Source organism: Chenopodium album, chromosome 4 (genome assembly GCF_948465745.1).
Source record: "Chenopodium album chromosome 4, dcCheAlbu1.1, whole genome shotgun sequence".
Classification (NCBI taxonomy): domain Eukaryota; kingdom Viridiplantae; phylum Streptophyta; class Magnoliopsida; order Caryophyllales; family Amaranthaceae; genus Chenopodium; species Chenopodium album.
In genome coordinates, this window is record NC_137837.1 from 10,198,069 (window position 1) to 10,260,202 (window position 62,134).

Sequence of the window (62,134 nt, forward strand, 5' to 3'; positions counted from 1 at the left end):
TTAAATAAATTAAAATAGTTATTATATATTATGAAAAAATAAAAAAATGAAAAATGAAAAATCATTAGAAGACTATAAGGTCAGTATACTACTATACTCTATACTCAATCTCAAATATCAATAGTTAAAATTCAATAGGTCATATAACTATAATGTAGTATGAATTATTTTTTTGGATAAATGTATTATGTTTTTTTCCATTGTTAATTTGTTATGTATTATTTTTATTATGGGTTATTGTGTTAGCACTGAGCACTTGATTAGTCGGTTGTTATTTTTATTTAAAATTTGTAGTATAATTCAATCTCTTTGGACTAATTATTTGAACTTTATTATAATTTTATTAATATTTGACAATTTTAGGAAAAAATGTCGTCTCCTCATAAACCGCAAACCTAACCGCACCAAACCGCATTATTACGGTTTGGTTTGGTTTGGTTTCAATACTAATATGGTTTGGTTTGGTTTGGAAAATTGACCAAACCGTATTTTGCGGTTTGGTTTGGTTTAGACTCAAACCGCACCAAACCAGACCATGTTCACCCCTATGAAAGACTAAAGAATAAAGTTAAAGCAACACACATCACCAAATTCATTACTCGTACATAGTGCTGGGCACGTGCCGTGCCGGGCCTGCCGTGGGCCGTGCCTAGGCGGGCCTGGTACAGTGTCGTGCCGGGCCTGGCACGGCCCACGGTGGAGGCGGGCCGTGCCGTGCCGGGCCTGCCTTCAAGCATCCCTGTCCACGGCACGGCACGGCCCACCGTGCCGGTCGTGCCGTGCCGGGCCGCCCGTCGTGCCGGCCACCGTGCCGGCCCACGGTGGAGGCGGGCCGTGCCGGCCCACGGGCCACGGCTTACCCTTTTTTCTTTTTTTTTTTTAAAAAAAAAAATTAAAAAAAACTTTAAAAAAACTTGAATTTTTTTTATGAAAGAAAAAATTGAATTGAATAATTATACAATTTAATATTTGAATATAATAATTATTAAATTTTTTATGGAGTTAAGTTATATTAAATATTGTTTAAATTATATTAATATTTATTGTTCATTCATAATTTACTATATATCATATTATTCATATAACTATATAAGTATTAGACAAAAATTAAATAACAATATAACATATTCCATAAAATTAAAAGTTGAAAAAATTCATTCATAAAAATTTATTAAGTAAAAGATAATATGAAGTACAAGTGTACAACTAACAATAATTGATGAATAACTTATTTTGTTATTTTATTATACGGCTAATGTTAATAGAGTACATAGCCAACATAGGATATACTAACATTTTCACTAATTAATAGAGTACATAGGAAATACTAGAATTTTCGCTAATTAATATTAATTCTCGAGTTGTTGGTAATCTTCAATCAAGGTCTTCATTATCTTCTTCGTCTTCATCTTCGGCTTCATGTTCACTAGCTAATGCGGAGGAGCTAGTTGAACCAGAACGATCGGAACCATCGATGTTGTCGTTGGCCGTAAAAGTACGATCTTGGATGCGTTCTTGGGCATCCATCCAATCCTTCAAGCAAACACACATTTCTAGTGTTTCGGGCTTCAAACTTGTTCTTCTATCGTCTAGAACCCTTCCCGAAGCACTAAAAGCTCGTTCCGAGGCAACGGAGGAGGCTTGGATGCTGAAAATATCACGTGCCATTGCCGCCAAAATTGGATGCTTTGTGCTTTGGGATTTCCACCAATCTAGGATGTCCATCCCCAACCTCGAATCTTCGTCCAAGCCTTTCATGAAGTCGTAGTTTAAGTACATTTGCAACTCCGAAACATCGCTTTGTGTTCGCCTTGATGATGATCCACTACCTGAAAACTTAGATAACATGTTAGCAGCTTGGGCCGCCAAACTTTTGCCCGTTTTACTTACGCTTTTGGATGTTTGAGAAGGGGCAAAATGAGTGACGGTTCCATATTTAGATTCATAAACTCTATATAACTCAAAAAATTTATCTTTCACATGATTTTTATATTGTTCGACACCATCACCGAGTTGCATGCATTCATAGTAAATATCAATTAGCATAAATGTGCCATCATACTTTGATCTAGGATCTAAAATAGAAGCAAACATATAAACCATAGGAAGCTTAGTGTAATATTTACGCCATTTAGCCTCCATTTGTGGAACATAATCATTGTAATCTTGTTGTGATCGATGTTCATAAAGAAGTTGAGCAAATAAACATGCATTTTGAAGGAAAGAATGAATGCAAGGAACATAAACAGAAGAAAAACAGTGAGTCATACTATATAATAATTGTAAAAATTGCATATATTTTTCACAATTATCCCAATCGGAGTCTGCTATCATGAATTGTGGATACTTATTATTGTAAAACAATGAAAATGGAACTCTATACGAAAGTGCCTGACTCAACATGTCATAGGTGGAGTTCCACCTAGTTGGACAATCCGTTTTAATTCTAATAGGCTTTATCTTATTTTGCTTAAGATATCGCCTCCATTCCTGATACCTACTGCTAGAAGACATAATAGACAAAACAGCATTTCGAATTTTGGAATAGTATGGACCAATTGCTTCTTGTCCATCCTTAACACACAAGTTTAAAACATGACAAATGCATCTAATATGTAATGCATCTCCATCCATTATGACATTATGCAAGTTTGGTTTAATTAGATTAGCACTAGCTGTCATGGATGTTGCATTATCAAACGTCATGGACATGATTTTGTCCCTAAGACAATATTCATCAAGAGCACTCATAATACAATTAGAAATATTAAAGGCCGTATGGGGGTATTCAAGCAATTTGAAATAAATAATACGTTTTTGCAATAACCATTCACTATCAACCCAATGACAAGTAACACACAAATAATGTAAACCATAACCACCATCCCATGCATCAGAAGTTATAGAAACTCTTGAAGTAAGAGTTTTAAGTTCTTCAATTAATTTCATTTTGTATTCTAAGTAAGTTTTCATGGCAGCTGTTTTAACGGTTTTTCGGGAGATTTTTTTGTGTTGGGGTTGTAGTGCTCGTTTAATGTAATTGTTAAACGGATCACTTTCAGCAAAAAGAAAAGGTTGTTCGGCTTGGACTATCATTCTCCCAAGTTCATCCCTATCTCTCTCATAATTGTAAGTGAAGCCATAAGGATGGAATTGAGAAATTTTTGGTTGAGTTGGGTCAGTACTTGGGGCACCACATTTTTCACTGTGTCGGTTTAGGTGCCCCGTACCGCCTTTGGCTGGAGCCGAATAAATATTACCACAAGTTTTACACTTGGCTTTTTCACCATCTCTACTTAACAAGAAATATTGCCAACATTTACTCTTTCGGTTTTTCAAAAGGGTCATTTCTTCTTCGGTGTACCATTCAATGAATGGGTTATCAGATGGGGGAATAGTATTTTGGACGGATGGGTCACTAGAGCCGGCAGGTTGTGTGTTGCTTGCTTGAGTTGTTTGATAGTTAAATTCAAAAGGCATATCATGTGCGGAGGCATAATAAGGTGGAGATTGGGTGCTTTGCCATGGTTGGAATGTCCCTTGTTGATCTAATCCGGTGGGAAAACCGGTAGAAAACCCGGGGTGGGTGGTGGCCATTGTAGGGATTTGCATAGTAGGGATTTGCATTGTAGGGGGGGGCATAGAAGAGCCTTCCAATGGTCGTTTAGATTTGGCTTTTTTAGAGGAGGATTGGTTCGGGTTTGATGCCATGATTAATTAAGATTATTAACTAATAAATAATAATTAACAACAATATTAACAATTATAACAAATTAACAATTATAAGTTTATAACACTAACAAAGTAACAAATTATAACAATTAACAAGTATAAGTAAGTTTTTTTTCTTAATTATTACTTAATTAGTAAGTTAATAAATTTTCAAAAATAATTATAATAATAGTAGATTATCTAAATCAATGAGATCCCAGGTAGGTTATGGTTAGGATCGACGTTGTCCAGAGCCCAAATCCCGCCTTAGACAGATTTCAACAATCCAAATAACCCACAATTAAAATAGAAATTAGTTTTTATGTAATTAAGTAGTTCCAAGTATACAATAATAATAATAATAATAATAATAATAATAATAATAATAATAATAATAATAATAACAACAATAATAATAACAATAACAATAACAAATTAAAATAAAGTTGAGTTAGATCTTACAACGACGCTTCAACGCTTTCCCAAATTTATAATTTCTCGAATTTATAATTTCCCGAAATTATAATTTCCCGAATGTAAATATAACAAAGTATTTTTTTTTTTTTTTGGTAGTAGACTAATAATATTAAAAATGTAAAATTTATAAGAGAATAAGAGATTAAGAAATATTAAGAGATTATAATTTATAAATTATAATATATGAGAATAATGAGATTATGAGAATAAGAGAGTAAGAGAATGAGATGAGAAGTTGAGTTGTGGAAAGAATTGGAAGTTTAGGGTGGTATTTATAGGTGAAAATATAGCCGTTTATAGCCGTTTATGGCCGTTTATGGCCGTTGGAGGGAAAACACAACCAGCCTTATAGCCGTTAGCCCGCGGGCCGTGCCTGCGGGCCGTGCCTGCGGGCCGTGCCTGCGGGCCGTGCCTGCGGGCCGTGCCTGCGGGCCGTGCCTGCGGGCCGTGCCTGCGGGCCGTGCCTGCGGGCTATTGGCCGGGCTCGTGCCGTGCCGGGCTGTTTTTTGGTTTTTTTTAACCGCAGCCCGCACGAGGCACGAGGGGCGTGCCATCGTGCCGGGCCGGGCCTGCCGGCGGGCCGTGCCGTGCCGGGCCATCCTCGTGCCGTGCCCGGGCCGCCCGCGTGCTGACCCGGCCCACGCCCAGCTTTACTCGTACAATATCTAAAAGTGATGTTGATGGTCACTTTCTACTATTTGAATTTAGTCACTACGGAGTTAATTTGGGTGTTACTATGCTTGAACAATAATCAAATATGGGCCTTGCGAGCGGCCCAAGGCCCATATTGTGAGAGATCAAAAAGAAAAAAAAAAGAAAAAGAAAAAAAAAAACTCTCCTTTTGGTTTTTTTAGCCTATTGATCCAAATAAATTCTCCGAACTAAACTAATTTTATCTATGAAAAAACCTAGACGTGTATCTACTTGTTGAATAGGTTATATTACTTATATAATATATACTACGATATAGAAAAAATTCATTTTATAAAATTAATAAGATCTGTAAAAACTTTGTATGGAGTACTACGTATGTCCGGAGTATAATCCAAATAAGACGGTTTTTTTACTTCATATATTTTTTTAAGATAAAATTGATAAAATGCACCTCAAAAAAGGTTTTGAATTGATATGAAAGACAAAAACTTTGGGTTAAAAAATTGTTTCATTGTTTAACTCATTTGGACTACAACTCATCATCTAGCAATTCTTGCATGGAAAAGCTAGAAACAAAGGAAATTAGTTTCGATTTAAATTTACACTATTAGCAAAAGTGTACCTTGTGAATTTGTGACCCTACATTCAATTAATGTCATAATGGACAACCTCAATATCCACTACAATTTGTTTTATGCTCTTATACATTTCAAATATTCAAATACTACGGATTATAACAGATTATTTTCAACATTTAAACAACTTTTTAACTTTTGGAGTAGTGTTTTACAAAAGCTAGCATAGCATTTTTAAAAAAATCAATGTTTATGAATTAAGCCATTTATTTAGCTAAATATGGAGTATACAAAAGTATTGTGCATAACTTTGAAGGTTTTTGGGTAACTTTTAAAAAGTTCATTCTACAATTTACAACCAATATGAGAGTAAGGTCGGTTAGAGTTTATCGATTTTCATCACTCGCCAACAATGTACAATGCTACATAGGTAAACTAGCAAAGATGCATAAACACCAAAAAAAAAACTAGCAAAGATGCATGATTATAACAAGATCAGTTCATGTTTGTACAAAACCTTTCAAGACTGATTTTCTGGCTAAGCTTTGAATTATTTTAGTCTGTGACCCTCTTTAGGCCTAAAAAGCCCAGCCTTTAATACCTTAATTCAAATTGGATTCTAGCCTGGCCCATATTAACATTTTCGACTTTAGTCCGTTTCTAAAAATTATAAACGGTCTCATTTAGTCCTTTTAAAATATTACCTTCCATGTTATGTGCAACGATTAGACATTTTTCCTCTCTACTTTATATCAAATCGTTGTATATAATCTGTAACGTAGGTAATACTTTATACTCCATCTGTTTTTAAATACTTGTTCTACTTTCTTTTTTCGACCGTTTTTAAATACTTATTTCATTTCTTTATTTAGAAAGTTTTTACTCCCTCCGTTTTTAAATACTTGCTACATTTCTATTTTTTGTACTATTCATTTATCCTACTTTGACTGGTGTTTGTGATTTATACATAAGAAAAAATATAGTTGTGTGGATACTTGTTGGAATCATCTTTTCAATTGTTAAAAGTTATACCTATTAATAATTAAAGATATTAGTAATCAAAGATTAACATCGACATATGTGTTCAAGAGAAATGAGCAAATATTTAATATTAAGACGTATATTGTAGACCCAACCTTCTAGTATACCATACGAATGTGATTATATCATACGAAATGTGATTATATTATTACAAAAGTGATTATATCATCTTGAAACTATTATGTAAATGTATCACTCAAAAAGTGAATTTATCATTATAAAAAGTATCAAATAGTAAATTACATCATTCAAAAGATGATTTTTAAATTTTATCATCCTAAAGATAATTATCTCATTAAATGGTTTAATACGAGATCAAAATATGACTCGCAAAAAGATAATTATATCATCTAAAAAAGTGATTATATCATCCAGAATGTGATTATAATATTTGAAAATGTCAAATTTTGGGTTTACAATAATTTATTGTAGACCGGGTCCATACAACAATATTTAATAATGGAGGGAGCATAATATAGAATTAATTTATCTCACCTAGTAACCTACCATGATCATATTATATCAATTTCAAATTCTCTCCACTATTTTTACAACTTTTTATTCTTCCACGCTACCCCATTACCTCTATATTTTATTACGGAATAATTTCTCTCACGAAGAAATAGAGCAAATATTAAAAAAAAAACGAGTGAGTACATCTTGAAATATTGAATTTTTAATCAAGCATTTGTTGATTGCTGTACTCTGGAGCGTTCTTTGTTTGAACCATTCTGGACACTCTTTGAATGCCTTGATGAGCATTCATGGACAACTAAAAAATTATCATCTTTGTTCTATTTTACTTGCCTCATTTACGTTGGACCATTAGCTCAACTACGTTACATAACTAACATAATTTTTCCTCCAAAATTTCATCTACCATTGTTAGGGACATGGTATCAGGGCCAGGTTACTGTAATTAAACAACCGTTACTGTAATAAAATACTTCTGACAAAAAAAGTTAAACCCACCAGATTAAACTAACTATGGTTCAACTAACTATGGTTAAGTCATTAAAGTGGTCCAATTCTTGAAAGAGAAAGATGAAGAGACAGAAACACGGGTTACCATAATCAGCTCACCCATTTATGTTTTTCCAACTTTATTTCAAGAATATCTAACAAAAATAAACTATAACAAGTAAATTTGTCAGAATTATTATATTTATACTGATAATTTTTGCATCATTCCAAACTAACACAAACATTTAAATAAAATGGATGTTCAGTAAATTACTGAACATCCGTTATAAAGTGACAATAAAATGTGCAAAAGTTACACTAAAACGCACAAAAGTTACCGTGACATATATAATAGTTATTTATACTTTATTGATAAATTTGACAAAAGTGACACTAAATTTAACAAAAATGACACTAAATCTGACAAAAGTGTACCCGATGTACAGTAAATTACTGAAAACCGGGTGTATACAAAAGTTTTCCCCAAACTAAATTACATATGGAATAATTTATAAGTAGTACATATGAAAGAATAAACATTTCATATTATTTCCAATTGTAATTCGGACATATATTAGACTCCGACTAATCTGAATTCAATTTAAAACATGTACTATGCTATATATTCTTATATAATACAAGTAGTAGAATTAAGCGAATCTCAGAATTAAAGAATAAGTTTACAATTAAAGCAAAAAGAAAAGAAAATATTTTTCATTCCTGAACTCATGGAATCATGGTATAGAGCTTCATCCTGACAAAAAAACAAAACACCATTTCAAACATGATCTCATAAGAAACAAGTTGTACAAAGATAGATCTATTACATAATTTTGAATTCACCTCTTACACTATATAGTAAAAAATATTTTAAAGAACACAAAAATGACAATAAAAGAAATAAAATGTTTAGATCGATCTAAAACCCAAGTAAGTCAAAGTCATAAAAGTTTAAAACCAAAAGGCTTTTCTTATGGATCATGTAATAAAAACTATAAATTATGAGAGTTGAACAAATTTAGAGAAAGTGGAAGAAATTTGAAGAATTAAAATCATGTATCAAAATTCAAAACCACCCAATATTTTGCTACTATAAAAAAAAGACAAATAAATTTGTAAAAATGATTTTTAAAAAATTAATTAAGAAGAATTAAAGGAGAGAGAAAGAAGGGAGAAGGGGGATGTAGAGCTCCCTTCAATCCAAAAAATGACCAAACCTTGAGAGGGCAAATGACAGCTCCTGAGATATGCAAAACCAAAGGCCTATCATCAATAAGAAAAGAAATGGATAGGACTATGGATAACCATATATCAGCAGCTGTATTATGCCCTAGTTAGGCCTTCTTTTGGACTTCAAGGAGCTCTACTTTTAACCATCTCTGTTTAACATCGACACGGACACGAACACGACTCGAATAGCCACCAGGCCATCTTATTATTATCATAATAGGATTTGCTTTGTTCATCTTTGTATCACCTTACAATAAAAAAAAAAAATTTGTTTATTTTTTGTATGAAGAAATGAAACCCTAAGACACCAAGAAAAGAATTATTACAGCATGAAAGGGAATGGTGATGGGTATATATATAGGGAATGAATGAATGAATGTGTGTGTAACTAACCCTAATTCCCTAAAGTTATGTTATACTCTGAACATAACCCTGAAGTTATACTGTGTCAAGAGATAAAAGAGAGGGGGTTGATTAGTCTACCTTGGTTAATTGTGTATTTAATGGTATTAAAGTGGATCACAAATGAGTGGTTCATGTCAATCCTTGGGTTTCCTTATTATTAATACCAAATACTCCCTTTATTTTTAAATACTTGTTTCATTTCTCCATGCGCGGAGTTTTAGGAAATTTTGGAGAAAATAATAATATATGAAGGTAGTGGGGTAAGTTGAAGAATAAAATATTGTAAAAAGTAAAAGTAGTGGATAGGATTGGAGGAGAGAAATATATGATGGGTCCACTAGATGAGAGAAATTAGTTTAAATATTGTAAAAACTTTCCAAATAAGGAAGTGGAGCAAGTATTTAAAAACGGCTGAAAAAGGAAAGTGGAGCAAGTATTTAAAAACGGGGGGAGTACGAAGATATTGTACTCCGTATTATTCCATTCGTTTCGTAATAATCACAACACTTGTCTTTTCGAGTATAGGATCAGTTTTATACAAAGTAATACTAGTAATTAGGGTCTGTTCTCTTTATCTTATTTTCAATTTAGCTCCAATCAATTCAGATCAGTTTTGTTCCTAATTTCTTCTCTCGACAATATTCATTTCAATTCAATTTAGCTCAATTCAAATCAATTTAGTAAATCGCCCTTACAGCATGAATTCCTAATTTGAAACTACTCCGTAATACTTTTTGTTACTCCCTATTTCTCTTTACCACTAACTTCCTTTTTACTTTTGATCATGTATTTAGGTAGGAATGATTATGATGAATCCTGTACTCGTAATCAAATTTATTCGGGAATAATATTACTTCGTACTCCCGTACTCCCTCCGTTTTTAAATATTTACTCTATTTCTCCATGCGCGGAGTTTTAGGAGAAATCGGATAAAGTAATAAAATATGGAGGTAGTGGGGTTGTGGTAAAGAATAAAAAATTATAAAAAATAAAAAATAGTGGAGAGAATATGAAATTAATATTGTTTGGGTCCACTTGGTTAGATAAATTAATAAAATATTGTAAAGGCTTTTCAAATAAGAAAATGGACAAGTATTTAAAAACGGCCGAAAAAGGAAAGTGAGACAAGTATTTAAAAACGGCCGAAAAAGGAAAGTGGGGCAAGTATTTAAAAACGGAGGGAGTATTTAGGAATCAAATATTTTGATATCTTGTACTTTGTATTAAAATTTGAATTAACGCATTCAAATTATTTAACACTCCCTCCGTTTTTAAATACTTGCTCCATTTCTCCCTACGCGGAGTTTTAGGAGAAATTGAAAAAAGTAATAAAATATGGAGATAGTAGAGTAGGTGGAAGAATAAAAATTATAAAAAGCAAAAGTAATGGAGATAATTGGAGGAGAGAGATATGAAAATAATAAAATATGATCATAGTAGGTCCACTAGGTAAGATAAATAAATTTAATATTGTAAAAGCTTTCCAAATAAGGAAATGGAATAAATATTTAAGCTTTCCAACGGATGGAGTACTCACTTATCTTTATTTATTTAATTTGACTATTTACCTTATTTAAGATACATATATCTAAAAATATAAATAACTCCAATTTTATTGGTGCAAATAGAGTTGTTAATTCAGATTTTAAAGTCAAGTCTATCTAGGATTGAACTTCTTTTGAAAGACTATTAACAATGAACTTATGATCTGTTTTCTTACGTTGAAATTTCGTTCAGTTCAGTTTAGCTCAGTTGAGTCCAATTTAGTTCAGTTCAGCTCCTAATTTCCTTCTCTTATAAAATATTCAGTTCAACTCAGTTCAGTTCAGCTCAGCTCAGTTCAATTCAGTTCAGTTTAGCTCAGCTCAGTTCAGTTTAGCTGAGTTCAGTCAATGAAAACAGACCCTTAGACTTTGTCAAGTCGTAAAAATATAGCATTCTGATCATGTTTAGGTTTGTATTGGATCAAGTTTGATCTAAGTTATAATGTTATATTATATAAGGCCATTTAGGGTCAGTTTTCTTCAGAGTATTTTATCTCTGTTCAGTTCTTAATTTTTTTCTTTCATATGATATTCATTTTATTTCAGCTCACTTCAATCAATCAGAACAGGCCCTTACCCTTTCAACTAACTTTAAAGTTTAGTTGGTATCAAGTTATCTTTGGAGTGGGTTACTTTAAATTTGGGTTGTATCAAGCTGCATTGATATGTTGTTGAACATGTATAATTGCATACAAGAGGTGCGAGTATATTTAAAAACCAAAATTAAAACCTTTACGGAGTACTAAGTACTATTCTATTCTTTTGAGTTATTTTACTCTGCTCTATACTGCTGAAATTTAGACCTTGTTTGGTAGTAAGCTTATTTGGGTATATTAACTTATTTGACTAATTTTAGCTGATTGACTAGTCAAACAAGCTAATACAAGTGTTTGATAGTAAGTTTATTGAAAGAGCTTATTCCACTAAATAAGCTCTTTTTGAAAAAGCTCATTTTAGGAGCTTTTTCAATTAACTTATTCATTAATTATTGTGAAATGACACTTATAACCTCATTTAATTTAAAATCTATCTAAACTACCTACCCCACAGTTAAGACAATAAGTTAGTCAAATTAATTAATAAAATCAGCTAGTCAAAATCAGCTAACTCAATCAGTTTCAGCTTTTTTCCAAACAGGGCCTTATTCTATTCTATAGTGTATTACAAGCCTTATTCTACTCTAGTACTCTACTATGTATTAGTCTACTTAAATCTGCTCTACTCTAGTAATCTTTATTCTACTTCGTCCATAATCTCAAAGGAATAGGGCCAACGAATAAATATACTCGAACGTGTGAAAAAATCTATGGAAGCAGGTTGGCACTAGATTGTGGGTTTACTTTAATTTATTGTGTCAGTGTAATTTACTTTCCATTTGAAACGTCACATGTTATGCTGCTTTTTTGTCCCCTTCTCTCTCTTTTTTTTTTTTTTTTTTTTTTTTTAATTTTTTTAAAATTAAGTCCATTTAATTGACCCGCTCCATTTGACGAGCGTAGCACAGTCTTCTGGAAGGTGTCCCGACTTCCGAATCCCGATGCTCTTGCCTCATTTTCCAGATGCTAACACGTGTAAGATTTTCAAAATTTTGTACTGTAATTTTTACTTTCTTAATTTTTCTACTGTTGACATGGGTCTGCCTGAATTTCCGCCGTTGTTGATGATTACCGGCGAGGTCACATAATTTCAACTCTTTTTTTTTTTTTTTTTTTTTTGAGGAAACACATAATTTCAACTTTACTGTCTTCTTAAAAAAAAAAAAAATATCATAAATTTATTTTTTATTTAGTTTTTTTGTGGTAAGAGTTAATATAAAATGTATTAGTACTAAGTACATGTTCTCTTCAACTTATCTTTATTTTAGTTTTGTTCAGCTTAATTCAATTCTTAATTTTCTTATCTCCAAATATTCAGTTTAGTTCATTTATTGATTTCTTTATTTCTTAAAATATTCACTTTAGTTCATTTCTTAATTTCCATATCTCTTAAAATATTCTGTTCAGTTCAATTTAGCTCCAATCAGTTCAATTCAATTCATTTCAGTAAATCAAAAGAAAGTACTAAACTTTTCACAAATGTTGCCAATTATATAAATAAAGCATTACGAGTAATAACTTTCACATTCATCAAAGAATGATTTAAAACTAGATAAAAGTCAATATAAAAATAAGGATAATGCTATAAGCATTTGATATACTTCATTTTTTGGTATTGAAAACAATTCACAAGTAAATCAGTGTAAATGTTTATATATTGTCAATTTTTTCCATTTTTAGTTTCTTATATGCAGCCCTTAGGACTACATATATTTTTTCCTATAAATAAATGGGGAAAAAAATAATTCAAACTATGTCAATTATTGCCTATATTTCACGGAGTAGTTGAAACTTTTCTTTTATCACGTTTATCAATGCACTATCTTTAATTCTTGACATTATAAAATTATAAAAACTGGATTTTGATAAAATATATTTCATCCGTCCCTAAATTACATTTTTATTTTCTTTTTTGGGGTTTCAAAATTAGATTCTTACTTTCCTTTTTTAGTAATTGAGTCTTTACCAAATACGGAGTAATCCTTATTCTCCAAATTTATTCCTCAAAATGTCCCAAATTATTTTTATATCGGTGTGATGTGGCACTACTTTAATAACTATTCTGTGTGATCTAAAACCAGGCTGAATTGATTTGAATTGGTTTTAGATATTTTATTATGAGAATTGAATGAATTAAAGAAAAAATAATTTTTTTAATAACATTTTTCAAGTTTGAAAAATGTTAATTTCTCATTTCTCAACCCGAATACTGGACTGGTTACCCATTCGATAGTCACAATTAGGTGTGGGTCGAAATTTCAAAGACACAGCATATACTGTTTAAATCTAGGTCCACTTCCGAAATAGCTGGACTGGGTATGGGCCTGTTAGGCTTGGATCAGATCCAGCCCATTTCCATGTCAACTTAAAAGCAATTGGGTAAAATTTTCCTTATGAATCTCCGCCTATGTCCAACTCTTAAATCTCAGGACTTTGGTTGACACATACATAATCTATACGGGTTTTCCGTGAAGGCAAAATCTTGCATGAAACAATCGTATGATAACTTACTGCAAGGCTATTAGGTCTATGACTACGCGCAAGTGAACACGAGAATGTTTCATCCAATCCAACTCATTTAGCTTCAGCAAGTGAATTTTCAATCTGTAACCAGTACTCAATAAACATCAGAACCAATATATAAATAACTTCTTTCAAAAGTAAGTCAGCCAGTACTCAGCCATGTAATTCATCACAATGGCTGAAATCAAAGATAAAATATCTTCAACAAGATTTGCAGCTATAATCCTTGAACAAACATTCAGTCACATACATGAGGCATAAGATTACTAGACTAACTCTAACAAGAAATACTCCTATAACAAAACCCCAGAAAAAAGAGCAAATTATACAGAAACGAAAAATATTATCCATTGTCGAAGATGGCCAAAATTGTTTGATTTGCCCGAATTACCACAAATACCTCAATCAATCCTCGCTGCTCTTCTTCTTCTTCTTTTTCTTTTCTTTCTTCTCGCTTACAGGTTCAGCTTCCTCACTAGCATCAGCATGCTTTCTCTTCTTTTTCTTATCCTTCTCTCCCGCCTCAACAGCTTCCTCATCCTCTGCCTGTTTCTTCTTCTTCTTCTTTTCCTTCTTCGTTGTCTCTTCATCATCTGCTTCTTTGTCTCCATTCTCAGCCTGCTGCTTCTTTTTCTTCTTCTCTTTCTTGGATTTTATTTCAACTTCAGGTTCCACATTTTCATCTTCACCATTAGCAACACTGTCTTCCAAAATGGCATCCTTCTTTTTCTTCTTTTCTTTCTTTGCCTTCTTTGTTTCCTCAACAACATGAACATCCTTTTCAATTGCCATCAAATTATCATCCTTCTTACTAAGGATAGCATCTGCTGCAGGATTATACGTCTGCAAAAGATAAAATATTGAATGCAGTGTTAAAACGAAGACAAATAAAAAGACTGCCAACTCGGCAAGGCAATACTTGCAAGAGAAGCAGGGAGTGAAATATACCTTTGCAGGGGTAATTAGTGCTCCTGCTCCCTTCTTACGATCTTTGTCATAAACTTCTATTTGTGGTTTTCCCTTGGCTGATCCCGCAGATTTGCCCAACTCTTTACCTTCAAGATTTCTTAGACGGGCTTCAAGCTGTTTCAGAAATGAAGCAGGGTATATGAGAACAGGTCCGGAGTTTTTTCATATTAAAAAATTAATTGGATGAAAAAATTAGGCAAAAAATTAATTATGAAGTTGTTACCTTGGCACGATTTTCAAGACCCATAGTGTTATCAGGGTTATCTCCAAGAGCATCATAACGAATAGCCAATGCAGTTTTTGCTGCAAGGGAACGAGATATTTTACCCTTGTGTTTAGGAGCAGCCTGCCCAATCAAGGAAGCATGGTAGATAAGCCCATATTTAGGGGTTGCATGTTTTGTTTTCAAAGCTCTGAAAAGAGCCTTTTCTGCCCCAAGAATTTGTACTGTGCTCCCAGGCTGCTTTGCAAGATTTATCAAGCTTCCACCATGGGCAATAAGACGGGCACCAACGAGCTCACCAACAAGGGCAGTTAAATTTGGAGCAATTGTGTTCATTCTGCTTTTCAAATAGTCATATAATTGAGCTCTGTATTCAGCTAGAGACAAAACTTGGTCACAGAGTTCACTGATATTTATCAAATCAAGATCGCTGACTTCAGTTCCCATAGAAATCATGGCAGCCTCTTTGAGCGCTGTCTCAACCTCCTCATCCAAGATCTGTAACAAAAGAAAGGAAGGTTAAATTCCACAATGTTACCTACTTGATAATAGGACTGTCATTCTTTTCATGACCATTTCCTAATTGACTTCACCAACTTTCATTCTCTCAAATGTCCAAACCAAGATTTACATGAAGCAACAACATATTATCAATGTTGATGCAAGTCCTTGACCCTTAAATTCAGTCCATAAAGTCCCCAGAGGCATATGCACCATTTAAACACAAATGGGACGCAACACACATAAAGAAGATTATAAAGTACATTGAAGTGGTGTTTACCTCAGAGAAGTCAAGCTTTGCAGCATTAACACGATTCATCATGAACTTCACGGTCTTGGCATATAGAATATTGTCTTGCACAATCTTTGCAAGCTCAGGAAAATGCCATCCATACCATTCTCGGACCCTCATAGCATATGTATTAAGCTCTTTGTCAAGGTCATCCAACAAACCAATAGCTTGAATGATCATAGTGTCAACCTGCATATGCATCAGGTGCAGGTTAAGATAGGTGATCTTTCACTCCAGCAAGTCCAATATCATTTAAATTAAAGTTCAATTTCATGAAGTTATTGACCAAAGTAAGCAGCCCCCAACAGTGATTTATGGATTTTAACTAACCTTATCAGGACTGAACTTTAACTTGTATCTAGATAAGCTGTGAGATAAACCCAAGCTCATTGGAGCCAAATCTTGAGCTCCAAGACCTGAGATGAGTTCCGTCAGCTGACTTCTTACTCCTCTCATTAGCTCCATCACTGAATTATTGTGAACGCACTCAATTTGCTGCAATACAAGGCCATATCCAGCTTTAAATTAGACAGGTGAAAACCACAAGCATTACAGAGTGCAGGACATCAAATTGAAATCTACACTAACCAATTTCTCCTTGATTGCATTTCCAAGTTTAGAATCGGCAACACCTAATGTGCTACCCGTGCAGTGTGCTTTCAAAAACTTTCTCAATCCCTTGCTAGGTTTGCCGTCAATCAATAAAGTAGTAGCTGCTAAAGCTTCTGATGTATTTTCAAACTTGTCAAATGCTTTCAGCTTCACTACCTGAAGAATTGTTAAAAGTCAAGCACACCGGTTAACAAATTAAAAACAGTAGCATTATTAGTTGACTACAAAACTCAATAATTGGTGTAGAAACTATTGAGAGCTATTGATGAATCACTATACTGAATTTCTATCCATTAATAGAAACAGATCAAGTATGTTCATAATTTCCAGCATCATACAACTTTGACGTGCAATAAGGCAGTAAGATATCACTTGGAAAACAGAATAAGAGCATGTGAATAACATTAAACAATTTTGCAGATTGCAGGTCCTAAAGCATAGCATCTTTAGATGAGCTTTCTTCCTTGAAACAGACACAAGTCAACTAGCATGAAACAGTCCTCACCTTAACTCTATGATGGGCTTGAAGCACATCTACAAAATTATCTTTCTCATGGACAAGTGATTGTTTGGTTGTTCAATTATGCCCTCCATGTCGTTACTAGAGATTTAAAAACATAATGTTGTCCAACTGTACAGTTTTTACTTCCGCATAGGGCAAAGTAAAGGCAGTTTTCAATGACAAACCTAGAATTTAATATAGTTCATTTTCGAGCAGTGTTTAAAATTGTCAATATCAGAATCAACAAATCCTTCTCAATTTCTAAATACCGAACAAACTTGCTTGACCTAGAACCAACTAATTCTTCCACCCTCCTCACCGCACTAAGACACACTACAAGTTTAAAACCTCTTACTCATCTTAACTAATCAACCTTAAACAAATAAACAGCATTCAAGTCTTAAATTTCTGAAATACCTAACCCCAAAGAAACATATAAGAATGTCTAACTTCTTAATTAGGGCATTCAGCTTCTACATATCCACCATCACCAAATACCACCTTAAACTACAACCAAATGCAATTTACTTCTAGAAAATTTAAAAATTTTTGCACCCATTTTCACACATACAAAAGCTAATGATTTCAAACATGAGAAAAGTAGCAGTCATAAACATAATTATTATCTTCATCTTCATCAAACCAAATGTCAAACCGACTATCCCGAACATAAACCATTAAACCAATTGCACCCTCCACAAACAAAGTAATCACCCTAAAACCTCTATTTCAAACCTAAACCTCGAATTTTCGCCGTCCACAACACAAACAAAACCTCGAAGAAATCTAAACATAAACTAACTAACACAGCTTCCCAACAACAATAAACAATTTTCTACGTCACCAACTTCAAAAACACTTCTATATCCATCTATGCATCATACTTCTATGCTCAATACTAGTCTTAACATAAGACTATGCATCATAATAATTCTATAAATAACAATAAATTTCATAACCCACTTCCACACATTACAAAAACCCTTAACAATCAATCAATCAATCAATCAATCATTCATCAAAATCATGCAATCATAAACATTATAAATAAAAAAAAAAATTAAAAGGCAGAAGTCTAAACCTTTCTAGCAGAATCAGCAGTTGAAAACTCTTTCCACAAATCCTGCAAAAAAAAAACAAAACCCACATTAATACTTACCAAATCAACAAAATTAAAGAGACAAAATTACCCAGAAAAATAAAAGGGGAAAATCACCATACCTCAACTTGAGAAAGCTTTCCTTCATCAATTACTTTGAAAAGGGCAAAACCCGCAGGAGTTTCGAACAACACCAACATTTTTCTGCCCTCAAATTTTCGCCCTTTTTTTCACTATACCAAAAATCAACAATAAACCCAGAACAAATTAACACTTAGCAATTGATTAATCAAATAAAATAGAAGCATACGTATGAAAAATTGAAGAGGGAGGAGAAGGAGGCTTACCCTAGAAGAGAGGAGAGAGAAAATGGCGAGAAGCAGAGTGAGGACGATGAAACTGGAATTAGGGTCTTGTGAGGGTTTTAGAGAGGCGACTCTCTTTTTAAATAGACTACCTCTTTTCTTTTTGGGTCGGGTTACCCGTTTTTAGGTCAAATCTAGTGTCTCAATTTTTTAATTTTCTCACTCACACACACATACAAAAAAAAAAAAAAAAAAGAAAAAGAAAAAAAAAAGGTTAATAGGAATGTGTTAGAGAAAATTACTTGATTTATATTAAGAAAACAAATCTATATCTATATTTTTTCAACAAGAATTGAACTCATAACCTCCAACACATATAGGTGATACTTTTACCACTTCAACCAACTATTATTAATGTTTCAAATTTCACATAATATTATAATATTGTTTTAATTTATTAAGTAAATTAGAGGTAATATAATTCATTTATTTTTCACAAGATTAGAATATAAATATATATATGATGTAAAAAAAAAAAAAAAAAAAAAAAGTGACATCCAAGGCAACGCGCGAACCACTATACACACTAATTATACAAATAGTCAAACATAATTGTTAAATTAAAGCAAGAAGTATAGAAAATAGCAATACGGGGCATCGCCCGGGGTACACACTAGTTAGACATGAAATTAAGGAAAGTCGATATACATTTTAGTTATTGGTCATGCAAATTACTGGATTTTGAAATAAGAATGAAAAATTGTTTTCGTTTGAAGATAACACTAGCTATGTAAAGCCCCTTTTCTTTCTTTTTGGATAGTGATATAAGACATCTTCTGTTTTATTTGTGAATGTGTAACACATGATTGTAATTGCAACTCTTTCTACCTTTTTCAATTTCGGATCTTGTTGAACATACTAATATGTAATTCGCATTTGATTGGTATTTATATACTTATGGTTATTTTGTCTACTTTGGATACAATTTAGAGTCACATAGTCGTCTATAATATAGAGCTAGAGTAAAGAGGGGTGACACATGTCGTAGTGAGTACATGTTGGTTTTGCTGCTTCATTGTGCCTTTATAACATGCGATTCTCATCTACTGTGACGATTTGAATGTTAAGTAACTCTATAATAACCTCGTTATTAACAACCTCGTTAAGGAAATGTTCCTCTTAAACATTTTTCAAATCTTGTAAATTCCTTGACTAGTTATTATATATGATTTTTGATCCCATTCGATCTAAAGGTTTGCCTTTCACTTATATCTCACTAGGACTGTCCATGAAATAATAGTATTGGCAAATTTACGAGAATGGACTTCTACATAATGAAAAGTCACAGTCCAATTCTCCCGACTATCATTGTGGGGTGAATTATTGTCACCAATTGATAAGTGTTTTATTTGTCCACTTATCATGGTATTATTTTTAACACAATTTTGTAGTTATTTTCCCCTCTTTAACCGCTTCCCTAACTCCTTTTTGTGCAAGATTGTAGCTTTTGGTGTTTCCGTTCCTCTTGTGTGTTTGCTCGTGTTTATAGGTACAAAGCCAATGTGAAGAATTAGCTTAGGCTCGAAGACTTTTACAAGGAGCCCACCAAGCTTAGGAGCGGGCACACTCAACTTCAAGAGCTCCTAATGTAGGCACTATAATCTGCCTTGTTGACTTCCAAGAGGAACGGGCGCGCATCAAAGGAGGAGTGCATGAGGCTGCCCGCTCCTGCTCCGTTTACTCGTCTTTTTTGGTGGATTTTACAATTTAATTTTTGGGTGTATAAATACGACCCTTCGCTTGGCTTCATTTTTATTGATCTTCTTCCCTACGTTTTTCTTAGACCCTTGTCTCTTAGTTACTTGCCCAAACTCTCATTAATTAGCTTAGTTTATCTCAAACTCAATCATTGAAGTAGATTAATTGAAGTTTGTATTCTCAATTTCAACAATTCTTCTCGACCTTGAAGCTTTATTTAGTAATCTCTATCTCTTACTCTTTGTATTTTATATTTTTAATTACTTTGAATTATTTATTTCTCTCTTAATATTGTTTAATTGTTGTCGCATGTTCAATCTACTTTCATCTTATCAATCCCTTCAACTAACCCGTTAGATTAGTGCTAAAATTAGGACTTGTTTCTATGTTGTTCTTCACCATGATTAGTGAGTACTTAATTAGCTAGGGGTTGAGAGAAGACCCACCCAAGCCATGAGTTAATTGATATTTGTGCTTACATGTTTATTTTGGCTTGATGATTAATTGTTAAAGAATTGGTTAATTGCATTTGTAATTGGATGACCACTTATTGCTCATATATTCACTTCTATGCCTGCATTGAAAGATAAAGTTTGGTTGTGAACCTTTTCTTGTATAATTAAACCGAAATTTTATCTTGATTATTACGATTCCTTGTTTTGATGGTGTAGTAGTCTTAATTGTGATAATTAGGTGAACAATCCCAATTATTTGTACCTTACTGCTATCTTGGACCGATCGAAAGACAAACCCAAGTTAGTATTGAGACTTGGTTGGCCTATCATGTTAGTTGAACTTGGTGTAGGAATGCTTAGTGTTGGAAAGAAGACAATGTTGAGTGCCCCTTTCTATCACCCAATTTGTGCTCATGCTTGCCTATTGTATTAATCCATTGGTTTAATTGGTGTCAATTCTCAATTCCCGTTAGTGTTTGTCCCCATAATAGTTAACCCCCAATTTGTGACCGAACTAGATTACAACCGTTTCATATTCTCAGCTCGGTGTACTCATACCCCTTTCCTGTGGATACGATCCTTTATTTGCCCTAGACTTGTCTTAGGTTAGCTTAGGTAGAAATAATGTTTGGCTTAGGGTGATTGTCCAATAACGACCCACTTATCCCTCTACCACCAATTGCATTTGTATTATTTGGAAATTTAATACAATTTTTTTTTTTTTAATTTTGGGTCTTTTAAATTTTACCTTTCAATTGTAGTCCATTAGAATTTTTAAAAATAGATTTTATTTTGATCCCATTAAATAATATTTGGAAACAATCACTGAATGGTAATCATGCCTGATATGAAGCCTTTGGCCACCTTACTTATCTATTCAATTGTCTATAATATGGAGCAATTTTGAATTTTTGAATGACACTATATTGGAATTAAATGACTAAACTATTAGGAGTTAGAGCAAAACATAACATTGCAAACCCATCATGCAACATATAAGCCAAACTTAATGGAGTAAAAAGAATCTTTTAAGTTAACTTAAGTTACTTCATCAATCAAAAGAACAAAAATTAATATTTTCCTGCACGAATAAAGATATAGTATTGTGCTAATTTACTACACTTGCACTTTGATACATCGGGTGCATGACACAATTAACACCTTAGGTCCTGTTCACTCCACCTTAAAAAAATAATATTAAGTAAAAATAATTTCAGTTCAGTATAAATAAGTGAAGTTCAGTAATAATAATTTTATTTCAGACAAAATAAGTTCAGTTCAATTAAATTCAGTTATCTGAAAGAAGAATTATGAAAATCGGTTAAAATAATTCCAGTATAGCAAAAATAATTTCAGTTCAGTCAAATTAATTAAAATTTAGTAAAATTAATTAAAATTTATTAAAATTAATTTTAATTCGACAAATATAATTTTATAGGTTCTCATTGACTGAAACGCAGGCTTCCTCAAGTCCTCAAAGGCCCCAAATATCAGCCATCTAACCTTAGATTGTTATGGGCCAACCCTATAACACTCAACCACGTAAGTTGAATTCAAGGGCAAAGCCCATCAAGCTCTTAGGGCAAAGCCCATCAAGCTCTTCTTCTTGTTTATTTGAAACAAATTCTACTCGTACCAAAGTATTTTGAAAACATTATTACGTAGTAATCTAATATATATATATAAATATATATATATAAAGGGGAGTTTTTTCCCGAGTTTTTAGAGAGCCACGTAAGATTTAATTTTTTCAGAGCGCCACGTAGGATAATAAATTTTAGTGATAGCCAATTAAATATGAGATTATTAATTTCTTTTAGAATTAAATAATTGAACTGACACGTAAGCAAAATTGGTGAATAAGATAATCCAGTTTAAATTAATTAAATATAAAATATTATCTTTTAATATCAGGAATTTTATCTAAATATTTAACAATTTTTAGCACATAAATATATATGTAAAAATATTATTTTAAAAAATTCAAACAAACCGTGCATCGCACGGGCTTCATCTAGTTTTAATCATCTATGATCTATAATATTTATTAAAGAAGAATAGCATGCAGTTTTGGCATCAATCAACCCAACCATACAAGTCAATGATTGAGATTAAGAGGAGAATTAGATAAATTCCCTACCGGCCTACCCTCAAACACAAATAATATTTCATCCCTTTATTTTAGATACATCATTTTCTACATAGGAATGTTTTTATTTAGATACATCACTTTTCTTTTTAGTTGATAAACTATATCTATATCTTTCCTATAACATGACTTCTCTTTTACCTTTCTCTCTACCTCACTCTTTTCCAAAATTACTTAGATCCATTAGTAGGTTTCCCTTCATCCTACCAAGGTTGCTTGGTTAGGGCCTGTTCAAATTTACTGAACTGAACTGATTGGAGCTGAACTGAATATTTTATGAGATAGGAAAATTAGGAACTGAACTGAACTGATTGGAGCTGAACTAAACTAAACTGATTGGAGCTGAACTGAACTGAAATTAAGTAAATGTGAACCGGCCCTTAAGTTAGATATTAAGCGATATTTGGAATTAAGTAAATGTGAACCGACCCTTAAGTTAGATATTAAGAGATATTTGGTTGAGATTGGAATTTACTTTATAACCTTGAAGCCACAAGATCGAAGCTTTTTAATTGCTATACTTAAGGGTGAGGATCTCTTACCCTTTACTTCCAAGTTTCAAGTGACTGATATGTAGGACCAAGGTTGAACGTAAGAGGTATATATGAAGATTGGAGAAGATGAGCTAGTGTGTATTGGACACGTTAATATCTCTAACCATATTTATGATCTATACATTCATTTCAACTTTTCAAGAAGGCAAAAGAAATTTATTTGGGACTCATTGGAGATAAAGTACAATCCCAAAACATGGGTCATATAAACTTCATTTAAAATACAATGATCATGCTACAAAGGTATTAACTTTATTAATATTAAGTAAAACATCAAATTATTGACTACTAATATTAAATACATTAAACACCATAATATGACATCTCATAACACCATTTACAACAACATCAACGAGGGTGACAATTTAGATGATGGTGAAACTATGTACTAAACTACTAATTCTCCTCAATAATCAATATGACATATTTGGTGTCAATGCTTCAATAATATTTTCAATCAATTACATTAACATTTTCTTAATCTTTTTATGATAGTCAAAATGGGGATGTTCTTTGTTGCTAATATGTGTAGTAGCCGGGTTTTGCTTTGCTCCATTTGTGCAATGTATTGCCAAAGATATCAAAGAAGGCTATATCGACCCGAGTTCGAGTCACTTGCATTGACATAAAGCCTTGGCCATCATAATACAACTTCAACTCCTCCGGATTCCATTCCTTTTCATCGCCCCTCCATGACTTCGAGCCACCTCCACTAGTCAAAAACTCAATTTCACTACATATTGAACAATAGCATCATTAGTACTTTATTAAATTTCTCTTGTAAATTTTAATTCGTCGTATATGGTCCATATGGACAATGTGGTATGCAAAACAAAATTTGAACTCAAACCCGACCCAACAAGCTCACTAGTCCATTTTCAGTCTAAATATCCACACCACAAAAAAGTCAAAAACAGAATTTGATATATGAATAAAAAATTAGTTAAACTTGTTAAAGTTATGATAATTATATTTTAAAAACTGACAACAAAAAAGTGTTTAAAAAAGTGTTTGGCATCAATTTTGGTTTTCAGTTTCCTGTTTTTTTTTTTTAAATCAAAAACTAAAAATAGGAAACAAGAAAAAGGTGTTTCCACTTTTTTGTTGTCAGTTTTCAAAATTATCATAATTTTAATAAGTTTATATAATTTTTGATTTATTATGGGACTCATATCATATATTTTTTAAAAAAAAAACCAAAAAACAGAAAACCACATCAATGCCAAACGAACCCTGAATTTTTTTTTTTTTTTTTTTTTTCCCGTTTTTGGTTTTTTATTAAAAAAAAAAAAAAAGAAAACTGAAACAAAAAAAATTCCAAACAAGCTCCTAAATTTCGAATTGGATCGAGCGGTTATATATTAAATTATTAATTCATTCATTGTCATTATTATTAGGTTTAGTCAATATCAAATTGTGGGACATAATATGTATTGGGGGCCACTATCTTCATAACAGATCTATTAGTATTTGATGCAAGAGAGAAGCCCAATAGTTGTCAAAATTATGGCCCTACATTTCATCATTATACTTATTTATACACCAACAAGAAACAACGACGTAAAACAAAAGCACTAAGATAGGAAATTACCTGTCTGGGCTACTAATGTGCTCCAAGCAATGGTCATGCCCATTGATGTAAAGATCAACGTTGTTTTCCTGCGAATTCATTAAATTTTTAATTAATGTGTTAAACTCTTACCCCAAAAAAAAAAGTTCGATGAGATAGACAAGTTTTAAGTTATTATAAACTAGGGTGCGTGACATTTAGTCATTTATGGAGTATTTATTTCACGGGTACAATTATAATTATAGGTACTCAATTCACAACCTAATAAGGTTAAATTAGGTTAAAATGTACTGCTTACATGTATTAATTCGCTTTATTTGGATTGTATAGGAATTAATAACACTATAGTAGTAGACAATTTTACCTCTAGTATTGGGAGAAGCTGAGCCACAAGCTCCTCAGTGTTACCATGATGTCCAGCACTAAATACTGGATGATGACCAATCACAAACTTCCACTTGGCACTAGACTTCTTCAATGCCTCATCCACATCCTGTAACATTAGTAACAATGTAACATTATGCCTAATAAGGAAATTCAACTTCTTAAGGATGACCTAGACTTGAACCCTTAATGTTAACTAGACTATCACGAAAATCTCAAAGCCCTTAACTTTAAGATCTTTATGTAATGATTTAGGGTACGTACTATGTAGTATCTCTAATTTGATTTAATTGTTACGTTACTAGTTTATAGAATAAATACCTGCAAAAGATTAGAAAGATATCGTTTTCGTGGTAATACACCTCTCCAGTCATATGTATGTTTGTCTTCTACAAAGTATTTGTCTTGAAATGGAGTTGTATCCACAAAAAAGAAGTCCACAGTCTCTGCTTAACCAAAAACAACAAATTTTAAGAAAATTTATTTCTGAAGTTTCGTAGTAAATTACACAAACAAAAAGACTTTTAGAATATGGTATTTATTCACCTGATTTGACAACATAAGATCTTAGGGAAAACTATCTGCTGTCTCTTTTTCTAAGAATTGGGCTTAAATGTGCTAGAACATCTCCTCTGTAGTCATGGTTTCCAAGCACTAAAATACCAACAACAATAAATATTTAGCATATGACATTTTATTAAACATATAAATCCTATAAAAATTGTTAAGGTTTGTTTATCCCAAAGAAAAAACAATATTCTATTTTTTTTTTTCTATTTTTTTCGTACTTTAAACTTAAGGAAAATACAAGTTAATCTGCCAGATAAACGAATTTTTGTTAATTTGATAACATTTTTGTAAATATATTGAAAAAACAGGGTTATTTATTCGGTACTTTTGGTGAGTTGTCCAATTACTGTTTGCTTTTCGCTTTTACTGTTTGGTGAGAAAATTACACATGTACCCCTCAACCAGTACATGAAAAGACGCATATACTGATATACATATACCCCTCCATTGGTACACGAAAGACAATTGACTGGGTATTGCTCTTAAACTTATAATTGGTGATAAGATACATTAAAGTAAGCTCTTGTCTAAGCTAAGACTATAGCCTATAGATACATCTTACGACAATTCGTCTATTCACAACCCTTCTAATAGAATCGAACCCTTTCATCCTAGTTCCGAGAGGGAAGAGGGATAGGCCAACCAATGGTCCGTTAGTCCTTCTCTAAATTTAAATCGTTAATAATTGTACGTGTTTAGTTTGAAAATAAATAAAAAAAAAAAATTTACCATTGTACCAACGCTTTTGTAAGCTAGGGGCAGTATAAATGTTTGAAAATGATTCTTCAAAATTAGGATCATGAACACCAGTCAGTCCATCGTCGTAGAAATTGTCTCCTGTTGATATAATGAAATCCACATCCAATTTCTCCCCAACTATGCCCATCTGTCAACGATAATAATTAATTTAATTGATTTTTTCAACACTCCATAATAATATTATACGTCATTAAATTGGAGCATTTAGCTCAACTATTACAAATAATAAGAAGTAGATCACATGGAGTATTTTTTACTTGTCACAATAAAAAATATACTAAGGGCATGTTCACTTTAGCTTAATTTCAGTCCACTTCAGTTCAACTACTAATTTCTTTATCTCATAAAATATTCATTTCAACTCAGTTCCAATCAGTTTAGTGAGTTCAATTCAGTAAATGTGAACAGGCCCTAAGTAGTAAATAAGACAATTTTGACTCGACTCGTGACTGAAAAACGTCAATCCGAAATTGATCCGACTCGACCCATATCCGAATGGACCTAATCCAAACCCAACCACAAAATTGATTGACCCAACCCAAACTAACCCGACCCATACCCAACTCAAACAACCTGTTTGCCAAGTCTACTAAAGACCTGTTCTCTTTAGCTTATTTTCAGTTTAGTTAATCTCCAATAAGTTAAGTTAAGTTCAGTTCTTAATTTTCTTCTCTCATAAAATGTTTAGTTCAGTTCAGCTCCAATAAATTCAGTTCAGTCCAGTTCATCTTACTTTAATAAATGAGAACAATCCAAAATAGTCTAATTTTTTTAATCTTTTGTAATTGCACAAAAATAGCTAATGTAAGAAAATTAAAATTAGGGACGAAAAGAGTATGCCAAAGGATAATCTCTGAGAGACAAATGCAACAAACTAAAACACGATATCACAAAAATATAACATGAGCATAAAGCGTGGAAACCAATTTGAGAATGTGAAAAACCAAGTCTGAAACCACGAGTGCTAGTAAGTAGTAACCAAATAACACACATATGAAACACGATATAAGGCAAGTTCAACAACTTCAACTTACTTTGTTTTTTTTCAGGTATTACTACAAAGTACAAATACAACCTTGACAACTGTAATTGCATGATTAGCAAAAAAAAAACACTGTTTTCTCTCTCTTAAACAAGTTTTGTGTTGGACATAAGAGGATGATTCTAGCTTCTAATTTCAGCATATTAAATTGTTTAATTAATTAGTGTTATTATTCCTTAATTATGATGGAATATGCTATATGATGTGGACAATAAGTTAAGTTATGATTTGAGTTGTCCCTTACGCTTAAGCAATCTAAGAGCATCAAAGAATCTCATCCAATTATCCTCAAATTATCCCATTTTTCATCACTTATGTTTGCAAACATTATTATTATTATCATTATTTTTTTTTATTAAAACCAAATAAATAAATGTACAAAAAAAAAAAAAAAAAAAAGCCTTAAAAAAGTTAGAAATAAATTTAAAGGGAATATTTAGAGCATAAATCCACTCAAGTCACCTTTTTAAAAATAAAATGTTAATCATGGCCATTTTTTTTCTAAGTTGTAAGCCAAGTTCAACTCTCTTCATTCTCTCTTACTTTATCACGACTATAATTTATATGAATTAAATAACACAAAGCATTTTATAATTTTCATAATTTACGAGTTTACGTACATACCTAATCAGAATGTTAAACTACATTTAAGTAATTAACATAAAGTAAATTATTAAGACATACATACATATGATGAAGTAATGGTTTTAGATTAACTAAAGTAACACTCCATTTTATGAATTAAAATAGAAGACCAAGCTATTAAACTTAATTTGTCTACATATATAATCCTTTTAATTTATACGACGAATCTTGTCAAGCTAACTACTATATATTATGTTCTTTTAATAGAAGGATAAAGTAATAAATCAACACAAATTAATTAGAGTGTTAATTACCTGATTAGCAACAAGAGTTTGATTATAAGCACCTTTCCTTCCCCAATCACCAACAACCAACAAGCTAAGAGATCCATCTTGTTTGGTAGCATGTTTAAACTTGGGAAGCTTAGCATTAATTAATTGACCATTAAACACCATTAATATAGTAAGTATGATTAGTATTGTGTTGATGAATTTGTAAGTGGCCATGGCTAGAAATGAAGCTAGTTTCTCTCTCTAAGATGATAGGAGAGAGAAAGAAGCAGAAAGAAGGGACCTTGATTCCTTCAGCTGGTTGGTTGAGATTTAAGGGCCATGTCTTTCCTTTTATAGTGAGTGAGTGTTTTGCATGTTTTTTTTTTTGTTTTTCTTTTTTCTTTTGCATGCTTCATGTGTTGTAAAATCCCAATTAAATTTAATTAGGATATAGGAAAATTATACTACCCATTAAATGTTACGTGCAACTTGGGATATTGTTTGTGAGATATAAAATATTCTAAAGTTGCACATAACATTTAACGGAGATATTATTATTATTATTATTATTACTAGATTAGGCTCGTGCGATGCACGAGTTTAACAATAATTTATGATTTTAACAATATCTTTTACCTTATTTGTGTGTAATATGTACGTAATACAAATATTTTAAGAAAAATCTAATAAATTGATAGATTAATAAAGAGTGGACACCCTAGCCTCCATTGTTGAATTTTGAAGGGGCTTCCATCGATTTTAATCGGTGGAAAGCCCCAATCCTTGTTTCTTTATTGTTTTTTTAGGTTTATAATAATGCTTCCTCCTTTTGGGAGGAACTTTTCTCCCTCGAAAGAAAGGGTTTCCGATCTCCTTCGAAAGACAAGGGTTTTTCGACCTCCTTCGAAAGACAAGGTTTATCTCCTCTTTTCGAGGGAGAAATTTCTTAGTTTTGAATCCATGGTAGCAGATCTAATGGATTGTCGTGCAATTATTTCGTTGGTGAAAAAGTTATCAAGTTTTCGAATACGAACAGATGAATCAGAAGGAAAACATCTTCACGGCTACAAAGGATCGTTAGATTGTCTCTCCAACAAGGCTGTAATTTTCAGCGATATAAGCGGGAGATGCTCCGCAGTGCAAGATCTACTCGACGATCGTAGTTTTTATGAAGAAAAATTTTATTTGATTCAATATCTTATGTATTTGTTAACGTCGAATCTCTATTGTAGATTTCGTATGACTTTTAATTAATGAAATATTTTTGTTATTCAAAAAAAGGTGATTAGACGGATTACGTATGATTGTATGAATAATGTAGTGATGTGGATCTCATCAGATAATAAGACTAGAAATAATTTTGCAAAATTATTTTTGGTTTGCATTTATTTGGCATATAATAATTTCAAACGTCAAGCAAAAGCTAACTTGTTCTCTCTATGGTTTTCTCCCTTCTCTTCTAAATAAAGCTACTTAATTTATTTGTTGAAATTTTTATTTGTTTATTTGTTCATGCTTATTATCATTTGAAAGGCTTAATAAATTAATATGAACGCAAGATAGCATATGAAAAAAGTTACCTTTAGACGCACTTTTTCTTTTAAATTTAAAAGTATCTTTTATACAACAAATTAAACTGTAATGAATAATTATTGTACATCTTATCATAAAAATATTGAAAATAAATCTTACTTTAATTGTTTATATTGTCTTAACTTATTTTTAAATTACAACAATCGAACCTATTTATGTACGTGTCACAATATGTTTCATATATGACTAGGCCGGACTCGTAAAGAGGAAGAGCATCCACGCATAACGCATGTATAACTTTATTATCGAGTTTAGTTGAATATAGAAAGATTTTAATTAAATTAAATAAAATAATATATTAATAAAAAAATCTTTTTATGTTAATGTGTATCCATAAGACCATAAGCACACGTCAAAGAAAACATCTCTTCAAAAATAGCAAACGAAGAGGAAGAGGAAGCATCCTACCATCACTAAATAAATTCTAAAATAGAAAAGATATGATAATATTATTGTAAAAAACATAGCAAAAATAGTAGATTGGCTTCCTAAAAATAAATAAATAAACAAAATAGTAGATTGGCAATGCGTTGTCGACATATAATTGGAAGATAGAAGCACATGGAGTTGGAAAGATACAAGTATGTTAGTATAGTTGGCTAGTTAAGTTGCCCATGTGAAATTCTTGTGAATATTATTTGTTCCATTAATCATAAATATGAACTCTTTTGGATGTTTTATGTATAGATTCTTGTGAATATACTAATAATGGTAACTCATTCATCATCTTATTTGATTTGGATAAAATGAGTATTTAAAGGAAATGCAATAATGTTGTAATCTTGACGTTTTTGAGTTATTGAGTATGGAGGATTTTTGGATACTTGTTATAAGACAATCATCATTCAACTGGCTTATCCAGAAATCCAGCAATCTTCTCATTTGTGTAATAAGAGCAAAACCGATTGCGATTTGCTCATTTGTGTGATTGAGCAAAAGCCACAAATGAGCAAAAGCAAAATTTGAAAGAATATCGAGCTGTCTTATTTCGAGTAGGTTTTTGAGTAAACGAGTACAGAGAAGTTTTGCAAGGTCACAGTGCATAAAAATAACTATTGAAATGGGAGGTCACATTGAAACAAAACAATGAGCAACAATTTGTTTTATTTATCTGAATTGCAGTCTCATCGTGAATCATCGACATACCTACAATTTTGAAACTGCAAAATTTATAGCAATTCTAACATGAATCTATACTACCTAAGTTATATGCCACTATTCTATATTTCAAGGTTTCCCAACTTTGATTTAATAATGGAAACATCACCGGTACTATTATTCCTCGTGTCATCACTTGATTCTTCCTTCTGAGTGGAGCTTGTCGTTCTTCTAGGTGGGGCAGCAGAACACACCGGCACAACTGATCTGATTTGTACAGCAGGTGCAGTAAACTGTGATCGAAAACCCCCAGTTTGCATTCTTCCAAATCTAGGTCTCACAGATGAACCCACACCACTTTGCATTCGTGGAGCAGTAATCGGAGTTCTAGCATTCCTACGAGTAGGTCCCACTGGAACGCCTTGTGAGGCTGTTGGCAAAGCCTTTCCTGTATATCCAGGGTGGTTTGAGGTTGCAGCATGGCTAAATCTAATGTTAGGCAGCCTTGACGATTCAAATGTGGGCAGTCCGTTTTCTGGGACATCCACTGAAGCTGAGCTGACATTATTAGCTTGAGCTAAACTGTCCTGTTTGGCTTCCTTTTGAAGGTTTTCATTTAACACATCAGCACTATTACTGTTGGGGATGGGAGCTTTTAAGGGCTCTGGTGGACAATGCTTAGAAGAATTTTCTGGTTTTTCCTCTTTTATCTCTTGAATAGCCACGATTGACCTAGCTTTCATCGGATCCTGCACTATGTGGTTCGAGAAGTAGACGGGTGACCTGACTGTACACATTGAGATTCCAGGGGAGAGAGGAATGGGTTGTTGTTCCCCAGTCAAGCAGTACTGATGATGACTTGGCTGCAACATAGAGTGCATCCATGGGACAACTTGGGTGGGTGTAGGAACTGGTTGGATAGGAATAGGAAGTGCCATAAGACGGCGCTGTTGCTCTGCTGCCTGTTCTTGCAGCCACATATGATGACTTGCCATTTCAGGAGGGAGATTTGAAGATGTCCAGTTTTGATAACGAACGCCAAAAGAGATTGGAGCTGATGGAAACGGACTTCTGAAGGTTGTAGATGCAGGTAACCTATGATGCCCTCTTTGCTGAATACTTTGAGAGGAATTACTTGGCTCTGCTGGGTTTAGGCTAGCAAGAAATCGAGCAACAACTACTTGTTCCTGCTCTTCATGACCTCCGGAAATAGTGGTAGAAGAAGTTGAGCCGCATTGAGACACTGCATAAACAAATATGAATAAATTCAAGATAAAGGCAGGGTAGATTAAAGATAATGGATCCACAATATTTTTTGTAAAATAAATGCCTATCCAATTATTAAAAAAATTATACACTTCCATAGATCTATAAAAGAATAAATCATAAAAATGGTGTAAGGATTGCCACCTTTTCCAACAATAGAACGCCTATCTAATCTTCCTTCAAAGGTCGAACTAAGGACAAAATTATAAGGTAGAAGGGAATCATTCTCACTCTCCATCTCTCTCAATTCCCAAAAAAATTAATGAAACACCAATGTGTGGTTATGCAGAAATTGATTATTACTGCAGGTATGATTGTGGAAGATAAGTTGTTGATTAGCTATACTTCAAGTCAGAATATGACCCTCTTTTGGACTGAAACAGTTCTGTATATATCTCTTAACTTGTTCTTCGTACCACATTTTTTTGCTGTCGAGGCTTCTCTTTACCTTACCAATGAATGATTATCACAGTAAGATATAAAAAAAACACTAGTGATGAATGCCTTCTCATTACCTTACTAATGAATGACTATCACAATAAAAGAAAACTAGCATAACTTCTAACAGTTTCAACTATAAGAAATAGGATATATCATTAAGCAAACTATAGAGAAGAGGAATGTACTAAAGGTTGCTTGTGGACAACATTAACTTGCAGATCAAAGCATTTATAGTCTACACAAATGCATTCCAGTTCCACAACAAGGTTTGAGGCTGTTCCTCTCAGGTTGCCTAGCCTCTTCTCTACCTCACATTTCTAGCTATAGACAGGATCACAGGAACAGTGGAAATCTCATCAATCAGGAAGTGTAAATCACGCTAATGCATACACTGAATTCCTGATACACATGCATCAACAATTACTCTCAATTCTAGATACCTTAATATAGTAACAAACTCACAATTACTCCCCTTTCTTTACCTGTGTTTCGTCGAAATTCGTTACATTGAAATAAAAAGCACAGTTACTAGAATCTGAGCTATTTGCCTAGTATGAAGCTGTTTACCCTGTCTAATACACCTTGTGCTTCTTGGATACAACCCGTATGTGGACACTAGGGCAGGAAATAATTTATACTTTAACTTTTTCACTAGTGTGAAAATGGAGTTGCTTTGCACAATTATTTACAAATATAAAATCAGTAAAGCCTCTCTGTAGGGATACTGAATTATTCAGCATAAACTTTCATTAGCATGATAGTCAGCAAATTTTTTATCTTTTAATTGAGCTGAATCCATTCAACATAAATCGATTTTAAAAGTAGCTTAGATGTATTCAGGAAAATCAATATACGTACATAATACATCTCTCTCTCTCTCTTCCCCAAATGATTTTGGGACTAAGGCTTTGTTGTTGTATTTTTTATATTTTTATTTATTTATTTAATTTTTTCTTTTGAAATGGCATGATACATCTCTTTTAATAGTTACCTAGAAGTATTCAAACAATTTCTGCTGTGAATCTATTCCAAACAACCTCTCATTTATGCATTCTCTCCATTATGCATTTAGACATCTTCAAAGTCACCTTTCTTGCACTAGGAGACGAGTGTGCCACATGTTCCGATCCTTACCAATGACAACATGGCAGAACAAACTGAATAACAATGCTCTCAAAACAGAACAGATTCCCCATAACAAACAAAATGCTTTTCTTGTCCTCTATTATATGGTGAAAGGCTATGTTAACTTGGATACAAAGATCAGAAATGTGTATGGATTAAAGGTCATAAGCCTATTCTTGCAGCATTTTATCTATTAATTTGAACTTTGACGCTTCCAACTTCTTTACCCTATCTCAGGGCACTAGTGGAGGCGATATCAGATATGCATGTTTATTAAAGTGCGGATGCTAACATAATTGCTAGTGAATCACATCTCAGCAAAAGTTACTAGGAAAGAAATAGTGAAAAACATAGTTAAACGACTTAACCAATAGGATTTTATGTAATGAATGATTAAGTAATGACCAAATGCAAGGAATTCAGAACAAGAAGGAATTCATACACACTTTGTTTCAAGGCAGACCATGCAGCAATAGCTGCATTTTTCTGAGCTTGTTTCTTGGTTTTAGCTGGCTCTCCTACGAAAGTCATTCCTGCCAACTCTACTGTGCATGAGAAAACAGGAACATGTCCTGGCCCCGAACGAATAGTGGTGTAGGCAGGGAGGTTTAGGCCAGCTCTATGAGCTGTCTCTTGAAGCAAGTTCTTATAAACTCCAGTTTCATCCTGTTACAGAATAATACAACGTGTCTTCAAGTCGACAACATACTTGCACAAATCACTGAGTGCAACTAAAAATAACTGTCAGCAGGAGCCATGATAATGTGCAGACAAGCAAGACCTGTAGAAAAATTTTCAGCCGATACTCTGCAGCTGACATGTTGGCATGTTGCCCAAGGAATATGACATGCCATTGACTCTACCTTTATATTTTACATTTAATTATATTAAAGCCTGTTCTTCAATACATAAAATCATATGAATGGCTGTCACAAAAGTTATAATAAAAGAAAATTATCCAGCGGTGAACTACAAGGGAGATAAATTATCCAGCAGTGAACTACAAAGGAGATAGTCTATTAAAAGAAAATAATACATATCTTACACGAGAGACACTATTACACAAGAATTTTGAAGTCAAGAATATATCTCCGATGCAATATTTGGAGAAGAAGGAATGAACTGATGAAAGGAATCAAAGAAGTCAATCAAGGTAAAAAGCCATAAAACATGGGTACTTACCAAAACTTTAGCGGCAAGTGTTTTAGATGGACCTCTATCTGCCAGTGTGTTTAAAGCTACTTCTGCAGCTGCATGCTCAGCCTGCCTAAGAGTAGAGAAGAAGGCTGGGCTATCAAATATCTCTCCGTTGAAGTTAACAGAAGCCTTGAAACGTGGGGCATGATCTGGTCCTTCACGGATACAGGCATAAGATGGCAGATTGAAACAGCTACGCTGAGCTAACTCTTGCAATTGATTCTTATACATAACTAGATCTGGAGCTGTGGAAATACAAATGATCTCTATTCAATGAGCATAGTGTCACACATTACAGCCATAGAATCTCATATGGGTTATACTGATAGCTGAATTAAAGAAGAACCAAAATGGGGAAGGATTCAAAGAAGGTAATTGAAGGCCCATGACAGTAGCTCCAGACAAACAATTAAGAACTAAGCTAGACCAAAATAGGAATAGATGCCCTCAAAATAAACCTAATGTCGTTTCCCCAATAATAATGGTCAACAAAACTTGGGGGCGAGGGAAATCAATACAAAGTTTCATTTAAGAGACAAAATTCTTCATGATTTCCTTTAATGGCATTTTCCCCATCACAGAATGATTGATCAACCCTTAGAATTGGAAGCTCTCATCAGAGAGGTAGAGGAGAAAGAGCCTTACATGATATAGATTCGATGGTCTTTTCTCCCTCAATTTGTTTTTTCCTTAATGCAAGTTTCTCTATATCCCTCTCACGAGGTTGAAAACTATAAGGATTAACCAAAAATCATCCCCTCATACTACTCACACACATACCTAACCAAAACTATCAACAAACACCCCTGGGATAGATTTCATGTAAACATCTGGGAGTTTTTTCAACCATATAGCATTTACTCCTAATATTCTAATTAAACGATAGCAGCTTATACTTTCTCCAATAGGATACTCCATAAACCCTACAAGTATCTGTCTTCTTTGTTCAACCAGCCATAGGAGGGTTACATTCAGTATCCAACCGCGAATTCCATGTACAACTGAACTCAGGACGAGCCACTAATACGACACCAAGAACCATCAGAATTTTATACATGTTATTTGCACATTTCATTTCAGATATTCCAATAACACAAATAACAATCACCACCGCCCAAATAAATAACACAAACAGCAATGAAACAGCTCCAGCCTCCAGCAAACAGTATGAGCAGTACATTCCATAAGCAGCTCTCCATTTCTACCCCTTATTTCAATCTCATCATATTATTATAGCTAAGAAATCAAATATACTTTCTTCATTTTAATACTCAGAAAAATTAATCAAACAAGTAAAATCAGCAACATTTTAAACCAAAACTAAGACAATCAACTTATATAATATAAACACAGTACTTGAATGCTCATCATCAATGACTAAAACCCACAAAAAATAACCATCATTGAAACTCTTAATCAAACCAAACACATTAATAATCACCCATATTGTTCATATTAGAAGAAAAAAAAAAAAAACCAATCTTTAAACCCAACATTAATCAGATCAATCAATACAGGAACCAACAGAGAATTCTAAAACAAACCCAGAAACCAAATTAGCAAAAGACAAGAAGGGTTACCTTCAAATTATTGAAATTCCTGATTAAGACTGAATTGGATTATAAAAAAGCCAGCAATATGAAGCTAAATAGAATAAAAAGGAGATTAACCCAGAAATCAAAATTAAATTTCAGCTGGAGGTTGTTGAAAGTGTACGTCATTCTATTTGTAAGCCCATCACTCGTTCACTCTCACATTTTTCACTTTCGTATCAAATTTCACAAAGCAGCATACACTCACTCTTACTTTTGGAACTTCTGATAGCAACATCTACTTTGTTTTGGGGCTTTTCTTTTATTTGCCCCTTCTATTTTTCGAAGTCTTTCTCCTTTTTTTTTTTCCTTGAATTTCTACTCTCAGTCTGCGAATCTATCTATATATCTATATATTATACTAAAAGACAAGCGCCTCAATGTGAGGATGACAAATGTCACTCTCTCATTAGCTTATCTTAAGTATAAAATATATCTATATAATTACTATTAAAATGTTCAAGCATAATTATTTTTTGTTAAACTTCAAACAATAAAAGCAAGTTTCTATACATGTATAAGATTTTCATGATTTCCTAACATAAATATTGATTTTATTTTTTTATAATAAATATATACTTTCCAATACTACAAATAATCCATAAAGTCTTTCCAATCTTTATTTATAGTCAAGTTAAAGAATAATAACTAATTTGAAACAATATGATTAAAGTGACATAATTAAGGAAACAAATATTTCGTATTTTGAAAGGCTAATGTAATCAGTTACTATAATAGATGGTCGTGAAAATGGTCAGAGCATCTATTATAGTAAAGTCTAGCAATATTATTGTGACATAATGAACAAAGAAAAGAATTATACAAGTATTTCATATTACATAATACGAGCATAATGGTAAGAACATCTATTATAGTAAAGTCTAGAAATATTATTTCTCAAATAAATAAATAAAAAGTCTACAAATATAATGGTAGCATGATAAGGTAAAAATACAATATTCAAAAAATACATTAATAATAATAATAAAATATTCTTAAAATATTCAATTCAAATCATAGTATTCAAATAATAAAATAAGATACAATTTTATTTTTTTTTGTATTATCATCTATATAAATAATAGCCATAGTCATAACATATATGTCTTTATATTTTTCATTTCAAGGCCATATTATGGAAAGATTAATATATTGTTCTTCAATATGACATTCACTTGTTTGACCATACCCCTCTTAAAGAATCATGGTGAATAAATTAGTTTAACTTTGATTAAAAAAATATATATCTAATAACTTAATTTTAGATTAATGTAGAGTCTATGAATTGTTAATATACAATTTATTGAAATTTTTTTTGAGGGGAATACAATTTATTGAAATTAAATTAACTTAGATTAAAAATATATATCTAATGTAACTTTTTCTTACAAAAGAGTTAAACAATATTTTCCTAACAATAATTATGCCAAAAATTTACGCATATATAATAATTAAAGATTTCGCACACTTTTAAAATATTATTTTTCTATAACCATTAATTTTTCATATTTCCTTACTAATTTAATGCTAATATTCAAAATTTAAATAATTATAGTATAAGAATACATATCCATAAAAAAATATATTTACATACATGATTGGGTAGTTGATGAAATTTGTCTTTTATTCTTAAAAATATTAATAAATATCTTTCATTCGTATAAAAATTTACCAAATCATCATATCATATAACTAATATATAAAGCTAAACTTTTACTCAGGCGACGAGATAGCAACACTTGGCGCTCCAAATTTTCTCCAAGTGTCGCGCCACGTAGGATAGAGTTATATAGAATTCAATTTGTATGATAAAAAAATTAATTTAGAATTCTATTTTCAATCAAATTTGGATAGAATTTTAGGATAAAATTGTTAATTTAGAGTTTTATTTTCATAAAGTATCAATATTTCATATGTACAAATTAAATTATAATTTTATTTAAAAAAAAATTATTACAATCATAAATTATCATATAAATTTATTTTTTGTATCATAGTATTTTTTTGGAGCGAAGGAATTAGCTCAAAATGCACCACATCCATTATTTATAATGTATTCTAATCAATTAAAACAATATACTTTACAATCTAGAGTCATTTCGGACAGGGTCAATATTTTAGGTTACGGGTCAAGAAATGTTTTTCACCAATGTTATTATTAGTCATTACATGCCTACTATATAGTTTAAATCACCACAAAAACACATCAATTCCTAAGTAATTTTGTATCAATGATATGTTTTAAAATTTAACATATAGATTAAAAATTTATCTTAAAATTCAATAAACAACCCGGCATCGCACGGGTACAAAACTAGTATCTACATATTTGTGTTGTATATTCTATCAGTTATTGATTGGTTGTATGGATATTATGTACTCCATAATTGTTTTTGACACAGTGATTTGCTTAGGAAAAATGTATATAGTGGTGGGTCAAATACAAGGTAAGTTATTATTGTGTCTAAAATTTGGTGAATACAACGAGTAAAACAAATATTCGATTGTATAGCTGCTTATGTTAAGAAAATTTAAGTTAATATCTATGGGAGGTAGGAAAGATTTAGTTTATATCTCTTATAATTATATTATTCATTTATTTTTCAAATAAACAAATAACATTATATAAAAAAAGGAAATAAAATAAATCTAAATGACAAAATTAATTTGTTAGTAAAAATGAACCATTTATTACTAATTGAATTATGTTAGTTTTTTTTCCCTACGGGATTAATAATATCTTATTCAAAAAATCAATAAGTTGATATATATATTAAGATTCGAATTTCAAGAAGAAAGAAAATGCAATTTTAAGATAGGTAAATACTTCATCTGTTTTCTTTTACTTGCAACACTTTTCTAAAAAAGAAATGTCACAATACTTGCAACACATTATAAAAGGAAAGTTACTTTAGGGAAAAACATACTCCCTTCGTCCCCGAATGATAGTCACTATTTTCATTTTTGGACACCCAAAATGTTAGTCACATTTCACAATTTTAGGTCCCATACAATAACACAAAATGACCTATATACCCTCATTTTTTTGGATGTATTATATGTGCTTCCCAAAATACCCTCATATTTGTCTTTATACTTGTGCCTTAATTAAATGAGTTGTCTCCCTTTTTAATGACAATGAGTTTCTCTCTCTTCTTTTTGTTTTGCAAATGATTGGATTTTAGTTCCCATGTACTTTATTTATTTCTCCTTAATTCCCATGATTTTCACCCAAAAGTGACTATCATTCGGGGACGGAGGGAGTAATATTTCTCTTATTTAAAGCTCATGGCCCACTATTACACTCCTAACAACCACTCATTCTATTTTAAAGCTTATTATATCATGTAAACCCCACCTTTCTTAATTACCGCGCTAAAGGGTGTGTTGCATCTAAGACCACCATCACTCATGGTATTAAAATTTATACCACCCTTCTCTCTCTACCACTTTCTCACTCCTCCACATCATCTGTACCACAATACAATATACTTTCTCCAAAAATCACCCCACCCATAGTATAAAAAAAGTTTACCAACACACTTTCTCTCTCCTATATGTATGAATTATACACTTAATTAAATTATAATTATATTTTGTTTTATGTTGAAGCAATTTAGGTAGAAAAGGTGAATTTCAAAAATATATAAAACTATATCAATATGGGTGTCTATGTGTATGTCTTGAAAAATTATGAACAACGGTAATTTTTTCATAATTTTTGACTTTATAACTTTTTCTTAAAATGCAATTGAAAAAAAAATAAATAAAAGATCTATGACAACCAGGCCACATGGCGTGACCTGGTTGGTTCATGTTTCACGTGGAACGAAGCAAAATTTTACCATGGGATGGTATATACCATTTGATGGTATAGTTTTATGCCACCAAGGTAATAAAATTTTGCAACTTTTGGATGAATATTTGCACTGTGGTATAAAATTATACCACGAGTGTTGATGATCCAAAGGAAAACGGAGGAAGTATAATACAAGAGAAGAAAAATCTTTTACAAATTAACACGAAGTTGCAAATTATGAAATTCAAAACAATTGTGAAGGCGTTTAGGCCGTTCCAATGGATCAAATAACAAAGTCTATAAAGAGATGAAATTGATAACCGAGAAAGGTATTTTTCCATTTATTTCTAATTTTGTATACTGAACATATTTTTCTTCTAATTTCGTGTTATAATTAGGTTAAGATGTTCATTTGATTATGATGAATGTTTTATACTTTTATTTATCATAATCCGATTCATTTTTTTAAAATTTTGAAATAGAATTGAACATATTCTCTGAGTTTAAGCGATATGTTCTTTGAGTTTAAATATACTTTATGCATTTTAGGCTATGTATAGCTTGACATAAAATATTGTCGAAGTAAATTTTATTTGTTTGTTTTCTAAAAAGCTATAGAGAAATTGAAAAAAAGGATAGAAATGTGAGAATGGATGAGATGAATGTAAAAAGGAGGTAACGAGGAGAGTGGAAATCTTGGTTTTTATTGTTTTGTAAAGGAAAATGTTAACGTTATTGAGAGAGTAATTTCAACCATCTATAATATTATCAAAACCCAAGGGAACAACATGGTCACGCCATGTGTCACCCTTCCCACAACATGACTAGGCGACACATGTGTGTGAGGTGGCATCCTACGTGTCACGTCTTTCCCCAATATAAATTGATTCCATCGGCATTAATTAAAACTCTATAATTTAATTAAAAAAAAAAAAAAACTCTTCATATGTATAACCTCCAAATTTAATTCTATAACTTTAATTCTCTACAATAATGTTTAATTTCATCAAAAACTCTTCATATGTATAATCTCCAAATTTAAATTTGACATGCTAATTTTAAATATATATTAATGAAAGATCATGTAGATAATTACTCCGTATATATTTTACCCATTAATAATCTGTATTGCTTAACATTAATCCTTTTTTTATTAATTTTGATCAAATTCAATTATAAATTTACGATTTATCGGGGCATCGCCCTGGCCAATAACTAGTTAGAAAAATTATTTTCCATCATTTCACAAACGAAACAATGGAAATGAGAAAACAATTTACGTAGTACATCAAACGACAACCTTGATGATTGTCCAACTTCCTTTTTAGCCTGTCCCTTAATGTTTGTTTCATACTACTTTTGGTTGTGGGGGACTACAACTTTACACTCGCAAGAGTCACTACTATTACGTTAAAATTCACCATTTCCCCCTTTCGCCAATCCCTTTCAAGTTTCAACTAAATATTTTTTTTTTAAAAAAAAATCCCTTGTCAAACCTTATGGAGCAAACAAAGGGCAAGAGTGGATCGATCTATTAGAGCATACCCAATGGATGACCCAAAATATTTGGTCATGGATTATTATATAATTTCTTTCTCTTTCCACTCATCCATGACCAACTCACATGACCAACCATGACCAAAGACTCCCAATGGTTGCCCAAAATTACTTTGGTCATGATTTTCTCTCTCCTACTTTTACTATACCCCACCATATATTCTCTTTCTTCTATCTCACCATATAATTAAAATTGTTGTTAAAAACATAATAATTCCTATAATTGTTGCACATAATTAAAATTTAAAATGCTTAATGATAAATATAATTATACAATAATTGTAATCAATGATGTATTATTGAAGCGCAAATGTAAAATACATGGACACTTAATTTAAAAGCTCGTTAATTAATAATAATACACGATAGTACGATAACACATGCATGATTAGAACACATTATTTAGCATTAGCTAAAACATACACTAAGCATAATTACTTAAATAAAATACTCTTAAATGCCTAATAATACATCATTACTGCCTATTATAAGACTCCCCATATCTAAGCCATAAATGTTCCACTAAATCTGACTTCAAGGCACTATGGGTAACTTCATCACGAACTCGAGCTCTATTAGCCATGTAAGTCTCTAAATTAGCTGGTCGGTTACTACTGTTGCTAAATTGAAATGGTCCTTGAGAGTTTCTTCTACTTGAAGACAGGGGTTCAGCTTGCTCATATTCATTTAATTTGGATCATCATACCTTGGATCATAATATCTTGCGTATGTATCTCGCTCATCCTCGACGATCATGTTGTGTAAGATGATGCAAGCTATCATAATTTTTCCAAGCATTGATACATCAGGAGCCAGAGCAGGATGCCGCACAATGGCAAAACGAGCTTGTAGTACTCCAAATGCACGTTCGACATCCTTTCGCTGACCTTCTTGCTTTTTGGCGAAAAGACCCTCTTTTTCATTTTGGGGGAGGGATATTGTGGGAATGAATGCCGCCCATGTAGGATATATACCATCACTGAGATAATATCCCATATTGTATTGGTGGCCATTAACGATATAGTTAACCGAAGGTGCACGACCTTCGAATATATCATTAAATAATGGAGACCTGTCAAGAACATTTATATCATTACACCTACCTGGCATCTCGAAAAAAGCATGCCAGATCCAAAGGTCTTGTGATGCCACAGCTTCTAAAATCAAAGTGGGCTTATTAGCTCTCCCGGAAAATATGCCCTTCAATCTTAAAGGACAATTCTTCCATCGTCAATGCATACAATCAATGGATCCCATCATCCTTGGAAAGCCTCGACGTTCTCCATCTCGTAGGAGTCTGGCCATATCCTCTTCATTAGGTCTTCTCAGATAGTCGTCACTAAAATAAGAGACAACTCCTTCAACAAAATGTTGTAAGGAGTCTCGCGCAAGAGATGCACTAATCCGTAAGTAGTCGTCAACGGAATCAGCAGCAGTTCCATATGCAAGTAATCTTAAAGCCGCGGTGCATTTCTGCAATGCTGATGCTCCAAATTTACCAGTAGCATCTTGCCGTTGTTGAAAGAACTGATGACGTTCTTCTAAAGTATGCACAATACGGAGAAAGACGTGCTTTCTCATGCGAAATCTCCGACGGAACAAGTTTGGAGGGAACACTGGAGGATCAGCAAAATAGTCATTCCATAAACGGTTGTGTCCGTCTTCACGATCCCTTTCGACCAGCGTCCTTGGTGCCCTTGGAACTTGATTAACCATTTGAAAGAATTCAACTAGATTGTTCATTATGAATTCATCCATCATTCGATCAACAAGACGATTTGCTTGCCTCCGTCTCTCATAACGTCAGTTGTAGTCATCATCGGAATTTTGATTTGTGTTGGCAGATGAATTGGAAGAGTTAGAAGATGAGTTGGACGAATTAGAACTCTCAGACATTTTCAAAGCTAAGGAAGCTACTTTGATGAGAGAGCTAATAGATTATTGGTTGAGTGAAACCAAATTAAAACATATAGAAATATATAGAACAATGTACGAACTTTAATAATAGTGTGTTGTTGTAATGCTATCATTCACCATAAAAAATAATGTACTGAAAAGAAGCTTCAATGTGATTTCATATCAATAGGTTGTGTGGTCATTTTTATGACTTATCAAAATCAATAATTGCTTCACTTTTTCAGAAGAGTAAGTCTTTGGTTTTTCCAGTGAACAATCACATCAAATTATACACCATCATTTATCAGAAAAATACAAATACGTAAGTTCATGTGAGCAATGCACAATTTTTGTTATTGTTACATCTCATCAATGTCAGTAATGCCATTAATGCACAACTTTTTAAGAATAGTAAACTATTTAAATATGACAGTCATACATCACATAATAGTACAACTATATTAGAGCTATTTAAAAACAAAATAATGACTACACATTAATTGATAATAAATAACAACTTAAACAACATGATTACAACTTCAAGTACAAAAGCGGTTACTAAACAACAAACTAATCATTCTAGAATCTAACACTACTACATTTTGAAGAAATAAATTAATTGGATGGGAATAATATCTTCACTAAATTGTTCCTTCGTTTTTGATCCTCTTCTGATAAGTATGGCTTTGCTTCAAGTATCTTGAACAATTCCAAGTTGATTTTCCTTTGCTTTCGTGCTTTTCTCTCCCTTTCTAGCTGAGCATTTTCAGCTTCTTTCTCTCTCTAGAACCTCAACTTCATCATCTCCATCTCACTTTCAGATTGCCTTGTTATGTTCATGGTTTGAATAGTAAGCAACCATTGCTGAGAATTTTTCGTCGCCATGTTCATAACTTTGTTCTTACCTTTATTTTTGGTACAATCATCAATAGAGGGGAAGCCTGAACACCCAGCATCACCACTGGTCGGTGTATCTGGGTTTTTTGAAGACGAGTAATTACCAGCTTCATTAATTCGAGATCTCTTTGAAACAATGGACTGGGTTGCTGTCTTCTGCTTACATGTCTCGACTGGATCTTCATTTTTCGCCCATATTTGTTCATTTTTCAGAATATCCCAAGCATGCATATCTTGGAAAACTCTACTGGTATTTTTCCTAGTTTTGTCATCTCTATAAATTCTATGCGCAACCTTAATAACATCGTCGTCAGAGCGACCACTTCCTCTCCTTGATGCAGCATGTGTATACGCACCAGAAAATTTTGAACAATTAGCACTTAGCCTTTTCCACCGACATCTAAGTGACTCCAAAGCCCTTACTCTTAGCAAATCATCCTTCTTAATCTCTTCAGTACCTTGTTCAAATTGCCTCTCTCTAAATAATCTAACATTATTAAACATTGCCTCAACTTTTGCCCAGAATTCATTCCCCTTTTGGTTGGTATTTGTTTTTTTTATCTTTACTTACCTCAAGCCAAGCTCTCACAAGGACCTCATCTTCAGCGTGCGACCAAAAATTCCTTCGATCCGTATTTCCTCTACCTCCGCCTCCTACATCCCCACCTTCATTTTCTTCAGCTTCGTCATCATTATCGTCATCAGAGTCAGCAGTTGATCTATATGACCAATTAAAATTTGAATTTGCACCTTCACCTTCTGACATGTTAAAATGTTGCGACATAGGGAAGGATGTTTCATTTTCAGCAAATTGACGATTTTGAAAAGGTGAGTGTCCTTCAGATGGAAAAACATTTTGAGAATATGAGAAGTTAAGAACTTGTTGTGGTCGTAAAGGGAATTGTGATATAGAACTTGGATTTGTGAAATTGATGTTATTCATTCCATAATTTGGAAACTGTGGAAAAATTTGTGAGTTTGGTTCCACTTGAGAGTTGAGATCTATTTGATAATCAGAAAATGAAGGTTGAGTATTTGAATTTTTTTTCGATTTTGAAGGATTTTTTTTCCGATTGGATTTATCCATATTCAATAGTTTTTTGGATTTTGTAGATAAAAAAAAAGTTAATTTAAAAGGAATGAATTGAGCTAAATGAAGAAAATGAGCTAAATGAAGAAATTGAGCTAAATGAAGGAATTGAGCTTAATGAGAAGTTGTTCAAAAATACCTCAATATTGGTCTCTTTTTATAGAGAAAAAAAAAAAAAAGACGTTGGTAATTTTTTTTTATTTTGTATTTTTTAATTTATTACCGTTGCAAAAATTTGCAATGATAATAATCTAGCCGTTGTATGCATGCGTGGTGTCATCCAACAATATTGCCGTTGGTGTCATATGTTGCAACCAGTGGTGGAGCCACGAATTTCCGACGGGGGGGGGGGGGGACAAATGAACATCGGTTAGCTTCACAAAATTATTGAAGCCAAAAAAAAATTTGAAGGAAAGTAGAGCATATATTCATTATGAAATATCCAATTCCGCCAAAGTAGTGACACTTTGTGGAAAGGAGTCTAACCGTACAAGTTAAGAATTATAAAATACATAGTACTTAGTAAAAAAATCAACATCATATACCAAATTTTCCTCCATTAACGAATTTGACTAGGGGTTCGTTCATAGTTTTGGAAAATTTCGAACAATAAATAATATAACTATTTTTTTTTTGAAACTAAAATAATATAACTATTTAAATGTAATACTTATCATAATTACCTATAAGGCTATAACAATCATAATTTGAGTTAATGTTCATTGTAAAAGTACAATTACAATGATTTAAATATATATAAAAAGTAATTATTAAGAAATAATTATTCAAATAAGTAAATGGAGTAATTGTTAAGAAATAAATGGAAGTAATGCTATCTTATAAAGATTTTAAAAAAAAAAAAAAAGTAAAGTGCTACAATTACAATGATTTAATTATATAAGAAATAATTATTCAAATAAGTAAAAAGAGTAATTGTTAAGAAATAAATGAAAGTAATGCTATTTTATAATGATTTAAAATAATAAAAAATAAAAATTTAAAGTGCTATAGGAAGAATCGAACTCAAGACCCTAGAATAGTAGGATGACATCAGTCTAACAATTACCGCTGCTTCAACTACTTTAGCCTTTCACATTATGCAGAAAATATTGTATTTATACTAAACTTTTTTTGGGAAGTGGGGGGACAACTGTCCCCCCTTGTCCCACGCTGGCTCCGCCAGTGGTTGCAAGTACATGCAACTTTTCCTTTTTCTTCCTCCAATTATAACCTGCCACTTGTCATTTACATTTTCATGACCATATTTCTAGTTTGGTCATCTTTAAGACCTGGTCATCACTTTTTTCCATCAATTTTTTCTTTGTTTCATTTTTTTAATATAAAAACTCTACTCTGTCTCCTCATGACCAAAGACTTGGTCATCCATTGGCCTCACTCTTATGTACACTTGGGGTCATTTTCTCATTCAATTAACGGTTGTCAAGTTTTCAAGTGCGTTCAGATGAAAATCATACTTACGATTACAACAAATCGTTAGACTGTCTCTCCGAAAAGGCTGTATATTCCAGCGATGTGTTCGAGAGATATACTACAGTGCAAGATTGTAATCCCTCGTATTTTTAAATATATTATAAATGAAATTATATTTTATTTATGATATTTATTTGTATTTTTTCTGGAATTTAATTTCAAAAGTTTCAATTTTTAATTTGGGTCGAAAATTATTTTGGTACAAATTATTATATGTACCTTCATTCTATAATTCATGTCCAAACAATCAAAGTCAACCTTACTTTACTTACTTAATTGGCCCATTAATTTTATGAGGCCCAATCTTATTTCTTACCCTACACCACACTCTCTCCTATAAATACCTCATACATCCCAAAATTTTTCCCACACTAAAGGTTAGTCTTATTTTCATTCTCCTTATTTTATTTACTTATTTTTCCTTAATTTTCTTTTTCCTTTTTTTCCTTGCCCAACCACCTCTGGCGCACACCCGGCTCCCTGTCGCCACCCCTCTGCTCGCTGACGGCCCATCATGGCTGCCCCCTTTCCCTCCTCCTTTTTTTTTTTTTTTTGGCTTAATCTTCATATATTTAATTAGTTTTGGGTTTTGATTTGTTTTTAGTATAAAGATTATATTTTTAGTATCAAATTTTGTGTTTTTGATAGCTTAAATTTATATTTTCAGATTATATAATGTTGTTTAATTTTCAGATTTTATAATTTTAAAACCTAGGGTTTCAATTGATTTAAATTGGGATTTAAGGGTTCTTATGATTAATTAATTTGGGGCTTTTGTTCCTATTGCATTTCTAATGATTAATTAAGCATAAAAACATGTTTTTGGATGAAGTTTTAAAGAGTTTTAATCAAAGTTATATTGCTGGAAATTTGTTTAAGTATTAATTTGTGATCATTGGTTGTTTTCTAGGAGGTGATTATTCCTTATGAGACTTTTAATTGATTAAAAGTGGCACAAAGGATTGTTTACACGAGGTACGTACATTTCTACTTTGTTGTAAGTAGTATCATGTTTAGGTACCAAAAGAAAAGAACTTAGTTTCATGTTTAGGGAACACTTGTATGGAAATTGTTTGGTTATACAATGAATTAATTCATGTGCTTATGTTTATGAGACATGTTTTGGTGAATTAATTGTGTTCGTATAGAATTATGGATGCAAGCATGTTGAATTATGTTGGATTAAATGTTTGTATGGATTGTTGATACAAGCATATTTTTATTGGATTGATTTGTTAACCACATTTGGATTATTATAGGATTGAAATTGAATGGTTTGAGTGGAATGTATTTATTAATTATTCCACAAGGTTGTTATTTATTTATTTATTTATTTATTACTCAATCATGACTTGTTAGTTAGTTGAGTAAAGGTGGATTAAGCCGAAATGGCTAGGTGAGTTGACTATGTTCAACAATTTTTGATAATTTGGAAGTTTAATGGGATTAAAGGTCAACTTGTGATGTGATCACCATTGTCCTAAATAAGATAAAAAGTGAATTGATGTATGATTGTTATGTATGGTCTTCTTGAATGAGTCGGCTATTAACTAAAATTGTAATCACGTAAAGTGAACACATGGATGAGCAATAAAACTCTGGAAAGCGTGCACTTCTAGAGTATTGACAATTATGGGTTGGGGTACACGGCGGTAGCCCGTGGCTTTCCGAGGCTTGTTTGATCAACATGTCCTCTTTTCTTTTGGTATTTACATATTATTTTATAATGAAAGTTAGATGGGATCCTAGACTAACTTTGTGAGAATGGAGTCGCGCCTATTCTTGCATCGCGCTAAACTTTTATTTTAAATGGTCATTTGGGACCAACATGATTTGGTAGATTGGACAACCTCGTCTATTGCTTACTCCAAATTAAATTAATTATAAAAAGTCAAGTGCTTGGAATTGGTTAGTAAGTATGTTGAGTCAATTGAATTGTTTAAGTGTGGAGTCTTGATTAATGAATTCACGTTGTTTGTTTATTTACTTTAATTAGTTGAGCATGCTGGGTTTTGTGCGTTGTAGCTTGTACGTACTCAGCTTTGCTGATTGCGTGCTTTTGTGTGTGTTTTCTTTTGGTCATGACCTTTGCCTCTCAATAACCCTGTGATGATCCAATTATTACATTTGTATTATTGGGGAGCAGTATTGCACAGGTTAGCTTGATGATGTGAAGTTCGGGGATTTGACATACGCATTGTCAAGGGATTGGTGTGATTGAGAGTATTCGTTCTTCGTGTTGAACTTATTTATGCTTTGCTATACATTTATGTTTTGGATTTCGATTATTGGTTTGGTTTTAAATAAGGGCCTCTATGGTTCCAATTTGTAAGCTTTGACTTATTCGTTTTCTAAACTTTGTTATTTTAAAGGCTTAGGCCCCGTTCTTTAGAGCTGCTTTGCTCTGCTCTGCTCTGCTAAAATCTGCTTTGCTCTGCTCTGCTTTGCTTCAATCTGCTCTGCTCTGCTTTACTCTACTTAAAATTAATAATTAATATTAAATTATTATAATAATAATTAATATTTAATAATAATAATAAATAATTAATATTTAATAATAATAATTAATATTTAATAATAATAATTAATATTTTATAATAATAATAATAAATAATTAATATTTAAGTATAATAATAATTAATACTTAATAATAATAATAACAATAATTAATTATTGATATTTAATAAAAAATAAAATAAAATAATAATAAATAATTATTAATATTTAATAATAACAATAATAATAATAAATTTTTAATAATTATTAATAACAATTATAATAATAATAAAAATAATAATTAATATTTAATAATAATAATAATAGTAATAATAATATTAATTATACTAATAGTAATAATAATACTTATAACTAATAATATTAATTATAATAACAATAATTAATTTTTATAATAGCAATTAATATTAAGATAATAACTAATATTTAAAGATAATACTAATTATTAATTTTTAATAATAATAATAATAATTAAATAATATTTAATAATAATTATAATTAATATAATAATAATTAATATTTAACTTTAAAAATTTAATGATTATAATAATAATGCGATAATATTAATAATAATAATAGTAGTAGTAGTAGTAGTAATAATAATAATAATAATAATAATAATAATAATAATAATAATAATAATAATAATAATAATAATAATAATTAATATTTAATAATAATAATAATTAATATTTAATAATAATAATAATAATAGTAGTAGTAATAATAATAATGATGATGATGATGATGATGATGATGATAATAATAAAAAAATCTGCTCTGCTCTGCTCGGCTCGGCTGAAATCTGCTCTGCTTTGCTCTGCTCTGCTGAAATCTGCTCTGCTCTGCCCAGAAGCTCAAAAGAACAGGGCCTTAGTTTGGTTTTCCGCTGCGATACTTTGATAAAGCCTTAACATTTTAACATGTGGCGGTAACATGCCAGTGGTTCTCCACTATTTTATTTAAATTAAGTAGTTTGGAAAAGGGAGAATTATTGGGGTGTTACAAAGATCTTTTCAACGATCATAACTTTGATGAAGTAAACCCTAATTTGATTCAATTTTATGTATTTGTTAATTTAGATTTCATTTGTTGATAATGGATGAATTTTTATTAATGAATTAATTTGTTTCAAAAAAAAATGTGTGAATAATGTGTACGTCTTGCAGGTAAGACCTTCCACTAGGGCAGTTCACTTTCGGAAATCTGATCCGATTCGATCTGAAAATTCGGCTATTCGAAAATTTTGAATCGGAGAAATTGTGATCCAAATCCGATCCGAAATATTCGAATATCCAAATTTTTGTATCGAGTCACCGGATTTTAAAAATTTTGGAATAAATATGATCTGTATTCGATTCGAGAGCTGAAATTTTTTCGGATATCCAAAGCGAAATATCCGAAATGTTAAAATCGAATTGGATATCCGAAATTTCAGATCGGATCACCAAATTTTCGAATCTGATATTTCATATCAGAATTTTTAGAACACTATTTGTCTGACAAACCCATATCCACTCCTCAAATTACTAGATACATCCATATATCTATAACCAATACTAAAATAGAAACCGCTGACATCATTCTATTTTAATATTAGAAGCATGTCATTAAAAATTTTCCCTCCAAACCTATAAATGATGTCATCGTTTGTGATTTTAATTTTAGTTTATTAAAATTATTGTCAATTACATTATTATTAGTATAAAATTCTGAAAAAGATCTATTATCTTCGGTAATAATAATTTAATTTTTTTTCTTGGACACCCTTTTCATCATTCAATTTTTTTTTTCTGCGAACTCTATTATTTTTTTTTACGGAAATTTCATGAAATGCCGCTGAGTAATTTTTTTATTCACCAAATACCCATGAACTTTTTCAAATTCACCAAATACCCATCAGTTACTGTACATTAGCATTAAATGCCCATTTACCTAACTGACGTTAACTCTCCGTTAGTAGTTTTTTGTTTTTCACCATATAACCATACTATAAGAATTAATTTCACCATATACCCAAACTTAAAGAACCTTTTTTCACCATTTAGCCCGAAATTTTTTCTAGAAGTTTTTGAATAAAAACTAGCCGTTGGCTTTTAAAAAAAAACGGCTAGTTCCTTTGGCTTATATATTGAATCCTCTCATACTTGGTATTTCATATATTAGAGTTCCTAATAAAACATGCTGTTGAGGGAAAAATTTTGCAATTCGATGTTTGGAAACAACAAACAATCCCCAAAGGTTATACTACAACTGCAATGCATGTGACAAATGAAGCAAACTGAAGTAAGAGATGAAGGTGCTCAAGAAAAAGATGCAGCAGCATCAAAGATTAGTTAAGGTAGCAATCAAAATAGGGGTTGTAATGTTTGCAATCATTGTATTTGTAACATTTAAGTGACTTAATAAAATGTTTACAACAATGTGCAAAATAAATAGTGCATTAATTACATATGATTATGTTTTTGTCCAAAAAAAACCACATTCTACCACCTACTGACATCAAATATAGGAACTTGGTTTCAATTTCTTTACAAAAATATATGGCAGTAGTGGACTGACAAAAAGTTATGGCAGATGTGAACTAAGCATGTTGAGTGCTTCTTGTTTTCCTTTGCTTTGATGGAGGTTGGTGAGAGGTGCTTCCACCATCAGTTTGTGCCTTCCTTTTTCCCCCCTTTCCTGTTCCTTGTCCAGCAGCACCACTTCCAGCTGTGCTCTTGTTCTTGCAAGTTAAAGCATTGTGCCCCAACTCCTTACAGATCCCACATTTGTTGTTCTTGTGCCTTTTGCTTTTCCTTGATTCATGTGGGGCCCTTTTTCTCTGTTTTGCTGGTCTGCCAGCACTTCTCTTGACTGGTGGGGGCATTATTGCAGGAACATCAAAATTTGGCCACTGTGTGGGGTCAGCCATAGGGTGGATGTGCTGGGCATAAGTTGCTTTGTAAGCAGCCCCTTTGAAGTATGGTGAAATAAATGTGATGGGTTCCAATCTTTGGTGGTATATCACCCTTAAGCCATGCTTACAAGGAATGCCAGAACCTTGCCATTTGCCACACCCACAAGTCATCAAATCCAGATTTACAGGGAATTTCACATGTCTATCTCTGACCTCAAACTCCCTCCCCCCACAAGCAGTAACATGACAAAATCTAGAGTCATCACTTCTACTTTGGAGTATGTTTTGTGCATGCTCTGTCAGTTGATGAGGTTCCATGTCTATAGCCAGGTCAAATCTTGCTCCCACTCTCTTCATCACCCAATTTCTTACAGCTTCATCATACAACACATAATTAGTGACATATAACAACAACAATGCATAACAACAAAAAAGGCTATATTAGATGTACCTTCAAGTAGTGTCAGCACAGGCAAGTCTCTGAAATCCTTAGTCTTGGAATTGAAAGACTCGACAAAGTTTGTTGTGTTGTGATCACAACAGACTTTGGTGTCAAACATCTTCCTTGACCATTGCTCTGGTACTTCCCTTAAGTACTCCTCAGCTGCAGCAGCATGCTCCTTGATTTTTGTCATTGCTTTCTCAAACACATACTCATTGTATGCATCTGCAGCTATCCAAAAAAGCTTGTGAAAAGCTGAACCACTCCACCCTGCTGATTTACAGTTGGAGTATAGATGTTGGCAACAAATCCTCCTTGTTGCCTTTGGGTACACATCATGTATTGCAACATCAACTCCCTAATTAAGCAACAAAGACAAAGATACACATATTTAGGAACTATATGCTGAAAATGTATGTATGATCAAAATGAACATAAATAAATTAAGTGTAATCTTACCCTCATTCTATCAGAAATAAAGGTCCAGTCATCTTTATGACAACCTTCAGTTGCAAACAGGCATCTCAGATTTCTGAAGAAATATGTCCAGCTCTCAGTGCTTTCAGTGTCAACTATCCCATATGCAATCACAAATATTTCATTGTTGGCATCAATACTAACTGCAGTCAACATAATACCTTTGTAGTAACCACTCAAATGTGCTCCATCTATCCCAATTATGGGCCTACACCCACCAAGAAATCCTTTGACAGATGCAGCAAAGGAAAAAAAGCAAGCTTTGAACTGAGGTGCTTGGTTGCCAGTGTTTGCTGTCCATGTTATGAGTGCATAAGAGCCTGGGTTTGTGGCCTTAATCATCTCAGCATATCTAGGCAGTAAGGCATAGCTCTCAGCAAACCCACCATGAATTTGAACCCTAGCAACTGCCTTGACCTTGTAGAACAACCTTTTCTTCACATTCAACCTAAATCTTTCCATGCAAATCTTTTGTAGTGACTCTACAGGGATCTCAGGATTTGCCTCAAGATCTTGCAATAGATGTCTACATAACCAGTCAGTTGAAACCATGGGATTGTCTTCCAATTTTCCACATGTACTGTGCTCCCCAGTTAGAGTTTTAATGGCCCAACTGACATTGTCAACCAAAACAGTAGCATGTATCCTCCAGTTGCAAGTCTCAACCACACACCTTGCTGTGTATCTCCAGCTATCAGCTCTGTCCACAGTCACTGCAAACCCTTCTTGAATGCAGAAATCCCTAAATACTTCTAGAAATTGAGCCTTGTTCTCAAAAATCAACCATGGCTCTAAAGCTATAGAACCAAACTCTACTCCTGCCCAAATTTTCCCATTTTTATACAACTTATCCAACTTGTGACTCCCATCTAAATAATCTTCAAACCTTTTCTCTCTCAACTCTTCAACATCATCTAAAACATTATCATCCTCATCTTCAATGAAGTCTAGGTCACTCACATGCTCATCATCTTCATCAACATCAGAAAGTACATAATCATCATCCTCACTATCATCACTCTCTGACTCACTGACCTGCACATCTCTGCTTTCATTATCCCTTCTCAGTCTCTCAACTCCCTTACCTCTCCCTTGTACAAAAGACTTGCTCTTTGGCACTCTCCAGTTGGAAGGCCTAACTCTGTGCTTTTTCTTTGGTTGAGAAGATGAACTTGCATGTGTATTGGTTGGTGGAGGTGGAGGTGGTGGTGATGGTGATGGTGGTGGTGTTGGTGCATGTCTTGGTGGAGATGGTGGTGTTTCCTGTCTTGGTGGAGATGGTGGTGGAGTTGGTGGTGGTGGTGTTGGAGAGGGTGGTGGTGTTTCCTGTCTTGGTGGAGATGGTGGTGTAGAGGGTGGTGGTGTTTCCTGTCTTGGTGGAGAGGGTGCATGTGTTTGCTGATGTTCTGTTCTAGGGTTAGCTGCTGGTTTTTTGGTGCTCTTTTTTGGTGTTGTTTTCTTTTTCCTAGGTGTCATTTTCTGTCTTTTAGTTGCCTGTTTGGTAGTAGGTGATGCAGTGTGGGTGGGTCCTGTTGGTACAGGTTCAGGTTGTGAGGGTTGAGGTTGAGAGCTTCCTGGGAAACACTCATCAGCTTCTGCAGTATTAAACACTCTCACATACTCCACCCCCAAGTCCTCTGCACTAACTACTGGCACCTCAACAGCAACAGTATATTGATGCTGCTCCCTCAACTCCCTCTCAGCTTGCACTCTTTCAGCCTCCCTCTGATTCTTTTCAATTTCCCTCTGCACTTTTTCAGCCTCTTCCTTTAATCTTCTCTGCCACCCCTTTTCAGCAGCCTGGAATACAATCCCTGCCTCTTTAGTTTCCTTAACCCATATCTCAATAGTATCCTTACCCTGGTTCCATTCCCACATTTTCAACATATCAACATCATCCTTAAGCTCTAACTTCCTATTTGTCCTAGGCTTATTGACAAACAAAGAAAAGAATTTTGGTAGAAACACATTCTGTTTCACTGACCACTCAAACATGTCTTCATATGACCCCATTAGGTGACACATATCAATATCTTCAACCCTAACATCAAAATCCTGAGACTTATCATCCTTCTTACCATGGACTAACAACCATACTCCAGTCATATATCCTATATACAATAACATATTAAATCACCAATTACATTCCACACAAATGAAAATAAATGAAACATAACAAAACTAAACAGCAACAGAAAATCAATAACATAGTTCAAATACCCTAACCCTAGATCATCAAGATCACTTAAATCTACCAAAATCAATTACGATACTCCAACATCAATTAACAAAGTAATCATATCAATAACAGCAAAAACATTTCATATAAACACAACTCTTTCCCAAATCCATTCAAACCCTAAATTGCGTGCAAAATTTTGACAAAATATCGCAACTTTAAACTTCGAAATACAAAACGATAGAAGAGAACTTACCTTACTTGCTGTTACACAAGCTCACACTTTGAATTTTTTGAAATTTGCTTTCACCAACCTAATGCGTTTATCACACCTTCAAGATTCCACCTTTTTTCCCAGTCAAATCAGCAAATTTATCCTCGGCTCCCACTTTTCCCAAAACCAGACCATGCAACTCCAACGCGAGAATTCAGTGCAGAATTTCAATGGAGAACGAATGAAGAACAGGGAGAGATAGTGTGAGAGAGAGATGATGTGAAGGGGGGAAATAGGAAGACTTTTGGTCTTCATCAGTAAGTCAAGAAGAAAATGGTGCACACATTAATTAAGGGCATAATGGTAAAAACGCACTAACGGGGAGTTAACGTCAGTTAGAAAAATGGGGATTTAATGCTAATGTACAGTAACTGATGGGTATTTGGTGAATTTGAAAAAGTTCATGGGTATTTGGTGAATAAAAAAATTACTCAGGGGCATTTCATGAAATTTCCGTTTTTTTAACTATTTAATGTTTTTGTTTATTTTGGGAATAATTTTGTTTTAAATTTTTGGATAAAAAATAAATTTAGAAAATTTTATTAAATCAAATTGTATATTGCACGAGACTAATCTAGTATTTTAATAAATAAAAACCAACAAGAAAATAGATGAAATTAAGAATTAAATTACAAAAAACAAGGGTATTCCTAAATTGGCGATAAATATAAACAATCACATCAATACATTCTCATTTATGGAAATAAGAGCAAAAACATTAGTTACAATGGAGAATGATACGGAGTATTTGGTGAAGAGTGAGGAAAAACGGGTATACTTAACTTCATGTAATTTGTTAATTTATGAATATAATATATGTATTTAATTTGACATAACTTTGTATTTCAGATTAGCAAAAAAATAACTTAAGAAAATTGTTGATCTTGTTGGAGAATTTAGAGTATTTAGTTGATTATTATTCATGTTATGTTAATTTTAAGTCATTTGGTTAAGGTGTAATGACTTAGACAACATATAATTAAGGTAGTAGTATACAACTAATCAAGACAAATGAAGAAAGTGGCTAATTCGTCACTATTATTGCAACCGTTACTATTTGGTTTCAGTTTTGATTTCTCCTGATCTAGTTGGGCGTTTACATACATAATGCATTATAACTTTTGTTCTAAGTTTGATGAGGTTGTGCTATCTAATGGTTTCAAGTTGAACAATTCAAACAAGTGTATATATACCAAATTTGATGACAACGGTCAAGGTGTCATAATTTGTCTATATGTAGATGACATGTTGATCTTTGGAATGGATTTGTCACAAGTTGAAATGACAAAATCCTTCCTTAGTTCTAAGTTTTCCATGAAAGACATGGGAGAAACGGATGTCATCTTGGGCATAAGGATAAAGAGGGAAAAAGGAAAGTTGATCTTGTCACAATCTCATTATATTGAGAAAGTGCTCAAGAAATTCAATGTGAGTGATGACACTACTTCTCTTTATTCAACACCTATGGATCCTAGCATAAAGTTGATACCTAATGAAGGTAATGCAGTTTCACAACTTGAATATGCTAAAGTAATAGGTTGTTTGATGTATGCCATTGTAACACCCCAATAATTCTCCCTTTTCCAAACCACTTACTTTAAATAAAAATAGAGGAGAACCATTGACATGTTACCGCCAAGTGTTAAAACGTTAAGGCTTTATCAAAGTATTGCAGCGGAAATCCAACTTAAATATTAAAATAATATAATTTAGAAAACCAATAAGTCAAAGCTTACAAATTGGAACCATAAAGGCCCTTATTTAAAAACAAACCAATATTCAAAATCCCAAAACATAATTAAAATAGTAAAACATAAATAAGTTCAACACAAAGAACGAATACTCTCAATCACACCAATCCCTTGACAATGCGTATGTCAAATCCCCGAACTTCACATCATCAAGCTAACCTGTGCAATACTGCTCCCCAATAATACAAGTGTAAGAATTGGATCATCAAAGGGTCATTGAAAGGCGAAGGCCATGACCAAAAGAAAACACACAAAAGCACGCAATCAGCAAAGCTGAGTACATACAAGCTACAACGCACAAAACCTAGCATGCTCAATTAATTAAAATAAATAAACATATAACACAAATTCATTAATCAAGACTCCACACTTAAACAATTCAATCGACTCAACATACTTGCGAATCAATTCCAAACACTTGACTCTTTATATTTAATTTAATTAATTTAATTTGGAGTAAGCAATAGACGAGGTTGTCCAATCCACCAAATCATTTTTGTCCCAAATGACCATTTAAAATAAAAGTTTAGCGCGATGCAAGAATGGGCGCGACTCCATTCTGACAAAGTTAGTCTAGGATCCCATCTAACTTTTATTATAAAATAAAAATGTAAATACCAAAAGAGAAGAGGACATGTTGATCAAACAAGCCTCGGAAAGCCACGGGCTACCACCGTGTACCCCAACCCATAATTGTCAATACTCCAGAAGTGCACGCTTTACAGAGTTTTATTGTTCATCTATGTTTCACTTTACGTGATTACAATTTTAATTGATAGCCGACTCAATAAAATAGACCATACATAAAAATCATACATCAGTTTACTTTTAATCTTATTTAGGACAATGGTGATCACATCACAAATTGACCTTTAATTCCATTAAACTTCCAAATTATCCAAAATTGTTGAACATAGTCAACTCACCTAGCCATTTCGGCTTATTCCACCTTTACACAACATACTAACAATTCATGATTGAGTAATGAAATAAATAACAACCTTGTGGAATAACCAATAAATTCATTCCACTCAAACCATTCAATTTCAATCCTTTAATAATCCAAATGTGGTTAACAAACCGATCCAATAAAAATATGCTTGTATCAACATTCCATACAAACAATTAATCCAATATAATTCAACATGTTTGCATCCATAATTCCATACAAACATAATCAATTCACCAAAACATATCTCATAAACATAAGCACATGAATTAAATCAATGTGTAACCAAACAATTTCCATCCAAGTGTTCCCTAATCATGAACCTAAGTTCTTTCCTTTTGGTACCTAAATATGATACTACTTATAACGAAGTAGACATGTACGTACTTCGTATAAACAATCCTTTGTGCCACTTTTAATCACTTAAAAGTCTCCTAAGAAATAATTACTTCCTAGAAAACAAGCAACAACAATAAATTAATACTTAACCAAATTTCCAGCATTATAATTTAGATTAAAACTCCTTAAAACTCCATTAAAAACATGTTTTTATGGTTAATTAATCATTATAAATACAATAGGAACAAAAACCCCAATTTAATTAGTCATAAGAACCCTAAAATCTCAATTTAAATAAATTGAAACCCTAGGTTTTAAAATTATAAAATCTGAAAATTATAACAACAATTATAATATGAAATTATTAGTTTAAAACATCAAAAACATGATTTTGATACTAAAAATATAATCTTTATACTACAAAAATCAAAACCCAAAACAATTAAATCAATTCTAAGCAAAACTAAAAAAAAAAATATAAAACAAAGGAGGAGGAAAGGGGAGTGGCCACGGCTGGGCCGCTGGGCTGGTGGGCCGGCAAAGTCGCCGCCGGCGGCGGCAGGGGGGTGCGCCGGAGGTGGCTGGGCGGCGGGGGGGGTGAGTGAGGGTTTCCTCACGTGAAGGAGGAGGAAAGGGAAAGAAGAAGAAAAAAAAAAGAAAAGAAAAGAAAAAGGAAAAAGAGGGAAAAAAAAAGAAGAAAAGAAAAATAAAGGGAAAATAAGAGAAAAAAGAAAAATAAAAGGAAAATAAGAAAATAAAATAAAGAGGAGAGAAAATAAGACTAACCTTTTTGTGTGGGGAAAAATTTGGGGATGTATAGGATATTTATAGGAGAGAGAGTGGTGTAGGGCAAGTTGTAAGATTGAGCCTCATAAAATTAATGGGCCAATCAAGTATGTAAAGTGAGATTGACTTTGATTGTTTGGACATAAATATAGAATGAAGGTATGTATAAAAATTTGTACCAAAATAATTTTCGACCCAAAATTAAAAATTGAAACTTTTGAAATTAAATTCCGGAAAAATACAAATAAATATTATAAATAAAATATAATTTCATTTATAATATATTTAAAAAAAATATGGGGGATTACAGCCATGACAAGTACTAGGCCAGATATTGCTTATGCAGTTGGTCAACTAAGTAGGTACACTAGTAATCCTAGTATGCTACATTGGCAAGCGGTTCGACGCTTGTTGATGTACTTGAAGAAAACTATGGATTATGGTTTGTCTTATAGTGGATATCCTTCGGTTGTAGAAGGTTATTCGGATGCAAGTTGGATCTCTAATAAAGATCATTCCTCCACAAGTGGATGGGTTTTCCTATATGGGTGAGGTGCTATTTCATGGGCTTCTAAGAAGCAAACTTGCATTGCGGACTCCACAATGACATCGGAGTTCATTGCATTGCATTCGGCTGGTAAAGAAGCCGAATGGTTGAAGGATCTCATGTTTGAGATTCCTTTGTTGCCAAAACCAATATCACCAATAGTGATACATTATGATAACAATGCTACCTTGGCAAGGGCTTATAGCCAAGTTTATAATGGTAAGTCAAGACACATTGGAGTACGGCATAGTTACATCCAATGACTTATCAAGGATAGTGTGATTACTATTGATTGTGTTCGAACAAATCTTAATCTCGCCGATTGTTTCACAAAGGCATTGGCAAGAGATGTTAACAATAGGATGGCAATCGGTTTAGGATTGGAGCCTTAAATAATTACAAATGAGGGAGTCTTAACTTAACACCCAATAAGACGTTGGGTCTTAAGTTCAATAAGATTAACTCTCTCATTTGCTAATTGGGAACTTGTTTAATCATCCAAGGTAAAGTTCCGGATTTTCTGTGATGTATAAGAGGTTGTTTAACTTAATAGAATTCCTGATATTGTGCTTTGTCACAGGGGCATGTTTTGGAAATCTACCTATATAAGTATGAGGTTTAGCCGCTTCAAGAAGCTATATTAAGGGCATAGCTTCGATGTACTTATGAATAGATATGGACACATGGCTTAAGTGTCAAGTTAATATGTATTTAAGTAATTAATCTTGTGTGTGTAATATCTTCGAGTATCCAATATGTATTGCTTTTGGTTCAAACGTTTTACGATACCGAATGGATACGGATTCTTGGATTGTATGTTGCACTAAGTGGGAGTTCAAGTCTTTGTACACTTTCATGTATGCATAAGATTGTTTTTGTGATGATGATGTGTGTATGCAATCAATCGTTTTGAATACTCTAAATGGGGGAGGATTGTTGGAGAATTTAGAGTATTTAGTTGATTATTATTCATGTTATGTTAAGTTTAAGTCGTTTGGTTAAGGTGTTATGACTTAGACAACATATAATTAAGGTAGTAGTATACAACTAATCAAAACAAATGAAGAAAGTGGTTAATTCGTCACTATTATTGCAACCGTTTCTATTTACGGTTTCAGTTTTGATTTCTCTTGATCTAGTTGGGCGTTTACATACGTAATGCATTATAACTTAGTGTATTAATGCATTGTTTAATGCATCTCTTAACATTTGGTGTTTGATGCGTTGTTTTTGTATGTCTTAATACATTGTTCAATGCTTAACTTAAAGCCTTGCTTAATGCATTGTTACGTTTATTACGTTTGAAAATGCAATGACATACTAAGCTACTATCTTATATATATGAGAAACTTCTCATATGATGAATGAAGGTTGAGAGATGAAATATAATTTCTATCTTATCACTTTGGCATAGAGAGTTATTATCAGTTGTTCATTTTCACAAAATCACAAACACTTTTATACATTGAATTGCTATCATCCTACAAGTGATAGTAATTGTTCTTCGTTGTATCTCCTGAGTAATTTCCGTGATACCCGGTTGTAGTATAGGGTCGGAATTATACTTTTGGGAAAGTGATCCCGTTCACGCCTCGAAGGTTTTTCCAATTCATTT

The 62,134-nt window shown here is 32.6% G+C and overlaps 3 protein-coding genes and 1 pseudogene across 4 annotated transcripts; all 4 read right to left on the reverse strand.

Annotated features, from left to right (window-relative positions):
- Positions 1 to 13,813: 13,813 nt before the first annotated feature.
- Positions 13,814 to 18,366, reverse strand: LOC145628873 (putative nucleolar protein 5-2). Its single transcript, XM_081681301.1, has 9 exons — positions 18,265 to 18,366; positions 18,040 to 18,150; positions 17,900 to 17,941; positions 16,293 to 16,472; positions 16,035 to 16,199; positions 15,693 to 15,893; positions 14,912 to 15,409; positions 14,668 to 14,802; positions 13,814 to 14,562 (listed from the first exon to the last, which is right to left on the reverse strand). The coding sequence occupies exons 2-9, from the start codon at positions 18,115 to 18,117 to the stop codon at positions 14,125 to 14,127; spliced, it is 1,737 nt and encodes a 578-aa protein (XP_081537427.1). The 5' UTR covers positions 18,118 to 18,150; positions 18,265 to 18,366; the 3' UTR covers positions 13,814 to 14,124.
- Positions 18,367 to 24,725: 6,359 nt separating this feature from the next.
- LOC145626647 (purple acid phosphatase 3-like) lies at positions 24,726 to 28,652 on the reverse strand (annotated as a pseudogene). The gene is made up of 6 exons (XR_014111042.1): positions 28,363 to 28,652; positions 26,392 to 26,548; positions 25,639 to 25,746; positions 25,414 to 25,538; positions 25,073 to 25,201; positions 24,726 to 24,797 (listed from the first exon to the last, which is right to left on the reverse strand). The product of XR_014111042.1 is annotated as a purple acid phosphatase 3-like (transcript).
- A 2,334-nt stretch (positions 28,653 to 30,986) lies between these two features.
- LOC145626648 (double-stranded RNA-binding protein 2-like) lies at positions 30,987 to 36,904 on the reverse strand. Its single transcript, XM_081679115.1, has 4 exons — positions 36,621 to 36,904; positions 35,026 to 35,285; positions 34,290 to 34,509; positions 30,987 to 32,254 (listed from the first exon to the last, which is right to left on the reverse strand). The coding sequence occupies exons 2-4, from the start codon at positions 35,269 to 35,271 to the stop codon at positions 31,134 to 31,136; spliced, it is 1,587 nt and encodes a 528-aa protein (XP_081535241.1). The 5' UTR covers positions 35,272 to 35,285; positions 36,621 to 36,904; the 3' UTR covers positions 30,987 to 31,133.
- A 5,559-nt stretch (positions 36,905 to 42,463) lies between these two features.
- On the reverse strand, positions 42,464 to 43,746 carry LOC145627623 (uncharacterized). Its single transcript, XM_081679988.1, has 3 exons — positions 43,230 to 43,746; positions 42,695 to 43,169; positions 42,464 to 42,638 (listed from the first exon to the last, which is right to left on the reverse strand). Exons 1-3 carry the CDS (start codon positions 43,744 to 43,746, stop codon positions 42,464 to 42,466), a joined length of 1,167 nt encoding a protein of 388 aa, XP_081536114.1.
- Positions 43,747 to 62,134: the final 18,388 nt, after the last annotated feature.

What these genes read in the sequence shown, in the direction of transcription:
- LOC145628873 (XM_081681301.1), bottom strand. Translation starts at nt 18,117, where the DNA reads ATGTTGGTGTTGTTCGAAACTCCTGCGGGTTTTGCCCTTTTCAAAGTA. An exon ending in TAAAGTTCAGTCCTGATAAG is followed by an intron (nt 15,894 to 16,034) that starts GTTAGTTAAAAT and finishes ATGCATATGCAG; the next exon opens with GTTGACACTATGATCATTCA. An exon ending in GTCTTGAAAATCGTGCCAAG is followed by an intron (nt 14,803 to 14,911) that starts GTAACAACTTCA and finishes TTTCTGAAACAG; the next exon opens with CTTGAAGCCCGTCTAAGAAA.
- LOC145626648 (XM_081679115.1), bottom strand. Translation starts at nt 35,271, where the DNA reads ATGTATAAGAATCAATTGCAAGAGTTAGCTCAGCGTAGCTGTTTCAAT. An exon ending in CACTTGCCGCTAAAGTTTTG is followed by an intron (nt 34,510 to 35,025) that starts GTAAGTACCCAT and finishes ATTCTGTAACAG; the next exon opens with GATGAAACTGGAGTTTATAA. An exon ending in ATGGTCTGCCTTGAAACAAA is followed by an intron (nt 32,255 to 34,289) that starts GTGTGTATGAAT and finishes TTGTTTATGCAG; the next exon opens with TGTCTCAATGCGGCTCAACT.
- LOC145627623 (XM_081679988.1), bottom strand. Translation starts at nt 43,746, where the DNA reads ATGGATGAATTCATAATGAACAATCTAGTTGAATTCTTTCAAATGGTT. An exon ending in GATGATGGGATCCATTGATT is followed by an intron (nt 43,170 to 43,229) that starts GTATGCATTGAC and finishes TTTCCGGGAGAG; the next exon opens with CTAATAAGCCCACTTTGATT. An exon ending in GCAAGATATTATGATCCAAG is followed by an intron (nt 42,639 to 42,694) that starts GTATGATGATCC and finishes GTCTTCAAGTAG; the next exon opens with AAGAAACTCTCAAGGACCAT.